Below are 72,089 nucleotides of genomic sequence, written 5' to 3' on the forward strand. Positions count from 1 at the left end.
TCACAAGCAACATTTAACATTCTTGAATAATCAAAAGAACATTTTTCAGACTCCAGCTAGTCAATTATTACAACAAATCTAAAAGTTTGAAACTTTCATGTAGCATCAACACTCAGTTTCTAGATTTGGCCTTCTTGCTCCTTGTGTTGCTAGCTAGGATTGTCATCTCCCTAGCCTTGCTCCTGGTCAGTTTTATAGGGATTTGAGGAAAAACTGCAGGAAGAACTTCCTCTTCACATGCAACATTTCTTGCATCTAGATTGCTGCTAGTAACTGAGCAAGGTTCTTCTACCGGAGTTGTACAAATGCTGAGCTTCCTCTTCTTGTCGATAGCCATTGGAGATGCTCCTCTCTGAGCTGTCTTCTTGTAATTCTCCCTTGGTGTGCTAACAAATAGGGAAGAAATATTTGGTTAACAACAATACATGAGAAATTTGCAGGTAAAAGCACATAAATAAATCAGAGAGGAATAATATTACCTTTGAACTTCATGTGCATCTGTGAAATCTTCTGTTGTTGCCTCATATGTTTCACTGTGTGGCTCACTTGGCATTTCATGCTCAGCTGGAGCATCATCTACACCTGTAGGCTGCAGTGGAGCATCATCTGCACCTGTAGGTTGCACTGGAGCGTCATCTTCACTGTCTCGCTCCTCTCCTTCTTCTTCTTCTTCTTCTTCTTGTTCATCATGTTTCTTTTTGGAAAAGGAGGTTAAATCCCCCCGGCCTATGCATCAATCGATGCATACAGTCATCTTTATTTATTATTCAATATAGGTCTAACAAGAACATATATCAAGCCATCTCAAGCCACCACTCACACCTACAAAACTCGATAATGTGGAGTGCTCTCACTCCCCATATCTAAAACCGATGTCGTCGCCAATCCATCCACATAACGTATCAGAACCCACAACCGGTGCAACAAACCTAAAGCGTACACCACATGCACACATTTTAGATACCGTCATCATCATCGAACTGCTGACCCATCTTTAGGAGAGAGATCTGCATCGTCCTTGCCAGTCCGTCCATCCGTCGACGCCACCACGGCGCCCAACGACGCCATCGCCCCGCGCCCATCCATCCAGACGCGGAGATTTTGGAATATCTATCGTGTGTAGCACCTGTCGGCCATGCATGACACATCGTAGCATGTGTCGGCCAGGCATGACTTGGCATCTCCACTGAAAACTCTGTGCAAGACGAAGCCGCTCCACCTCCTGCCTCTGTCTTCTAGCTCGACTCCACAAACGATGCTCCCAAGAGAGAAAACGAGACAGTAGTACCACCATCATCTAATCTGGAAGACCAGATCCTAGGGTTCCCCCCGGAGCAGCACAAGTGGGTAGACGATAGTTACACGATGATGCCTTCATAAAGGTAACGACGCAGAACGCGACCATCGCCTCCCATCAGCTCGATTTTCACCGGCAACTACGTCTTCCCGACTCGTAGCCAGAACTAGATGGTGAATATCGAGATCTGACCATCCAGCCTCAGGCTGACCACCTCCGACGGAGGAGATGGCTACCACTGCCAGCGCGACACTAGCCAAATCAAATATGACCGAAGGCGCTCCTGACCAGTCAACCATGACCACATCCCCTCCTGACCTGCCCTTCCCACGAAGCCACCGGAGCAGCGCCGAACCGTTGGGAAAAATGAAGACCAAAGGGCGATCTCGCGCCGCTGGTCCCTCCAGACCGCGGGGCTGCAACCTAGATCCCTGCCATCCCCATCACCGGCGACACCCGGGCTTAGCCGGCGCATGTCTCTCGGGACGACGAAGTGGAGGAGAGGGGGGAGGGTGGCGGCCGAGGAGCGATACGGGGAGCCGTGGAGGGAGCGATCAGGGGCCAGTTCTTTTGAGCGACTTAAAAAAAATAAGCTGCCTCTCCCCAGCTTAAAAAATAAGTCGCTCCCAAAATTTATTGAAATTTCTAAATTAGTTATCCCATAACTAGTTCAGAAGCCCCAATGAATGAGGGAGGCGGCTTATGGGAAAAGTTGGGGAGGATGCAGCTTATTTTTTAAGCCGCCAAAAGAACTGGCCCCAGATCCCAATCGAGATATGTAATGGAGACGGAGGCACGATTATATAAAATGAGAGAGATTTTCACTTCCCCGCCTGTGCACCAACTAAGGATGCATACATCCATTTGTAGGAGTACCAAGATAAACATGGTCCTTAGAATTTTTTAAATGAGTATCAAGATTTTTTTGATGAGTGGTTTCACCACACATCAAGCTTGATCCTCAATAAATGGGGAAAAACCTGTACATCACGTGTCAATTCTAGGAATTGAACTCGGGTCGTTAGGCTGCACAACCGCATGCCCAACCACTGAGCCATGTAGGTCTGCATTTTGGTTAGGAGGGTATTCTTCAGCATTGTCAGCTCCCCAGTGTGCATCTTCTTCAGCAAATGCTAGGTCAATGAAAATTTTACAATTTTTCAGTAAGTGACCAAACCCATCACACCTCTTGCAATTTCTCTTCCTAGGACCAAGTCCTTTTCCTTCACTTGTTGGCTTAATTCTTGTCTTCCTTGGCCTGCCAAGTGCAGCTTTGTTCTATACAGGTGGACTTAGTTTGAAACCAGGGTCTACATTATCCCGCCATTGTTTTCCTTCAAGTGCATGCATGTTCTCAGTATACGTTTTTTAGAAATTTCAACTGAGAAGTACTTGTGTACATACTCATCCATCTCTTTAGCTTCCCCTCCGAGAGATGCTATGAAGAACAGATCATGTATGCATGGCTGGCGTGTAACTTGCCACTTTCTGCGACTACATGTTCTTTTTTGTACATCCACATGGTATCTCCACTCCCTCTTCTCCTTGTCTACAACTGTCACCTCTGCTTTAGTTGGACTTTTCCTAACTAAAGTCATGTCCAAGCCTTTGGACCTTGCCATCAAAATCTTCATAACTCTATGAATTATGGTATGCCCACTGAATTTTTGAAGTTCCATGCTGTTCCTAAGGCCAAACTTTTCCATTAAGTACTAACTGATCTTATCCAACAATTCTTCGTCGTCGTCGATTTAGGGTTCGAGGGAGGAATAAGACAGAGAGAGGGGAAGGGGAAATGGCAACTACATAGTCCACTCTATGTGGGACCCACTTGTAAGGAAATCCCACGGGCAACCGGTGTCCAAAACACCGAGCCGTCACGGTCAAACGACGCTGATGAAGCGGAGCCGCAACAGAAGGGCATTCGAGCAAACAAAGGAGAAAAACTAAGGGCAAAACCGAATATACCTGAAAAGTAAGGGCAAAATCCGGGGATGGGAACCAACTAGGGACAAAGATGCAATTGTCCCTTCCGCTAATTGGGCAATTGCTCCACGGTAATTCTTGCTATTTCACTACCCGAGACAACAATATTTACGGTGTTGTTTGGGAGGGTGGTAAACTTTTCAACTTTCTTTATTGTTCTTTTGCATGTATAAATTGTTTGTTAAAAAAGGTTAATCAGATGATTAAGTGGAATTTTTTGTTGATGCGACTCATATCATAGTAGAGGTTATTGATAAAAGAGATAAATTTTAAAATTTGTGAGGAGTATACAACAATATGAAAACAACTATCCTTTTAAAACAAATACTAAAAAAGTTCAAAAAAATCCATTTTTTGTCATGGTAGAGATTTGATGCGTGATGTTCGCTCCAAATTTTAAATTATTTGGACGTCCGAGTAGCTCTCGCCAAAAAAGACAAATTTGAGGTGTGTTAAAAGTGTACCGTTCTTGTATTGTTTGGACCCAATTTGTCTTTTTTTTCTAGAGCTACTCGAATGTATATATGGTGTGAAATTTGAAGCCCACCACACGCACCAATTTTGCTACCTTGCATAAAAAAATTGGAATTTTTGAATTTTTTCTAACCGGGTGCAGATGATCCCGGGTTTTGAATTGGATATTCGCCTTTTAACTTGATTTTGCAGGTGCAGTGAAAAACTTGAATGTGAGAGATTTTGATATTTGATCATTTAAATTTAACCTTTACAATATTTATTTTTTTCCATTACAACACACAAGAATATTTGATAGTGGCTTAGAAACAGAAATTACCCTGTTTGTCCGGCTGTGAGGCGGGAGTATACCTGACCATCTCCGACCCGGTCCGCCCAGGCCCGGGCCTAACATCCATGGTCTAGGCCCTATGGGCTTGCCCATGGGCCGGACTTATGCGTGAGTTTTGAGCCCACTAGCAGGGCCGGACAGGGCTTGGGCTTAACATATTGAGATTTTAAGAAAAAGGTACGGGCTATGGCCCCCAAACTGACCGGTTTTTCAACAGATGGGTTAAACTTGGACTTCAAAGTAGGCCGGATGGTAGCGTCTGGCCCTGGATATAGGTGGGGGCCTGGGTGGGAGGAGCCCGGAGGGGGAGCAACGGAGCGGGGGCAGGGCGGTGGGGCGGCGCCTGGCGTCTTCTCCCGGCTTTTGTAGGGTCGGAAGTCGGACCCGTTTCGTCCGACCGGGCCGGGTGCGTCAGACGAACCGCGTCCCGCTTCAACGGCTCCACCCCGTCTAACCCGGGATACTACTCCCCACCTTGCTCCACCCCTCCGCAACTCCGTCCACCATCGCCTTCGCCGCCGTCCGCCGCCGTTGCAGCCGACCTCGTCGTAGATCTGGGCTCATCCGGTATATGATCACCACCTCATCTCTCTCCCCTAAACCTCCGCCGATCCGTGCGATCCCGCGCTATCCTTACGCCCGCACGCGCAGGACTAGATCGGGCGCGGGCGATCGGAAACGAAACCGACATGGACAGTGATGTTCAGAATTTCGATAGGGAAGCTCTCGTTTAACATTAGGCGGTGGTTGTGAAATGACCAGATCGACGGATGGGTTCTGCATAGCCGTAGATGATTTCATTCGTAACTCGCTTACTCAGCTTTGCAGATCGAATGCATATACTAATGAATGTTAGCTCAGTTGGATGCTGCCTGAGCAAACCACCATAGTCATAGGTACAGATCCCATGGTAGCTTGAAATCAACTGTGCTGAATTCTATCTGTCTTAGAAAAATTCCTTTCCCCCTTGCTCGATGTTGACTAATAAACTGCCGGCAGTTTGTATAGATCGATGCTGATTCACTTGGAACTTCCGTTTTGCTGTCATTCTTAAGCTGGCGCTCTTTAATTTTGTAGCAGGAGTGCTCAGCTGATTTCACGCGGATAATCAAAGGGGACAAATTACAATAGAGTGCATGGTTGTTTCTAGCAATGAAGCGCTTTGTCTACATAAATGACGAATCTTACCAGAATGATTACTGTGATAACCAGATTTCTAACACAAAGTATACCTTATGGAACTTCCTGCCCAAGAATCTATGGGAGCAATTCAGGTTCGTATTTTCTATTAGCATTCATTCTGTATTGACTTCAGAAATGGGAGTACCTTTCTGGCTCTCTTGGTGGAGAAGCCCTGACTGAAGTTGTGTTGCCTGTACTTTGTAGAACTAATGCTTGATTTGGTGTTTCAGGCGTTTCATGAATCAATATTTCTTATTGATAGCATGTCTCCAACTGTGGTCACTTATTACTCCTGTAAATCCTGCAAGCACATGGGGCCCACTTATAGTAATTTTTGCCGTTTCGGCAACCAAAGAGGCCTGGGATGACTACAATCGGTACATTTCAGACAAGCAAGCGAATGAGAAGAAAGTGTGGATTGTAAAGAATGGTGCACGCAAACATGTATGTTTTTCTTGGAGACTTTATTTGGTTATACTGTAAGCATAAAATTATTACAAATGCCACTTGGGTAGCCAGTGAATGCTTCTTTAGGGGTAGAACATGACACGAGAGCTATGGATGAACCTGTTTATTCTTAGTTTTTCTTAATGCCAGGTATTGCAGTAGGCCATATTATAAAGATGGCTCGCCTGAAAGATATAGTAAGACCAGTCTAATGATAACTTACCTAACTATTCCCTCCGTCCCAAAATAAGTGTATCAACCTTAGTATAACTTTGCACTAAAGTTAGTACAAAGTCGAGACACTTATTTTGGGATGGAGGGAGTAATAGATAAGATAGCAACTGAAAGAGATAAGATGCTAACTAATGCAATCTCAACTTGGTTACAGAGTGGTTGCTGCTGCTGCCCTAGCCAGTGCAGTTGTGGGGTACATATATCCTGAAGCGTTTAATTGTATTATGCAAATAGCGTAAAATGGTGTATGTGTATCCAAATTTGAATAATTTTTTTGAGATGTCTGATATTCTTGCAAACTCAATACTTGTTTTGGTTCGCACTGTTTAATACTAGTATAGATGTAGATCACAGATGCATACCTATTTGTCAATAACCACGACTGCATGTTTACTTTTTGTTGTAATCTCCAAATGTATGGATTGGGTACAATTTTGAAACTTGCACCTGTGAATATGGTGTTGTCCAATTCTTTTATGTAGATTCAAGCACAAGATATCCGTGTTGGTAACATAGTATGGATTCGAGAGAACGAAGAGGTCCCATGTGACCTTGTCTTAACAGGAACTTCTGAACCACAAGGCGTTTGTCATGTTGAGGTAAAACACGATGAAGCCAACAGTGCTTAAATTCCACTTACCACGTTTGTTTTATGATTAACTGCATTCAATTTCTGAACGTAGAGTAACTTAAATGCATTTTTCTTAATAAAGGGAATTATGTTGTGTATGCAAACTGATATGCTCATATGCATGCTATATGACCAACTTGATATTCCAATGTGAAGCGTTGTCCATGTCTAACTAAGACCTACTGTACGAGAATATTGAGTATTCCATCTGCTGAGGTGAAGCATTTCAAGTTGTTTACATATGACGACTGATGCTTGTGAATTCTGGTAGGAGGAAACACAACTGTGTTCCTCTCAGGCCCATGGGCTGTATATATGTTATACTCCCTCCGTCTAAATTCTTGTCTTAGATTTGTCTAAATATGAATGTATCTAGTCACATTTTAGTATTTACATACATTTATTTCTAGACAAACCTAAGACAAGAATTTTGGGACGGAGGGAGTACAAGGGAAATACTCCTTCCGTTCTAGAATATAAGGTGCATCAGTTTTTGTGCAAGTCAAACTTATGTATGTTTGACCAAGATTATTGAATAAATATCAACTTCTACAAAACCAAATAAATAAAATATGAAAATTCTTTTCATGATAGATCTAAGGGTACAAATTTGGTATTGTAGTATTGATTTTTTTTATTATAAAATCTTGGTCAATCATGCACATGTTTGACTTTTGAAAAAGTAATACACCTTATATTTTGGATCGTGGGAGTAAGCAGGAAGCCCCTTTTAGAACGGGGTATGCACAGAGAGCAATATATACATCTAACATGCCCCCATTTTCAAACGTATGGTGGATCAACAACACTGAGTTTGGAGAGATAGAAGTTGTGTTGAACATGAGTCTGCGCCTTTGTGAAGAGGTCTTATCAACTGAAGCTTCGAAGGCACATACTGAAGTGCAACAACTTGATCCTGCACCTGTGATCTCATATAAGAAGCATCCATACCAATATGTTTGGTGAGCTCATGTTTCACCTGGCAGCACATGTACTGTCAAACAAAAGAGGGGTCGGTGTGATGGCAGAAACACCAAAAATCCTCAAGCAACCACCGTAGCCATGTCACCTCTGTAGTCAAAAGAGTTGTAGACAATGAGAGAACCACCAAGGAAAACGCAGTCTGCAGAGATGGATCGGCGGTTCGAAGTATCACTAGCCCAAGTAGCATCTGAATAGGCCAGAAGCCGTAGCAAACTGGAGTGCGGGAAAAACAGACGGTGAGAGAGCATCCCACAAGATATTGTATAACGCGAAGGAGATGATTGTAGTGAACCGTAGTGGGAGCAGTGACGAACTAACTGAGATTGTGAACAAGATAGGAGATATCGGGACGAGTTACAACTAAATAGACAAGACTCCCAACAAGATGGTGATAGCATTTGGGATTGGACATTGGTTCATTGTCTGAAGCACACATGTGGACACTGAGCTCCATGGGAGTCTCAACTGTCCGCTCATCAGTACGAGTGGCACGAGCAAGAAGATCTTGAATGAACTTCTCTTGGGAAATAAAAAGCCATGTGAGGTAGAAGAAACCTCAATCCCAAGGAATTAGCAAAGAGGACTAAGATCAGACATAAGAAATTGTTCAATAAGACGAGCCTTCACAAAGGCAATCAACACCTCTGATGATCATGTTATCGACATAGAGAAGAATAAGAGTTCGTCCACGGGACGAAAGGTGGATAAAGAGCGCAAGATCATGATCACTTGCCGAAAAACCAACAACAATGACCACATAAGCAAATTGCTCAAATCAAGCAAGAGGGGCTTGCTTAAGGCCATATAGAGCGCGACGAAGATGAGACCATGCCATCAGGAGAAGAATACCTAGGCGGTGGTTGCATGTAGACCTCTTCACGCAATGAGAAGGGTGCGAACGGTGGTCATGTGGGCCACAGGAGCAAATATCTCATCATAGTCACGACCATGCTCCTGATGAAAGCCACGGGCCACAAGACGAGCCTTGTGGCGCTCAAAAGAATCATCAGAGCGAGTCTTAACCTTGTAGACCCACTTACAAGTGATGGGCCGAACACCACGGGGAAGGGAAACAAGGTGCCATGTGTCAGTGTGCCCAAGAGCAGCAATCTCCTCTGCCATCGCATGCTACCATTCAGGATGAACAACAACATCATGATAAGAAGTCGGCTCAAGAACAGCAGCACCAGAAAAATCTAAGCGCTCATAGCAGGATGTGGGTGAGCGCGAAAGCCAAAAGTGGGTTAAACTAGAGGCAGAGCGTCGTCAATAGAAGGAAACATAGGAGTCAAGGAGATGATGGCGCGTCAGAAGAATCTGTTACACACGGATGGCGAGTGTACTAAAGAATAAGACGAGGATGAACCATCGGGAGGCCTCAGGAAACTGCCTTAGCCCAAAAATGAGGTGGAAGATAGACGACAATCATCAACGCACAAGCCATCCCAAGTAGGTGATGATGTTTGTGCTCAGCAACTCCATTTTGAGCATGAGCACCAAGACAAGAGAACTGAACGAGAGTTCCCTGCATAGTAAGTAATCTGCTCAACACCCGGGAGATACACTCACCAGCAGAATCAACACGGAAGACCTGACTAGGGGTAGAGAACTGGGTGTGAACCATGGCCGCAAACTACTGATATATAGAGAGAACCTCACCGCGAGAAGACATGAAATATATCCAAGTGTAGTGAGAGAAATCATCTATGAAAATAATATAGTATCAGTGACCCCTTCCGAAACAAAGGGAGCCGGACCCCACCCATCTGAATGAACCACATGAAAAGGACGCTACGATACTTGACTCACTATGAGGATAAGGCAAGTTAATCTGTTTACCAAGCTTACAACCCTGGCAATCTAAAGACACATCTTCTTAGACAGACCCCAGAAGACTACTACTCCCTCTGTTCCATAATGTAGTGCGCCCGTGGTTTTCGAGATTTAAGTTTGACCACAAATTTAACCAACGTGAGCGACTGTGGCAGGACCAAAAATTATACCATTGATTTTGTATTTGAAAGAAGTTTTCAATGGTATAATTTTTGCTCCCGCCACATTCGCCCATGTTGGCTAAATTTATGGTCAAACTTAAATTTTGAAAAGCACGGGTGAACTACATTATGGAATGGAGGGAGTATTAACTAAAGACAATAAATGAGACCCACACATATGAAACAGACGACGATGCCATTGTTGGAAAGGGACGGTAGACAGGCCGACAGGGTGGGTGAGACTGGCGGTGGTGGCAGCGGAAGGAACGTGAAGTCAATCAAACTCCCAAAGGCCCCGTGAGTCATGGCGGTGAGGGCCAGCCTGAACCAGAGCTCGTGTGCGGTGGTCCTGAACAGGGTTGGTGAGACTGGCGACGGTGGCAACGGAAGGAACGTAAAGTCAATCAAGCTCCCAAAGGCCCTGTGAGTCATGGCGGTGAGGGCTAGCCTGAACCAGAGCTCGTGTGTGGCGGTCCTGAACACACCAAGGATCATCGTCAAGAATGACACGACAACCAGAGTCAATAAGCTGGCCAGCAGAAAGGAGCTGCATGGTAAGCCGAGGAACATGAGCTACAGAGGAAGCAGAAAAAGATGAAGTGCGATGAGTGCCTCGACTAGCAACAGGAAGAGAAGTACTATCAACAGTAAGACCATGAACATGGGAATTTAGAGGTCTAGTGGATGACAAGGCAGAAGAATCTGAAGTCATATGAAAGGATGCTCTAGAATCGAGAATCCACGGGGATGTACCTGACTGTGGGATAGGTGGTCGCTCATTGCCAGAAAACTGAGACGTGAGAGGTGTCGCTTCTTCGTGTAGCAAGGACTCAAGGTGGCCATCCATGTTGCAGAAGTTGCAATGATGACGACGGCCTCGACTATTGTGGGAGCCGGTAGAAGAGGTAGAGCATGAGAGTGGGAATCAGCTGATGCAATAGGTGGTGTAGCATGTGAGCGAGCATCGAGCCCCGAGGGAAGCTCTAGCAGACCAGCACCACGTAAATGAATCTCCTCTGCGCGGAGCTCTTAGAGTGCCTCCACAAGAGTGATATGAGGGACATGGGTGAAGAGCTGGGCGCGACGTGGCTCAAACTCTTTACGGAGTCGACTCAAGTACTCATAAACACGGTGAAACTCCAAGTTCGAACGAACAGTCTGGCAACACAGACAAGAACCACAAGTAACAATGCGCAGAGAATCGAGCTGGCGTTAGATGGCAGGACTCTGAGTGTAGAACCAATAAATGGTGGCGTCACCCTATTGAAGCGCGTGCTCCTGGCGAACCACTGACAAGTACAGAGCATCACCCGAGGGCCGACAATGCTGGCAAAGGTGAGTCCACATCTGGAAGGCTGTAGAGAGTCCCACAAACTCAGATGAGAGCTGAGGCAGGACACTGACACAGAGCACAGCCGCAGACCGAGTATCATCATCAGCTCACTGAGTATAGTCAGTCAGTGCATCACGGTAAGTGTTGAGGGCGATCTGGTAGTCTGAAACTTCTGCTTGAAGACAGCAAAAGCAACATCATTGTCAGCCTTGGCAGCATCCTTAGCGGCCTGGTTGGCATCCGGAGCTAGAGCTGGTGGTGCCGGCGGCGTAGGCTCCACAGGGGCAACGGGGTACGGTGAAGAGGAAACCTCGCGAGAGAGAGCACCCCAGAGACTGAAGGCCATGCATGTGAATGCGCATGAAGGCCACAAACTGGGTGTGGTTAACACCGTCAAAAGTCACCGGGCAACAAGCAATGGAGACGTAGCTTGACGGCGAAGGCATTCTCTTTTACTCTTTTCTTTTGAACGAATTTGCCTCTAAAAAGAGGACCTGCACACCTAGCAGCGCAGGCAAGGAACCAGCTGGCTTGGCTACACACAGCTGGCTTGGAGAGAAGCCAGCTGTGGCTACACACAGCTGGCTTGGAGAGAAGCTGGCTGCAAACTGCACATGGAGCCGGTGGAGGAGCTGCGGCTAAATCTGGAGGGGCCCGAATCGGAGTTGAATCTGGTGGCTGGAGGAGGCAGCGCCTGGACGAGGAGAATGCAACGGTGGTCGTTGATCTGGGAGGTTGAAACAGGGGCAGGCTTCAATCAGTCGAGGCAGAGCACCGGCACCAGGGCTTTGAGCTGGAGCAGAGGAAGAGGGAGACAGCGCTGGCTGGACATGGTGGAGAGCGGAGAGATCGAAGGAGGATGCGAGTTGCGGCGGTGGCATGTTAAATCAGGGAACCTTTCCCTGGCTTGATACCATGTTAGGAGGAAACACAATTGTGTTCCTCTCAGGCCCATGAGCTGTATATATGTTACAAGGGAAATAATGTGTTTGATAAGTTTTTTTTCCAATTGCCTTCATGTTAAATCAGCATTTTTATCTGGTTTTTGCCAGGATAAGAAATGCATCCATTTTGGGTTATGTAGGTGTTCAGCCACTTTTGACGGGAAAATTGTAGGGGAGGCCTCCGCAGTATATACTTTATTCACAGTAAAGGAGCATGTTTACAAGAGTATTTCAATTCAAATTTTACAGTTTATTGATAGAAGACACTTGTAGGCCTCCGCAGTATATACTTTATTCACAATTGTGCTGTGCTGAACTTATTTCACAAGCTGCCATGGAAAAATAGACACGAAAGAAGGAGACAGTTGGTTAACCACGGGGAAAAATAGACAAAAGCTGGTCGGAAAAGCTGGATTATCATAATCCTCATAATTCGCCTCAATGCCAAGCGCAGCTTTAGTTGTGGTTTGTGTTCAAGTCTTCTAAGATTATTCTGTTCATGTTCAGCCTATACATTGTTAGAATAATCCTGCGGTGTTATTTTTTGTTTGAGTTCAAATGGTAGCATGGATTTTGCTTTCTATGAAGTGCAATCTGACTGACCCAGCATTATTCTCGATATAGCCGAGGTTAACTTGATGAACAATATTAACCCTTCCTGCATATTTTGTGGTAGCCACATTTTAAACTTAATTTGTGATATCTTGATGATTCTGTCCTTGTCTAGTACCTGGTTATCATATTTCAAATCTTGCTGTGTACTCCCTCCGTTCCTAAATATAAGTCTTTCTAGAGTTTCAACTAATGGACTACATACGGATGTATATAGACATACTTTAGAGTATAGATTCATTCATTTTGCTCCGTATATAGACACCTAGTGAAATATCTTAAAAGACTTATATTTAGGTACGGAGGGAGTACAAAATAAAACACAGTATATGAATGTCTATTGTAAACCTAACACTCCTGAGTTTTGTTTGTTTTGTAGACAGCTGCCCTTGACGGGGAAATTGACTTGAAAACAAGAGTAATCCCAACAACATGTGTAGGACTGGACTCTGAGCAGTTGCACAAAATAAAGGTTTTGACAAAAAAATTTCTGCAATTTATGATTCTGTCTTTAGTTATTATTCCTCACTACCTACATGCATTAATTGAACACAGGGTGTCATTGAGTGCCCAATCCCAGACAAAGACATAAGAAGATTTGATGCAAACATCAGGCTGTTTCCTCCATTTATTGATAACGATATTTGTCCATTGACTATTAATAACACATTACTACAATCATGCTACTTGAGAAATACAGAATGGGCTTGTGGGGTGGCAGTTTATACAGGTAAGTTTTGAATTAATTTTGTCATGACCTTGTCTACCACTACACGAAACCAGATTGTAGTTGAAACATGTAGTATGTTTTTCTTACACTTTTGCGTCAGTGTTAGTATCGGCTCATACTCAGTTTTGTCTGGAGGACAATGTATGTTTGAAGGAAAAACTGCATCTACTAAAGAACACCCTGGTGCGGAAATTTATAGCGATGAAATTATCCAAAATAAAATTGGAATACATGAGAATTATACTGCTAGCGGTAGAGCTACATTCAAAGGCATGGGCGGGCCAGCCTGAAGCGAGGCCCAACTTTCTGTCAATTATGGCCCAGATTTATCCTTAGGCCCAGTCTGTTGCAGAAAAACTGGGCGGACCATGGCCCAGTTTTGCTTCAACGTAGCTCCACCACTGAATACCGCACCACGTTCTCACCATATGAACAGTAACAAAACTAGAGGTAAATAGAGTGTGGATGCATGTTATATTGCCTTTGTGACATTCAAGTTCAATTATTTGTTGCTGAAAAAGATGATGATTTGGAGGGCTTGAATGTGCTTGATGATGTGGAGGGCTTGCATATGGTGGAAAGTGGAAAGTGAAAAGTGAAAGGGTTGCATGCGCTTGATGATGTGGGTGGCTTGCATGTGGTGGAAAGTGAAAAGTGAAAAGTGGAAGTGTTGCATGCGCTTGATGATGGGGATGGCTTGCATGTGCATTTAAATGGGATCACTTACTTAGATATATAGGACATAGGATTAGTAAGATAGAGTTTAACACTAATTACATTGATATGAGCGTGGAACCAGGTGCACGGTTTTCTATTCTAATCCTGACTGATCCATATGACAATATTGAGAATGTTTATATTACCTTGATATTTTATTTCTCTTGAGATTATAAGGCCAACCATTTTTTTATCTCAACTTTGCAGGCAATGAGACTAAGTTGGGCATGAGTAGGGGAGTCCCAGAGCCCAAGCTTACTGCTATGGATGCAATGATTGATAAGCTTACTGCTGCTATATTCTTATTTCAACTTGCAGTTGTTGTCGTTCTTGGATCTGCAGGCAATGTTTGGAAGGACACTGAAGCTCGCAAGGTAAATTTGCTTGGAACTTATCTCATGCATGTAGTCAATCTTAGCTTCCTTATTTCTATTGTTAATATATATTACTCCCTCTGATCCATATTAATTGTCGCTGCTTTAGTACAAAGGGAGTACTATTTTCTAGGAACCTATGATGAATTATCTTGCATAATGCAAGTATCTTCTCACAAACATGTAGCAAAAGTCATGTCTATGTGCAAGCCTAAGAAACACCTCTTTCCACATGCTGTACATTTTATTGGGACCTGAAGATTATAAGAAGAAAAAAAAATATAAGCAACTTCTCAGATTTTCTTTTGTAACTATTGAAGAACAAGCACATTCCATATATTCCTTAACTGGGGCTATTTTCTATGTTTTACTCCACTTTCACGGCGGATGCCAACCTGAGTACACTTTCCTCTGCATGATTCATAACCAACCAAAACATTCCAGGCTGTATCATAGAAAAGATTTTTCTCTAGATTGACCTTGACATGTATCTGCATTCTAATTCTGTAAGCCTGGCACTATGGTTATTGTTGAAGCAATTGCGCTTTGTAATTTCATGGGTTTCTGTAATGGTTTATATGCTGTTTAATCATTGAGTTAATGTGCTTTGTATTCTCGATGGGATTGATCCCTAATCAGTAATCACCATTGCCCTTAGCCAAACAATCATTTTCATTAGCATTCCTCTTCTTTTCATCCTTTCTAGAAATTAGCATAACAACAGTCAGTGATCTTAAGCAGCACTAGCACAGTAATCACTAACTAGCAATAGAATCTGCACATTCAAGACGAAAAACTTTTTGTTCCTGAAAACCTTTGCTCAACTGTTATGCTGCAGCGATACAGATCTAAGAAATGATTGCTAACCCAGTTCTGTAAATATCCTCCTCCCCCCCCCCCCCCCCCCCCCCAATCACCACCTTCCAGAATTGAGCTAAAACCTGCATGAAGAATCTCTAACCCCGAACCTCCTAGCGGGAATCAAACACGTGGTTTCATTTATTAGTCTGTAAGCTTCATATGTCTTCATGACTAATATGAGCCTTCTATGTTTTCCTTTTCTACTCTTCTGCGCCTATTAGCCTGCATGTCCTTTTGGCGATCATGTGCCAGTTACAGTTCTACACTTTTTTATATGATCATCTGACAATGCTTTGCATCATTTCTTAGCAATGGTATGTCAAGTATGACGATGATGAACCATGGTATCAGATTTTGGTTATCCCTTTGCGGTTTGAGCTACTGTGTTCCATTATGATTCCCATTTCAATAAAGGTATCACTCTTCCAGTCCATCTAATTCTGATATAATTCCTTCACTTCTGTTATATGATTATGCAACTACTTTCTCTGTCTCATGTTAATAATTTCGTGGTTTAACTTTTGCACAATCAAGTTAGTCAAACAAACAAGTCCACCTTTGAAAACATAGCTGAGAGCATGGGGTAAACCATAATTTAAATTTGAGTCATAGATAAGGGCAACTTCCCTATCTTTGGACCCTTAGCAACTGCTGCACATGACATTTTTGTTTTAGTAGAGTAAAACGGGTACAGTTGCATACTTGCATTTGTTTGGCTCCATATCTGCATATATCTCTGTTGAACCAGTATGGGTTGCCTGGCCCATCTCACTTAAGCACACAAGGCCCGGCCTTTGTGATGACCTAGAAAGAGGAGCTCCCAGTCCTCCCAGGAGTGCAAGCCGTCACACACACACACACAGAACCTATTGCGGGCAAGAGCTCGAGGGGTCTGAAGGTACTGCTCTCCCTCTCGTTCTCAACATGGTATCACCGTATCAGACCCGGCGACGGTGGGGCCTGAAGGGAAGAGGCGGTGATGGACCTAGGCGGCGCCGCGGCGGTGATGGACCTAGGCGGCGCTGCGGCGGCGAGGCTCTTCTCGTGGTGGCGGTGCGCGGGCGGCTGCATGCGAGCGCGTGTGACGCGGGGGCGGCGCACGAGCTTGCGTGCGAGGAGGCGGCAGCGTGCGACGACGGCTCGGCGCGTGGATGAGCAGCTGCTGCTGCGGGGACCAGGCGCTAGAGTGCTGCGCGGCAGGAGGAGGTTGCAGAGAAGCTGCGGCTGCTGCTGTGGTGCTGTGGGAATAGAAGGGGAGAAGGAGCTGCTTGCTGGGGTGTGGTGTGTGCAGAGGAGGCTGTTATTGCCTGAAGTTGAGCTTGCTTCTGCTGCTGCTGTTTGAGAAGGAAAAGGGGGCTGCTGCTGCTGGTTGAGGAGGAGAAGAACTGCAGTTTCTGCTGTTTGAGGAAAAGGAGGCTGCTGAGCTGGGGCTGCGCTGAATTGCTGCTGCTTCTGCTGGAAGTGTGTTGCTGCTGTGTGCTGGTGCTGTGGAGTGTGTTGCTGCTGCCTTGCTGTGTTGAGGGGGAAGAAGGGGCTGCTGTTTGGAGAGGAAGGAGGAAGTGTTGGTGTTGTGCTGCTTTTGTTTGCTGAAGTTGAAGGGGGCAACTACTAGAGCTGCTACTGTTGTTGCTGGGTTGCTGTTACTGGTTATCCCGAGCAAAGATGGGTGAACCAAGAAGGAAATAGAACATGTCTGTGGCAGAAGCTGAGAAGACTGGAATGGTGAAGGAATTGGAGAGCCTCAAGAGGAAGGTGGAGGAAATCCAGGCTGACAAGGAAATAACCGAGGGGGCGACATGTGAGAAGGATGCTCAGACCGTTAAGCTGAGAACTGAGTTGGACGAGCTTCATGCTTTCATATCACAACTCCAAACTGCAGGCTTGAATGCTCGCTATGGAGACTGTGCTCACTAGGCCTCTACTGATGAAGATAATCCGGAAAAGGCATCTCTTGCTACTAATGAGAATGGTCAAGAATGGGTTCTAGACTCTGGAGCATCTAAGCATGTTGCGGGATTCAAATCCCGCGTGTTCGAGTCTCACAATAATCATCCTCCTTCTCACAAGGGCACTATACAAACTGCTGATGGCACAAAACAGCCTGTTATAGGGGTTGGTACAGTAAAATGCACTTCGACCATCTCCCTATCACCAGTCTTACATGTGCCAGCTTTTCCTGTCAATTTGGTCTCTTTCAGTGCTCTCATTGGTCAAATAGACTATCGTGTGATCCTTGACAAATTCGGTTGTGAGATTCAGGAGCGACATGCGAGGCAGACGATTGGGACTGGCAGGAGCTCTGGTATATGGACCAGGGGGTGCATCCGGACTTGGTTTGTGCTGCGACCATGGAGGACAAGGAGAAGCAGATGATGACCCATCATTGTAGGATGGGACATGTCTCTTCTGATAAGATGAGTAGAATATTTTCAGTTGTTATGCGTGGAATAGGCAAAGGCAAGCTGACATGTGATGCTTATGAGTATGCAAAACACACAAAAGCTACATATGTGAGTAAGGGGCTTAGGAGCATATCTCCTTTTGTGATTATTCATTCAGATGTATGGAAGAGCCCTGTAGTGTCATTGAATGGAGTGAAGTACTTTGTTACCTTTATTGACTGATAGACTCGTATGACTTGGACTTATTTGATGTGTCACAAGGATGAGGTGTTCAACTGTTTTTAGATTTCCATGCCTTGGTGAAGAATCAATTTAAGATGCAGGTGCACGTGATTAGGTCTGACAATGACACAGAGTATGTGAACAACACCTTTGGGGCCTTCTTGTCCGACCAAGGGATTCTTCATCAAACTTCTTGCCCGGACATCCCTCCTCAGAATGGAGTGGCAGAAAGGAAGAATCGACATATTCTTGTGGTTGCTTGGTCATTGATGTTTACGATGAATGTGCCCAAGATTTTGTGTAGTGAAGCAGTTATGACAGCCACATACTTGATCAACCGGACACCATCAAGGTTACTCGGCATGAAATCTCCGTGTGAATTGCTGCTTGGAGAAAATAAGTTTGTTGTTCCCCCGAAGTTGTTTGGCAGTACCTGCTTTGTTCGTGATCACCGACCTTCTGTTGGGAAGCTAGATCCGCGGGTAGTGAAGTGTGTTTTTCTGGGCTATGCTTCGAGTCAGCAGGGGTACAAATGTTGGTGTCCCTCTGAGAAACGCCGATTTGTAAGTATGGATATCACTTTCAGAGAGTCTGAGCCATTCTACGGTGGGCCGATAGACCTGAGTCTGTTGTTTGCAGAGCTTGACCACTTACACTTTGTGCAGGATGGTCAAGAGGGGGAGAGGGTTATATCACATTCTCAGGATGATTCTGTGGGGCACTAACACTGATGATGATGTACATGTTCAAGTCCAGGTTGTGCTAGTGGTTCGAATCCACAACAGAACAATGAATGAATGAAATGAATGAATGTGGGCGGTCCCCAGACGACAAGTGTGTGATCAGAAGCCTTTCCTTTAGCTGTTTATACAGGAACGAATCAATCAAGTTTCTACTAAAACAGAACTATAGAATCAGTCCGTCCGGTTAAGCATTGGGGAGCTGATAGGTCGAATGGAGTGGTGCCAGAGCTCTAAAGTGGCTCTAAATATCCATTTCTTTGATTTTCCTGTGTGCTTTTTAGGCGGCTATCTATATTAGCCAGAAAGCACTTACATTTGAGACCGGGCACTTCGTCATCAGGTGGAGAAGAACGAACGGACATTTCCGATCTTTTGTATTCGATTCGGATCTCTATTCAATGTGTTTTCAATACCCTAACCTCCAAGGGATGAGACGCCCGCCAATTGTGGGTAAAATCACGGTTGGTACTCTCACCGATGGTGATATGCAGGTTCAGACTCGGCCAACAGTGGGTTATATCACATTCTCAGGATGATTCCGTGGGGCACTAACACTGATGATGATGTACATGTTCAAGTCCAGCCAATTGTGGGTACAATTCCGGTTGGTACTCTCACTGATGGTGATATGCAGGTTCAGACTCGGCCAACAGTGGGTTCCATTCAGATTGGCAATCTCCATCTCCTTGTTCGAGATCGATGGCAGAAGACTCCCCTAGTGTACTCTCGACGGTAGCCATTAGTGCCGCAAGTGCATAGCTCATCTGACACACTTCTAGTATATTCAAGACGACAGCCACACGTGTAGGGGGAACAACAAGGCAGTGATGCAAGCTCATCTGACACAGTGGAACTCCTATTGCGTTGCGGAAGGGGACACGTGAAGCGGCACAAAAGGCTTTACCACTGGATGTTTTTGAAGATCATGACATTGGAAATTTTGTGTCTTATGAGGCTTTGTCTCCTTCCTATGGAGCGTTTGTTGCCTCCCTTTAGGGATGCCAATTTTATCCATGGATCTGGATACCCGTGGATACCCGACCCGGTTGGGCAAGGGTATAGAGCGCATTTCTGCCCATGGATCCGTGGATATGGATACCTATGAACAGCCGAGTTGGACACATTTTTAATTTTGCTCTATGGATATCCGATATCCAGTGGATACCCATATGACAAATGGGCCCCTATGGTAGTAACATTAAACTAAGAAAATGTCCAACCCCAAATCACTCGCAGTCAGAAAAGGTCAAAGTGTGACCCATATTCCCTAATCCCCCACAACTCCACTAACATAATTATTAAACCTAATCTTAGTTAACGAACGATGATGAGTTAATTTGATCTTTGGGAAGGCTTCATGTTGATTTTTCTATGCCCATGGAGCTCCATGGATATCTGGATATCCAATGGGTTTGGGCAGGGAGATGCCCCCCCGCTCCCCGCTCGCTCCCTAGCCTAGCCTAGCCCACCAGCCTCGCCGCCGTCGAATCCCCGCCGGTAGCCCTCCTCCTCCACCTCCCTCCGGCCATGGCCTCCGCCGACACCTGCTCCGGCAACTCCAGCCCCGACGGTCGCATCCGCTGGAGCGGCTCTGCCGGCGAATCCTCTGACTCGCGCTCCTACCGCGAGGTCCTCAGCACCCCGCCGGCCCCGCACGGCCCCCCGTCGCCGGCCGCGCCGCGCCCGGCCCCTGCTTCCTCGGCCCTGGTGCCGCTCCGCTCGACCGCGCCGGCCGCCCGCGTTCCTGCCGCCGCCTGCCTGGGACCGCGCTCGGAAGTCCACCGTGCGGCTGGAGGCCCTGTACTCGACGCCGATGGATTCCAGCAGCCGCGGAGGAGGAACCGTCACCCGCGCGTGCGTCGCGCGGCCACCCCTCCTTCCCAGCGCCGCCGCCGCAGCCCGTCGCCCGAGGAAGTCGCTGGCCTGTGCTTCAGGTGCCTGGAAGGCGGACACCGGGTGCGTGCCTGCACCAACCCCGTGCGCTGCCGCCGCTGTCTCATCTCCGGCCACGAGTCCAACTGCTGCGAGACACGGCTGCCCGGCGACCACCGTGCGCAGCCTCAGGCGGTTCACCGGCAGGTGCCCAACTCCCCGCCGCGCAACCCTCCTCCTCGACTCCCCCGCGACGCCGCGCAGCCTCGTAACGCCGCACCGCCCCAGCCGCCCGCCCCCGCGCCAGCGCGTATCACCATCGCTCGTTCCATCGAGATGGAGGAAGCGGAGGAGGTGCTCGCGCATGGCATGGTGGCCACCATCACCGGCACCAGGCCCTCCGTCTCTCCGGCCGATGTGGAGGCTTCCCTGCATGCTATGTTCGACCTGCAGCCCGGCGACTTCGCCGTTCACAAGCACGCCCCAGAGGACTTCCTCATCATCTTCTCCTCGCGGCTGATCATGGACCGGATGGCCGGCGACCACCTCATCAACGCCGCCCGCTTCTCCCTGCTGCTCCGCCCCTGGTGCAAACTCGCCCACACCACTGCTGGGAGCTTTGCATACTCCGTGCAGCTCGAGCTCCGCGGCATCCCGGCGCAGGCGTGGCACCTGTCCACGGCCGAGCACATCCTCGGGACTGGCTGTTGGGTTGAGCGTCTGCACCCAGACACGCGCTCCCGCGCGGACCTTGCCGTTATCCGGCTCACCGGGCGCGTGCGAGACCTGGCCTCCATTCGCAAGGATGCCATCCTGGAGATTGTCGAGCACGTCCCCGTCGACTGGCCTGACCTGCCTCCGGCCGTCCGCACCCTGGAGTATCCTATCTCCATCCGGCTGGTGCGATCCGCCGCCCTTCCCAGGGTCGGTTGATGATGCTAGCAATGGCGATGGCACTGGAGATGGAGAGGCTCATGGCAGCATGCCTGACCCCGCAGGCCATGGTCGTGGACGCGGGCAGCAACGCCGCCGTGGCCGGAAACATCGCCGACCAACCTCCGCCCCTGATGGACGCGTCGACGGCATGGCAGTTGACGCTGTCGGTTGGACTTGCTCCAGGGGCCGCCTACAGGCCGATGGCGAGGCGGTCGACCCTGGCTGGCCGGCGCCCCGCGCCGCCGCGGCTGTGCATGCGCCCCCGCCCGTACCATCCCGTGCCAGATGCATGGATGCATGGCCCCAGGCTGGGACCCACCTGCCTCGTCGCAAAGCCAAAAGAGGAAAGCGTGGGGGAAAGAAAAAGCGCGCCAGGATTCAGGCGGTGCTGGCCAAAGCTGCAGCTGCAGCGGATCCCAGGCCGACCGGGTCGCCCACCCCACCGTTGGTCCTTGCCACCCCGACAGCTGGCACCTGCCTATTGGCGCCCGCCCGTCCTCCTCCTGCAGCCGGACCCGCAAAGCCCCGGTCGTGCGCGTCGCCTAGCGCACAGGGAGACACCCCCTCGGGCGATGGACCCACCACGTCCAATGTCTGCGCGTCTGGGGATCAGGACGGCCCATCCTCACCACCTGTGGCTCCCGAGGCTGATCCGCTGTCGGGGCAAAGCGATGCTTCGCCCTCGTCAGCTCCTGTGGCTGATTTGTCACCTACTGCTTTGCATGCCGGCCCCGCCACTACTACACAGGATGCAGTGCCCACGTCCACCCCTGCGGCCCTGCCGGATCTGCATGGCCCCCTCTCCTCGCCATCGTGGGACGCGAGTGGTGGGACACCATGCATCTCGCCTTCCACCGCGCCTCTCGGAAACGCTGACTTGGGCTGCCCCTCCGCCGCGGCCCAGGAGCCCAGGAGCATTCTGCGAAGGCCCACGCCCGCTTCTCCAAGCCCGTCCACGCCACAATCCACCCTTGCGTCCCATGCGACTCTCGTGCGCAGCGCAGGGCGTTTTGCCACGCCGCCAATCACCCTGCGACGTGCCAGGCAGCCGGCCTCTGTCAGCTCCTGGACCCTTGGAGACTTCCTCGCCGTGGCAACTAAGCAAACTTGCTCTGCCCTTCCCAACCCCGGAGGCAAACGTCGCCGACAGCCCCTCAACTTCTCGCCGCGCAGAGGACAATCTGCCACCGCTGTGAAGACTAAACCCGGCGTGCCACCCACCGCTGAGCGCCGTGCGTAGGTTCAGATACTGCGCACCCTAGGCATCATCGGCACTGATCAGGTGATCTCCGCCGAGGCCATGAAGGCTTATGATGGGGTCTTTGCTGCGCCCCTCTCGCATGCTGTGTTGACGGCCATTGCCGCGCTCGTTGTCCGCGCGTTGCCCGCTGACCCGTCCACGACGCCTGTCACCACGGTGATATCGGGCAGCCCGATCGAGGCTTAGCTGAGCCGTCGCGTGCCCATCTGTCGATCTCTGCCTAATGGATCACGGCCTCAAAATCATCAACTGGAACGTTCGGGGCCTCAACGCCCGTGCCAGACGTACGGCAGTTCGCTCGCTTGTTGTAACTTCCAGCGCTTCGATCGCTTGCTTTCAGGAGACTAAAATGGAATTCGTCTACTCGTCGACTGTCCTTGAGACGTTGGGCTCTGAGTTTGATGAATACGTTTATCTCCCAGCGAACGGCACCCGTGGCGGGATACTACTGGCGTGGAAGAGCCGGGACGTGACGATCACGGACCCGATGTTCACCACCAATACCATCTCCGCCCGGGTTCGCACAACTGGTAGCACGAGCTTGCCATGGTGGCTATCTATCGTCTATGGCCCCCAGGACAACAACGCCAAGATAGCCTTCTTGCAGGAGATTCACGACGTCCGCGACGCATGCCCCGGGCCATGGCTCATCTGCGGGGACTTCAATATGATCTATCGCGACGAAGACAAGAACAACGACAATCTCAATCGGAGAATGATGGGGCGGTTCCGTCGCGTTCTCAACGACCTCGCGCTCAAGGAGATTTATCTCAGCGGCCGGCGCTTTACATGGTCCAACGAGCAGAACCCGCCCACCCTGGTCCATCTTGATCGGGTGCTGTGCTCCACGGACTGGGGGGAGCGGCACGGCGAATGCCACTTGCGTTGCCTGGCCTCGGTCGTCTCGGATCACTCCCCCCTCTTGCCCGACTGCTCGCGACTCCCAGCAACGCGTCGACGATTCCACTTCGAGGAGTATTGGACTCGTCTCGCCGGCTTCCCGGAGATCGTAGCGGCCTCGTGGCATTCGGTGGATGATGCCGACCCGTTCCAGCGGTTCATGCGACGCATGCAGGCCACAGCGCGCAAGCTCACTAGCTGGAGCGCGCGCTCCGTTGGCAACGTGCGAGACCAGCTCGCGATCTCGCGTGAGCTGCTGCTCCGTTTCGACGCCGCGCAAGAGCAACGGGCCCTATCACCACAGGAGGACTGGCTGCGTCGTCAACTCAAGCTCTCTTACCTTGGCCTTGCCTCCCTCGAGCGGACGATCGCCCGGCAGCGCGCTCGCATTGCCTCCCTCAGAGATGGCGACGCGAACACGACATTCTACCGCCGCCAGTGTGCATACCGCAAGCTGAAGAACCGGATACATGGCATCTCTGTCGACAGCGCCGCTATCATCGATCCTGCCGGCATGGCCGCGGCCACTTTCGAGCACTTTGACAGCCGGATTGGGACGGACATGCAGCGTGACTGCACCATTAACCTGTCACAATTCATCGAGCCCTCAAACCTGGAAGATCTTGACGCGCCATTCAGCGAGGATGAGATTTGGCAAGCCATCAAAAGCATGCCGTCCCGCAAGGCGCTCGGCCCCGACGGCTTCACTGCGGAGTTCCTCCGATCCTGCTGGCAGATCATCAAGCATGACCTCCGATGCGTCTTCGATCAGATTTACACGCTGCGTGGACGAGGGTTTAGCTGCCTTAACCAGGCGCTGATCACGCTCCTCCCCAAGCGCGCCGAGGCCACTGGCCTGGGGGATTATAGGCCCATAAGCCTAATTCACATCGTCGCCAAGGTCCTGGCCAAGCTGCTTTCGATCCGCCTAGCCCCCAGGCTCAACAACCTCGTCAGCAACGTCCAAAACGCGTTCATCCCCGGGCGAAGTCTTCACGACAACTTCATCCTAGTGCGTCAATCCGCACGGCTATTGCATCAGCTGGGTGCCCCTCGAGTGCTGCTGAAGCTTGACTTAGCACGGGCTTTCGACTCCGTCTCGTGGCCCTTCCTATTCGAGGTGCTGCGTTGCCATGGCTTCGGCAACCGCTTCCTTGGTTGGATCGCCCTTCTCCTGTCGTCGGCCAGCACCAAGGTTCTCCTCAACGGCAACCCTGGACCAGCGATTTGGCATCGTCGTGGACTGCGCCAAGGTGACCCCGTCTCCCCGCAGCTCTTCGTCCTTGCTGTGGATGCGCTGGGCAGGCTCTTCCATCGCGCGGTCGAGCTCCGAGTCATGCAGTAGCTGCATCCGCGCCGCGCCATCCCCACCATATCCCTCTACGCCGACGACGTAATTCTTCTGTGCCACCCGTCGCCGGACGATATCGCGGCGGTGAAGGAGATTCTGCAGCTCTTTGGGCGCGCCTCGGGCCTGCACGTGAACTTCCAGAAGAGCGCTGCGGCCCTCATCCGCTGCGACACCGAGGGCGCTGCTCATGTTGTCGCGCACCTGGGCTGCCCCATCGTCGACTTCCCGCTTACTTACTTGGGCATCCCGCTCACACTGCGTCGCCCCACGGCTGCCCAACTGCAACCCGTCGTCGATAAGGTCGCTGGGAAGCTGCCCTCCTGGAAGGCCTGGCTAATGAACAAAGCCGGCCGCCTTGCCTTCGCCAAGGCTGTCTTGAGCGCGATTCCCATTCATCAGCTCCTCGTGCTTGCGCCGCCAAAGAAGACCATCAAACTCCTAGAGAAGATTGAGCGAGGATTTCTCTGGGCTGGCCGCGCCGAGGCCCACGGCGGCAATTGTCATGTCAACTGGCGGCGCGTCTGCCGGCCTATCCAGTTTGGGGGCCTCGGCGTCCACGACCTCGAGCGCACTGGCCTCGCCCTTCGCATGCGGTGGCAGTGGCTCAGCCAAGTCGATGCTGGCAGGGCCTGGAGCGGCCTAGACCCGCACTTCGCGCCCGAGGAGTGCGCGCTCTTCTTCGCCTCTACCACCATGGCTATCGGCAATGGCCAGCGCGCCCTGTTCTGGGAGGACCGATGGATCAACGGACGTGCAATCCGAGAGATCGCGCCTCTCCTTTTTGATCTCATCCCCAAACGGCGTCGCAAGTCAAGAACTGTCGCGGACGGCCTTCACGAGAACCAATGGGCCGCGGACATCCACGGCATGCTTGGCATCCCGGAGATTGGAGAATACCTGCGCCTCTGGCACATGATCGCCGAAACCGTCCTCACTGACGCACCAGACAGCATTCGCTGGAAGTGGACCGCGAACGGCGAGTACTCCGCCAAGTCCGCATACCTCGCCACTTTCCACGGCTCCGCGAGATGCCAGACTTGGAAACTTACCTGGAAGTGCTGGGCACCGCCTCGGGTGCGCTTCTTCCACTGGCTTGCCAACCTTGATAGGTGCTGGACGGCCGACCACCTCGCGAGGCGCAACCTGCCGCACCCACAGCGCTGCCCTCTTTGCGATCAGGCTCCGGAGACGATTCATCATCTTCTCCTGGAATGCCCTTTCAGCCGCGAAGTGTGGCACGAGATCCTCTCATGGCTGCGCCTCTCTTGCCCGCTGCCCAACAACGATGCCACTCTACACGACTGGTGGTGCTCTGCACGGCACGACACCCCTAGGCCTATGCACAAGGGATTGGCTTCCGTTGCTTTGCTCGTCCCTTGGATGATTTGGAAGCATCGCAACGGATGCGTGTTTGAGGGTGCAACACCGTCGGTTACCTCCCTGGCGGCTACGATTAAGGAGGAGGCCGGCCTATGGGCCAGAGCGGGCGCCTTGGGGCTCCGGGCCATCTTGCCACAGACATGGGACGTCCACTAGTGTGCATGTGTTCACCTTGTAAATATGGCTCCTAGGAGGATTGTACTAAACCCCTTCTTTTCAATACAATGAACCGCAAAAGTCTTTTGCGCTTTCTCGAAAAAAAAAATGGGTTTGGGCATGGGCACAATTTGTGCCCATGGATACTTTAGTGGATGGGCAGAGGGTAGGAATATGGGTCATGGGTTGGATTTGAACCAGCTCCACCCGCTCCAAACCCGACCCATTGCCATCTCTACCTCCCTTCAAACCGTGTCGATCCCAAAGTATTGGAAGGTTGCAAAGCAAGATCCAGAGTGGGGTGAAGCGATGATAGATGAGTTGGAAGCATTGAGGAAAAACAAGACGTGGGTGCTAACCACATTGTCGACAGAAAAGAAAGCAATGAGTTGTAAGTGGATCTATACAGTGAAGCAGAATCCCGAGGGAAAGGTGGAACGGTATAAGGCCAGATTGGTCGCCAGAGGATATAGTCAAACTTATGGAATTGACAATTATGAGACGTTTGCTCATGTGGCAAAGATGAACACAGTAAGGATATTGGTCTCTTGTGTTGCAAACTGGGTGGAAGTTACATCGATTAGATGTCAAGAATGCCTTCTTGCATGGTGAGTTGCAGGAAGAAGTGTACATGGTTACCACCAGGATTTGGTACTTCAGAAACCACAGGGAAGGTATGCAAGCTGAAGAAATCCTTGTATGGACTAAAGCAATCACCGAGGGCATGGTTTGATAGGTTGAGACGTTGTTCATGGTATGGGGTATGATCAGTGTAACGGTGACCACACAATGTTCTACACGCACTCTGATCGAAAGATCACCATTCTTGCTCTTTATGTGGATGGCATTATCATCACTGGAGATGATAAGGAGGAAATAGAGACATTGGGCAACCTAAAATACTTCCTTGACATTGAAGTGGCTCGGACAAAGAAGGGAATCTCTATGTGCCAACGGAAATACACCTTGGATCTCTTGAGTGACATGGGCATGATGGGATGTCTGCTGCCCCTACTCCGATTGAACAAAATCATCAAGTGACAACACATTCAGGAGAGCTATCTCTTGAGTGGCATGGGCATGATGGGATGTCTGCTGCCCCTACTCCTATTGAACAAAATCATCAAGTGACAGTACAATCAGGAGAGCTAGTGAATAGGGAAGATTATCAGAAATTGGTTGAGAGGTTATTGTACTTGTGTCATGCCTGACATTACGTATGCAGTGGGGGTGGTGAGCAGGTACATGCATGAACCAAGGAGTGGGCATCTTGATATTCTGCACAGAATCCTGAGATACTTGAAGGGAACTCCAGGTAAAGGTTTTGGAAGAGTGGACATCTTGAGGTGGATGGCTATAGTGACTCTGACTGAGCCAGTTGTCAAGATGGTAGAAGATCAATTTCTGGCTACTGTGTGTTTGTAGGAGGAAATTTGGTGTCTTGGAGAAGCAAGGAACAGATTGTTGTATCTAGATCAACAACAGCAGCTGAGTATAGAGCATTATCTCAAGGGTTGTGTGAGATGCTTTGGGTGAAGTACGTACTGAGCGAGTTGAAACTTCTAAGGAAGGAACCCTCGAAGGTGTGGTGTGACAATCACTCAGCTATAGCCATTGCTAATAATCCAGTTCAACATGACAGGAGAAAACATGTGGAAATTGATCGCTTCTTCATTAAGGAGAAACTTGATGCTGGGGTCATCAGTCTTACTCATGTCAGCTCCGGGCAGCAGTTTGCAGATTGCTTGACAAAGGGACTGGGAACAAAGAACTGTAACTTGGCATGTGACAAGATGGGGATGATAGATATCTACCATCCACCTTGAGGGGGAGTTCTGAACCAGTATTGGCTGCCTGGCCCATCTTACTTAAGCCCACAAGGCCCAGCCTTTGTGATGACCTAGAAAGAGGAGCCCCCAGTCCTCCCAGGAGTGCAACCACCCCCCCCCCCCCCCCCCCCCCCCCACACACACACACACACCCACACAGAACCTATTGCGGGCAAGAGCTTGAGGGGTCTGAAGGTACTTCTCTCCCTCTCGTTCTCAACAATATCAGATGAAGGTTATTAGAACAAGGACTCTGGAGTTACATTTATGTAAGATTGTGGTTTTAATTTCCTCATCTCTGCAGAAAATGCAAAACAAAAGTAAAATAACTACTTATTAAAGATATTAGTAAAGTGTATAGCCTTGCACACAACAATATTGACGAGAATGCATGGACTAATGGACCTCCACAGAAGGTTGATGTCTCCCTCTGTTGAATTAAAAGCATTGATATACCGAACTTTTTTAGAATGTGCTATATAGTACTATATCGCACTGGGTACTAGCAAATTAGCAAGCATATGAAGATAACAGGACTCTATCCATTTCTGTTAGTTGTACTAGTGTTTGAAACCATGGTGCTAAAGAGCCCTGAATTCCCAACCCAGACTAGGATTTCTAAGCCAGCTATGTTTATTCAGTGAAAAATAGAAGAAATTTGAACTGAAATACATATATTTGGGGTTCTGCTAGGGACTGTTTCTTGAGTCAAATTTGAGTTTGGTTTAGAAACCAATGAAGTCCTTGTTTGTTTTAGCATAAGCTGGGGGCTGCTTTAGTTCTGCTAAATGCTTCCTCAAAGTAGCAATACATAGTTGCAAATGCTAATATTACTTTTAAGTTTTTAAAGGAAGTTTTGACAGCAAGTTTTTAAATGAATTTTCTATGTGTCATGTAGGTTTCATTGGACTTCGTTAAAAGCATGTATGCGAAGTTCATAGATTGGGACGAGGAGATGTATGACCAGGAAACAGATACACCTGCCCATGCAGCGAAGTAAGCGGACATCTGCATTTTTCTTGAAAAGTAAAATGCTTTCCCTTCTTTGTTTTCTAAATCTAATCATCTCACAATAACTTTCAGCACAGCAATTAGTGAAGACTTGGGACAAGTTGAGTATATTTTGACAGATAAAACTGGGACTTTGACTGAGAACAAAATGATCTTCAGAAGGTGCTGTATTGCTGGCACCTTGTATGGGAATGAAAGTGGAGACGCGCTTAAAGGTCATGTTTAATCTCTTATAAAGTTTTTATTCTTGATTCTGCCAGTAAAAATCTCGTAAAATTAGGGCCCTGATCATGTTTGTTAAAATGATTGTCTGTTGAAGTATGGTTTCATGGGTGAGCTTAGCATTGAAGTCAAGGTACTGTGAATAGTAGGGTGTGTTTATTCTGATCACCAAGTCTCTAATGATCTTGTTATTAAATAGTACTCCCTCTGTCAACTAACATGTATTATAAATCGCTAACATTAGCATTTGCAACTATTAAATCGCTAACATGTATTATAAATCGCTGACATTAGCATTTGCAACTATTAAATCGCTAACATGTATTATAAATTACTTTTCTGCTGCACTTGGTTAATTACACCCATCCTCTTAAAAGCACTATTGATATAACCACTGTGTCAATGTGTAGTTCTTCTCCGTGCAGGCTTCCTTCAGCCGTGTGTGTCTTTGCGTGCAGCTCTGTCTCCGCTGTTTCCTTTCGAGTTCATCCGTCCCTGCATGAGCAACTCTGCGTCCCTGCAACCGCGGCATGGCGCATCCCCGTGCGCCCTCCCTTTGCCTGTTATTTGTCTTCAGACCCTGCGTAACCAACATTTCCTCATATGGCGCAACCTAATGTCAAGCTTCTGTGCTGGAATGTGCGTGACCTTAACGCCCCTGCCCGTCGCGACGCCGTGCGGGACCTTGTCTGTGGCTGCAACGCCGCCATAGTGTGCTTCCAAGAGACCAAGCTTGAACACGTCGACGATATTCTGATCGCAAGCATGATCGGCCACTCTTTTGCTGCAAACTACCAGGTCCTCCCGGCTGTTGGTTCAGGGGGGGGGCATGATCTTGGCAGTCTCCGACGGTTACTTCAGGCTTTCAGACTTCCAGGCAACACAAGGATCTATCTCGGCCACCGTCACCATGCTGGCTGATGGTCTCGCCTGGACCCTGTCATGCTTTTATGGCCCCCAGGGGGGGAATAAGAGAAGCTGCTTTTCATAAATGAGCTCAGGGGGCTGAAGTATGCTGTGAAGCCATAGTGGCTCATTCTTGGCGATTTCAACCTCATCACCAAAGCGGCTGATAAAAACAACCAAAACATCAACACCCGTCTCATTGGCAGTTTCCGTTCCGCGTTAAACCAGCTGCAGCTAAAAGAGATGCGGCTCTCAGGCCGAAGATTTACATGGTCCAATGCTCAAGAGAACCCGGTGCTAACCAAGATTGATCATGTCTTCCACTCTGATGATTGGGATGAGCTTTTTCCCAACGCACATCTTCAAGCCATCTCGTCGGCCTGCTCGGATCATGCTCCGCTTTTCCTCCAGGGGGATACTTAAGTGTGTCGGCGCCCGTCTTTTAAGTTCGAAGAATTCTGGCTTCGGCTGCCAGGTTTCAAGGAAACGGTGGCCACGGCCTGGACTAAACCTGTCCAGTCAACTAACGCGATCCGCAAGGTTCACATCAAATTGGCACGGAATGCAAAGGCCCTCCAGAAATGGCAAAGGGATACAGTTGGAGTCCTCAAAACTCAGATTGACATCGCAAAGTAGGTAATCTGGAGGCTTGACCTTGCCGAAGAGGGGAGGTCCCTCTCCCCAGCAGAACCGGGGCTCAGACGCAGGTTGAAGCTCTCATATCTTGGTCTTCTTGCCTTCCAGAAGGTTAAGCTGCGCCGGCGTGCACGCCTCACGGGTATCAGGCTTGGAGACGTCAACTCTTAAGTTTTTCCATGCCACGGTGAATGGACGCCGGCGAAAAACTACATTCAGACGCTACAATCGGACCATGGGATTGCCATCACGGTCGAAGCTAAGGAACAAGTGCTCCTTTCCCACTTCCAAGACCATTTGGGTACCCCCACGCCCCGGAACTCAAGTTTAATTTCGGACAACCTTGGGATAACTTCGCATGATCTCTCGAAGCTCGATGCACCTTTTGAGGAGGATGAGATAAAAGGCGCGGTTTTTTCGCTGCCCTCTGTCAAGGCGCCTGTCCCGGATGGGTTTATTGGAGCCTTCTTCAAAGCTTGTTGGGAGATCATTCGGACTGACGTCGTTCAAGCAATCCTTCAACTTGCTAATCTTCGCGGGGGCGGTGCTTCTTTCATCAACTCAGCGAACATCATTTGCTCCCAAAGAAGGCTGACACCCGTGTGGCCGGGGACTACAGACCAATAAGCCTCATTCATAGCCTCTCCAAGATCTTCTCCAAGCTCCTACCAATAAGCCTCATTCATAGCCTCTCCAAGATCTTCTCCAAGCTCCTAACCAACAAACTGGCTTCGATCCTGCCCACTCTGGTCTCTAAATGCTAGAGCGCCTTCGTGCAGAAGCGATCCATCCAGGACAACTTCTTACATGTCTAGAATTTTATAAAGAACCCGCACCGTCGGAACATCCCGGGCCTCTTCCTCAAACTTTTGACTCTGTTAATTGGGCCTGCTTGAGGTCATGCAACGCCTCGGTTTTGGGCAACGGTGGCGCGACTGGATTTGGCTCTCCCTGTCTTCTTCTTCATCAAGAGTGCTGCTTAAGGGAAACCCCGGAAGGAAGTTCAGACACGCAAAGGGCCTACGCCAGGGCGACCCGGTATCTCCGATGCTTTTCATACTGGCCATTGACCCCCTTTAGCAGATCCTTCAGCTTGCCTCCCGACAAGGCATCCTCAAACTCATTTGTGCAAGGTCGGCCAGATGCAGGATTTCCCTCTACGCCGATGATGCGGGCATTTTTGCGAACCTCGACAAGGATGAGCTTCGGGCGATTTCTGCAATTCTGAAGACCTTTCGGGACGCAAGCGGACTGATCACAAACTTGAGCAAGACCGAGGTCTTCCTGATCAGATGTGCTAGCACTGACCTCCAGGATGTGCTGTCAGTCTTGACCGCCAAGATCGCCACCTTCCCGGGACGCTACTTGGGGCTCCCCCTTCATTATCGCCGTCTTGGAGGGATTGATCTGCAACCCTTCATCGATAGGATCGCGGGCAGACTTCCAGGTTGGAAAGGAAAACTGCTCAACAAGCCTGGCAGGGTGGCACTCGCACAGTCTGTCCTCACGGCCATGGCGACTTTCCACATCACCGCTCTCAACCTGTCAAAGGGGACTCTGAGGAAGATTGACAAAATCATTCGGGCCTTCATCTGGCAAAAGGAGGACCAATCTCAGACCTTGGGCGGACACTCCCTTGTCAACTGGAAGATCGTTTGCCGCCCGAAGCATTTGGGCGGTCTTGGGATCATGGACCTGTAGAGATTTAGCCGTGCCCTACGCCTCCGGTGGCCGTGGTTGCAATGGACAGAGAGACCGTGGGTGGGATTGGAATTACCGTGTGACCAGGCAGACATGAACCTCTTTCATGCGTGTACCTCGATTACGCTGGGCAATGGGCATAAAACCCTATTCTGGCATGACAACTGGACCGGACACGGCCCACTCAAGCTACTAGCTCTAGAGCTTTACAAGATTACCACCAGAAAGAACAGATCGGTGAACAAAGAGCTAATGAACGAGAACTGGATCAGGGCGGTGGCCAGATTTCAGACCATTCAGCAACTGGGAGAATTCGTGTCTATTGGCAACAGATCACTCAGATCACGCTTTTTCCTGCCCAGGAGGACAGCATTCACTGGAACTTAACGACCTCTGGGGCATACTCTGCTACCTCTGCCTACGGCGCACAATTCTTCGGCTCTTACTCACGATTTGAAACGGCCAAAATCTGGTCCGCAAACGCTGAGCCCAAATGCAAGTCTTTGCGTGGCTAGCTCTACATGGAAGAATCCTCACCACGGATATGCTGGCTGTGAGGGGATGGCCCCACGACCCTAGGTGTCTGCTATGTCTTCAGCAGCCAGAAACAGCAACTCGCCTATGCAAGGACTGTCCTTACACGATCGTGGTCTGGAACCAGGTGAACACGTGGACAAATGAAGGCATTCCAATCTCCGGTTTCCTTCCGGAGCCGTTCGACTGGTGGGACAAGACACTGAAATCGCAATCCAAGCAGATGCGCAAGAGGCGTAGTGGGAGAATCATCTACACGCTATGGTTGATCTGGAAGGAACGAAATAGGCGCGTGTTCACTGGACGGCGCCTGACGCACCGCTAGGTGGCGGAACTTGCCCTAGACGCAATCAATCAGCATGCCCTTGCGTTCGCTGGAAGCCTGCCAATCGCGGGCATTGGCTAAACTAGTTTCTAGATCTGTCTTTTTTTGCGGCCTTTTTTTGCGGTTTCTGCGACGTTCCCTAAAAACGCTCGTCCCTATGTAAATTTCGTCTTTTCGCCATCCCTTCTATATTGAAAAAGGCATTGCTCCTGCCGGTTCCTCAAAAAAAACACAAAAAAAACCCCACTGTGTACTGATATGTCATTTTCTCTCTGTAGATATTGAACTGCTGAATGCTGTTGCCAATAATTCGCCCCATGTCATTAAATTCTTGACAGTCATGGCACTTTGCAATACAGTTATTCCTATAAAAAGGTTATATCTTTGCCTATGCGACAGTGACACTCCACAATTCATCTTCCTTCCGTTTACCTTACCTTTACCTATTTTTCAAACTTCAGTCCTGGCGGAACGATATCATATAAAGCTCAGTCCCAGGATGAGGATGCTCTTGTTAATGCAGCCTCTAATTTGCATGTGGTGCTTGTCAGCAAAAATGGAAATGATGCTGGTAATTTCTGTACATTTCACCATAATCTCCTGTAATTGTTCATTTCTTGTCCCGGTGGTTGTTATGGATAAATAATAAGGCATGCTTTAAGCAGAAATTCACTTCAACAGACGGGTGATTCAATATGAGATACTTGATATTCTAGAATTCACCTCTGATCGGAAAAGAATGTCTGTTGTAATATCGGATAGTCAAAGTGGCAAGATTTTCCTCTTGTCCAAAGGCGCAGATGAGGCTATGCTTCCTTTGGCTTATTCTGGTAATCACCCTTTTTTGTTCTTTATTCATTGACTTGGTTTCTTCATATGGGTGCTAATCCATTCTGTCTTGTCTCTTTGCCTCTGTAAAAGCATAACCATTATCAGCAACTCAATCATTGACTCGACATGCGTTGACCACTTGACCATTAGATTTAATGATCTTAATATCTCAGGACAGCAAATAAAGACATTTGTTGACGCGGTTGACAAATATGCTCAGCTGGGATTACGCACACTCTGCTTGGGATGGCGTGAGCTAAGTTTGGAGGAGTACCTAGAATGGTCTCGGTTATTTAAGGAGGCCAACAGCGCGTTAGTTGACCGGGAGGTAATTATCATATTTGTTTCCTTTATTTACATATAAACTGAAACTAAAAACAGTAATGCTTGTCTTTTGCAGTGGAAAGTTGCTGAGGTTTGCCAGAAATTAGAGCACACCCTGGATATACTAGGTATCAGTGCGATAGAGGATCGCCTCCAGGTGTTACCTTTGCTTTGATTTCCTCTCTTGTGAAGCATGCTAATATTTTTCATTTTTTTTTGGCATTTTCTTACCCTGCGGCCCTGTCTTCTGTCTTGTTCTGACTATAGGATGGTGTGCCAGAAACTATTGAAATACTGAGACAGTCAGGAATTAATTTTTGGATGTTAACTGGAGATAAACAAAGCACTGCTATTCAAATAGCTCTTTTGTGCAACTTAATTTCTTCAGGTAGCTATCCTTTACTGAATAATTCCACTACCTAGAAGGTTCTTTGGGCTCGTCACCCAATAGTTCACTGTTTATTTGGGTGTTGCACTGGTGGTATTAGGTGGAACTTGCAAACCCACTGCACAACTATGAACTATCTCTGCCTTCTGTTTGGCAATTTTGTGTGATCAAGCCTCTCTATTACTTGACATGTGACATTATAATCTTCTATGTGACTAAGCCCATACATTAGATCAAGAAGTAAAACACGACATTAATAAGATTCAAATCGTTTAAGATGTCTGATGGCACAAATTTAAGGTAGACTATTGATTCCACGAAATTGCAGTGTGTGTGTATAGGGCATTAGTTTAGGTGCAATAACTCAGCTTGAACGAGGGTCCTTAAATGCAAAAAGAATCATGTAGAAGGGAACTAATAAAAGACGACACTGTTGCATGACTTTTCTTCCATTGTCTTAGAGCCCAAGGGTCAACTCTTGTATATCAATGGGAAAACCGAAGATGAAGTTGCCAGGAGCTTGGAAAGAGTTCTGCTCACTATGCGGATAACTTCTTCTGAACCTAAGGTTAGTTAACTTGTAGGTAAAAATAAATAGTACCCTCAATGCCTTTCGGTGAAATTAACACCCTGAAGAAATTTATTATTCTCTTCATGTCACAATTCATGTCGTTTTGGACGTTGACAGGATCTCCAAGGTTACACTTTGCCCATCGATTTCTGTTAAATGTGTTTCTTTAAATAAAATTAATTTTACATTATGAAAGTATATTTTGTGGTGGAGTCTTACCGATTTGGTATTGTAGATGTTGGTAAAAATTTCTATTTGCTGGTCAAACACTCCAAGTATATTTTATGTTTAACTAATGACATGTGTGTGACACAGAGGAGGTGTTCATCTTGTGTTTAATCTGTTGATGTAGTTTTTTGCTTGGAGCAGGAGTTAGCGTTTGTTGTGGATGGATGGGCTCTTGAAATTATTCTAACACGCTACAAGGAAGCTTTTACAGAACTAGCAGTTCTTTCAAAAACAGCAATATGCTGTCGTGTAACACCTTCACAGAAAGCACAGGTAATTTTTTTCAACTGGAATTTTCATGTTTACCTGAGCCGAGTACATAATCACTATTGGTTATTTGACTAATAGACCTAAGAAGTCAAAAGAATGCAATACATCAATTTTGTCACGTCTTTTTTAAATGAAACATGGAAAAGAAGAGAGAGAGAGAGAATCAACTGGTGGATCTCCATGTCTTTGTTTTGAGGAGCCTATGCAATTACCACCTTATTGTGTACCACTGAGCAACTATTTCATGTGTTCTAATATATCACCTACAGCCAGTAACTTGTTCTTTAAGAAGCAGATCAATGCGCACAATCATCATTCATTATATATCCATTTGTAATCTACCTGGACCTTATTTTTCCTATTCAATATTCTGCATATCTTCTGCACGGATTTTTTTCTCCATGTGTTGATCATCTTTCATTTCTGGTAGCTTGTCAAGCTTCTGAAGTCGTGTGACTATCGAACTTTGGCAATTGGCGACGGTGGGAATGATGTCAGAATGATACAGCAGGCTCACATTGGTGTAGGAATTAGTGGTAGAGAAGGTCTTCAAGCAGCAAGGGCTGCTGACTATAGCATTGGCAGTAAGCCCTCTTCAAATTTGACCTTCATGTTGTCACTATTTTCACATTGATTACATTATTGCTTTGTAGAATTTTCACCTCATCTTGTTTCTATACAACAAACAGGTTCAATCTACAATGTGCTGTCATTTTTTCTTCATTCTTCTGGGTACTAAATTGATTCAACAATTCTGGGTAATAAATTGATTAAACAAATGCACTAACCAAAGGCCATTGGACCTTAGTGTTGCGATTGTGCCCATTATGTCCACTTTAAATTTTTGTCCATGCAAATTAATAATGAAATGAGCCTGCTCCCTAGTCTGCTCCCAAGTCTACATTTCAAGTTGGTACTGGGCAGTCCTGGGTTAATGTCCTTACGAACCACCTAAGGGGGTTAAATGGACAAAAATCAATACTTAAGGAGGGATAATAGATGGTTTCTTACCTGGGAGTTGTGTATGTGTTCTTCTTAAAATATCACTGGGCCATGTACTAGTTTCTTGAGATGTTTCACACGTGAAAGGAGCTCACAGAAGATTCATCAAGCCAAAATTATATGCCAAGCTGTGCTGATTTGCATGTGATTACTTCTATAACAGTGTAACTACTTCCTTTGAAATGTTTAAAATACAACCGAAGCTGTGGGCAAGAGTTTGACAATATGTTGTTCCTAGATAATTTTCATGTTTTAGGAAATTTCTCGACTGTTGGTCTCATAATTTGACTACATAATGGTTGGTACACTGAAATTCTGATGGCTTTCTACTTCTGCTTTTCCTTCTTGGCAGAGTTCAGGTTCTTGAAAAGGCTCATTCTTGTCCATGGACGATACTCATACAATCGTACTGCCTTCCTTTCACAGTATTCGTTCTACAAATCATTGTTAATTTGCTTTATTCAGATACTGTAAGTCATGACAAAACATCATGTTGGTCACCTTCTTATTTTACCTTGAGCTCTGTATCTGTAATTTCTTTCTCATATTCCATTTTCCGTTGAAAGCATACCGATAGTAGTTGCTCTTGTCAGCATTCTCATATTATATGCATGCAGTTTTTCTTTTGTTTCAGGTATTGCCGGAACAAGTTTATTCAATTCAGTTAGTTTAATGGCCTATAATGTCTTCTACACAAGCATTCCTGTTTTAACTACTGTTCTGGACAAGGATTTATCTGAAAAGACAGTGACACAGAACCCAGAAATTTTACTTTACTGCCAGGCTGGAAGGTAAATTATTCCTCCTTTCATTTGTTGTTGACAGCTTCCACACGTTCTATATGTTCTGTTAGTATATGCATTAAATTATCTGTAATTTTTTAGTATCAAGTTTGTGTTGCCTTCACTAATATGTGCATATTTTATAGGCTTTTGAATCCAAGTACCTTTGCTGGTTGGTTTGGCCGATCGTTATATCATGTGAGTACATCTTTGTTCTCCCATGCTATGCTTCTAGTCTGCAAATGACAGTTGGAACAACAACAACAACAACAACAAAGCCTTTAGTCCCAAACGAGTTAGGGTAGGCTAGAGCTGCAACAACAGCAACAAAGCCTTTAGTCCCAGGTAGGCTAGAGCTGAAACCCATGGGTTCTGGCACATGGATAGCAAGTTTCCACGCATCCCTGTCCATAGCTAGTTCTTTGGTGATACTGATGACTTTACAGTATATGTCCTTGACGACATTAATGTACTTTGTTGGGACTTTGTGTTTCTCGAAGGCCCACCACATGACGTTCTACGGTATCTTATCGCGGGCCTTCTCCATGTCAATGAACACCATATGCAGGTCCTCCTTTTGCTCCTTGTATCTTTTCGTAAGTTGTCGGACCAAGAAAATGGCTTCCATGGTCGACCTCCCAGGCATGAAACCAAACTGATTTTTGGTCACGCTTGTCATTCTTCCTGAGCGTTGCTCGATGACTCACTCTCTCATAGCTTGATTGTATGGCTCATCAACTTAATTCCACAATAATTAGTACAACTTTGAATGTTCCCTTATTCTTAAATATTGGTATTAATATACTCCATCTCCATTCTTTTGGCATCTTGTTTGCCGGAAAAATGAGGTTGAAAGGAGTCATTGGTATTAATATACTCCATCTCCATCTCCATTCTTTTGGCATATTGGTATAAATATTGGTATTTATTAGCCATACTATCGTTATGTCTTCGAGGCCTCTCCACACCTCAATGGGGATACAATTAGGGCTCATCCCTTGCCTCCTCTCATCCTTTTTAAAGCCTCCTTGACCTCATACTTCTGGATTCGCCGCACAAAACGCCTGTTGGCATCATCAAAGGAGTCGTCCAGTTCAATGGTAAAGCTCTCATTCTCCCCATCGAACTGTTAGAGTTATAATATAAGTCATGTACCCTTTTGTATTTATCCCAACATATAAGGGGTTTCCTGCATATAGTCCACCACCTGTACATGTATATATACTGGCCTATGGCCTCATGGGAATACAAGTTGCATATTCCTAACATGGTTAGAGCTAGGTTAACTTTTGCACGTCGCAACTCGTGTTGTTGATCCGCTCCGTGCAGCCGCTCTCCTCCATGGCTGTCGCTCGTCGCCGCCCTTCTGGCCGGCTTCTTCTCTTTCCCGTCACCAGCCAGATCAATCCCGCAGCTGCTTGATCTCGGGCCTCCCCAATCCGGTCGCCCACACCAGAAGTTGCTCGATCCCGTCGAAGCCGCGTCGCCCGGGCCTCCCCGATCTGGTCGCCCGCACCAGAAGCTGCTCGATCCCGTCGAAGCCGCGTCCGCGCACCAGATCGATCCCGTCGTCCTTGCAGCACATCGAAGACGCGACCGCCCCTGCACCGGATCGCCGTCCCGTCTCCCTACTGGATCTCCTCTGGATCTCCTCGTGCCTGTTGCTGCTGGATCTCGTCTCCCTTGCTCGATCTCGGGACTCCCCTGGCGGATCTCCTCGTCTCCCCTGCACCGGATCACCGTCCCTGTCTCGTCTCCCCTGCTGGATCGAGTCTCGCCCTCCAGAGCAATTCTCTCTCCTGTCGACGTGGGTTCAGATCCTGTTGACTGATTTCTTTTCCCAAAAAAAGTGTCTACTGCTTCGGGCTATGTTGTTGTCCCTCGATGTTCCGTGATCTTTGATGGCACTAACTACATCGAGTTCATTGGCTTCATGCGCATTCATATGCGTGGCATTCGTCTCTGGGGAGTTCTTTCTGGCGAGGTCTGTTGTCCGCCACGTCCGGTTCCTCCTGTGGCTCCCACTCCTCTGACTCCACTGGTTCTTTCCGCGCATGCTCCTCAGGCTGCGAAGGATGCGGCTAAGGTTGCTGATGAGGCTGCTATTCGTGCTTATGATGAGAAGGTTTTGACTTATGAGGAGGCTCTTCAGGTGTATCATGGTGCTCTGTCTGCTTACACCCAGTGGCTTGATGATGATGCTCGTGCTGCAGCTGTTCTCACTGCTAGTGTTCTGCCTCAGTTTGCCTCTGAGTTTCTGGGCCTTCCTACTGTCTTTGAGATGTGGACTCGCCTTCGTCAACGCTATGAGCCCTCTGGTGATGCCTTATACCTCTCTAAGGTTCGTCAGGAGCATGCTCTTCAGCAGGGTGACTCTACTGTTGATGACTTCTATGCACAGAGTTCTGCTATCTGGCGCCAGCTTGATTCTCTCCGCAATGCTGGTTGTCGTACTTGCCCCTGTTGCCAGGCTGTCCAGGCCGATTTGGAGTTTCATCCCGTCTACGAGTTCCTGTCTAGGCTCCGTAAGGAGTTTGAGCCTCGCCGTGCTCAGTTGTTTGCTCGTGGCCGTATTTCTCTCATTGAGGCGCTTTCTGAGATTCGTGCTGAGGAGACTCGCTTACGTGGTGCTGGTTTGCTGGAGGTTCCATCGATGCTCGCTGCTCGGGCTCTTTCTACGCCACCTGCTGCACCGACCCCTTCTTGCTCGAGTGCTCCGCCGCTCTTGCCCACTCCTTCTGGAGGCTTAGGTCGCCCCCGTTCACATTGTGGCTACTGCAACAATGATGGTCATATTGAGTCCCACTGCTACACGAAGAAGAAACACTTGCGCAAGGAGCGATCATCTTCTACAACGACTTCGTCATCTACCTCGACAGCGTCAGCCATCGCTTTGACTGAGCAGGATATTCTGAGACTTAAGCGTCTGCTCGCTGCTTCAGGTTCTTCCTCGACGGGTACTGCTGGTTCTGTGATTGAGGCTTCCCTCACTGAGCAACCACCTTCTACACAGTCAGGTACATCGCCATGGGTTCTGGACTCTGGAGCTTCCTTTCATATGACTTCTAATTCTTTCACTCTGTCCTCTCTTCGATTGCTTGATTCTCCTATTCATGTCCTCACCGCTGATGGTACTCCCCTTCCTGTCATTAGTAGAGGCACTCTTACCACTCCTTATTCTGTTCCTGATGTTGCTCATGTTCCTCGACTTACCATGAATCTGTTTTCCGCTGGTCAACTTGCTGATTCTGGTTGTCGTGTCATCCTTGACCTTGACTCTTGTTCTGTCCAGGACCGTCGCACGCACACTCTGGTTGGGGCTGGTCCTCGCCGCCGTGATTCCGAGGGTCTTTGGGAGTTGGACTGGCTTCATGTTCCTTCCACTGCCCACTCTATCGCCAGTTCTTCCGCTTTGGTCGCCTCGGCTACTGGTTCCTTCGAGCAGTGGCATCATCGACTTGGTCATATGTGTGGTTCTCGTTTGTCGTCGTTAGTTCGTCGAGGTCTTCTGGGGTCTGTCTCAGGAGATGCCTCTTTAGGGTGTCAGGGTTGTCGTCTTGGCAACCAGATTCAGTTACCATATCCACATAGTGAGTCAGTGTCTAAGCGTCCTTTTGATTTAGTTCATTCATGTATGGGGTCCGGCTCCCTTCACTTCGAAAGGGGGTCATAAATACTATGTTATTTTCATAGATGTCTTCTCTCGTTACACATGGCTTTATTTCATGACTTCTCGTAGTGAGGTGTTGTCCATTTATAAGCGTTTTGCTGCCATGGTTCATACTCAGTTCTCTTCTCCCATTCGTGTGTTCCGTGTTGACTCCGCTGGTGAGTATATCTCTAAGATGTTGCGTGGTGTTCTTGCTGAGCAAGGGACTCTCTCTCAATGCTCTTGTCCTGGTGCTCACGCTCAGAATGGCGTGGCTGAGCGCAAGCATCGTCATCTTCTTGAGACGGCTCGTGCATTGATGATTGCTGCCTCTCTCCCACCTCATTTTTGGGCTGAGGCCGTCTCCACCTCCACCTATCTCATCAATTTCCAGCCTTCCGCTGCTCTACAGGGTGGTGCTCCTTTCGAGCGTCTTTTTGATCGTTCTCCCGATTATTCGATGCTTCGCTTGTTTGGTTGTGTTTGCTATGTTCTTCTTGCACCCCGCGAACGCACCAAACTGACCGCTCAGTCTGTTGAGTGTGTCTTCTTAGGCTATAGTGATGAGCATAAGGGCTATCGTTGTTGGGATCCTATCGGTCGTCGGATGCGTATCTCTCGGGATGTGACTTTCGATGAGTCTCGTACCTTCTACCCACGCCCATCTTCCTCGACTTTTTCAGTGGAGGATATCTCTTTCCTCACTTTTCCTGAGACACCTATCACACCCGTCGAGCCTTTGCCTATTCGTTTCGCTCCCTCTGCTTCTCCATCTCCAGTCGATTTGTCGCCACCATCTTCCACGGTCTCCTCGTCTAGCATGTCACCGGATTCTACACCTTCATCTCCGGTGACTTCTTCGTCGCCACTCCCCGATTCTACCTTGGCGATTCCTCCTTCCATTGTTCCATCTTTTCCTCAGTGTTACACTCGTCGTGCACGTTCTATGGATGCCTCTGTGGATGTGTCGGCATCCTCGTCTCAGCCTACTTATGGCTTGCGTTCTCGTCCTCGTCCGTCTGTTGATCGCTTTGGATTTTCCACCGCTGGTGCTGCTGATCTTGAGCTGACTACTTATCATCAGGCTGTTGTTCATCCTGAATGGCAGTTTGCGATGGCAGAGGAGATTGCTGCTCTTGAACGCACTGGTACGTGGGATCTTGTTTCCCTTCCTCCCGTAGTCCGTCCCATCACTTGTAAGTGGGTCTACATGGTTAAGACTCGCTCCGATGGTTCTCTTGAGCGTCACAAAGCTTGTCTTATGGCTCGTGGTTTTCAGCAGGAGCATGGTCGTGATTATGACGAGACTTTTGCTCCCGTGGCTCATATGACCACTGTTCGTACACTTCTTGCCGTGGCCTCTACACGCCATTGGTCTATCTCTCAGCTTGATGTTAAGAATGCTTTTCTTAATGGTGAGCTGCGTGAGGAGGTGTACATGCAGCCACCACCTGGGTATTCTGTTCCTGATGGCATGGTATGTCGTATTCGTCGCTCTCTCTATGGCCTTAAGCAAGCCCCCCGCGCCTGGTTTGAGCGTTTTGCCTCTGTGGTGACTGCCGCTGGTTTTTCATCCAGTGTTCATGATCCAGCATTGTTTATTCACCTTTCTCCTCGTGGTCGGACCCTTCTTCTTCTCTATGTTGATGACATGGTCATCAGTGGGGATGACCCCGAGTATATTGCCTTTGTTAAGGCCCGTCTTAGTGAGCAGTTCCTTATGTCTGATCTTGGACCTCTTCGCTACTTTCTTGGGATTGAAGTTTCTTCTACCTCTGATGGCTTCTTTATATCCCAGGAAAAGTATATCCAGGATCTTCTTGCTCGTGCTGCTCTTACTGATGAGCGCATTGTTGAGACTCCTATGGAGCTCAATGTTCACGTCTGTGCTACTGATGGTGATCCCCTGCCTGACCCGATGCGTTACCGTCATCTTGTTGGCAGTCTTGTTTACCTAGCTGTCACTCGTCCGGATATCTCTTATCCGGTTCATATTCCGAGTCAGTTCATCTCTGCTCCCACATCGGTTCACTATAGTCATCTCCTCTGTGTTCTCCGATATCTTCGGGGCACGATCTCTCACCGTCTATTCTTTCCTCGCTCCAGTTCCTTACAGCTTCAGGCCTATTCGGATGCTACGTGGGCTAGTGATCCTTCAGATCGCCGTTCACTTTCTGCTTACTGTGTTTTTCTTGGTGGTTCTCTCATTGCCTGGAAGATGAAGAAACAAACTGCAGTTTCCTGTTTGAGTGCAGAGGCTGAGTTGCGAGCGATGGCTCTTTTGACGGCAGAGGTGACTTGGTTACGGTGGTTACTTCAGGATTTTGGTGTTTCTGTCACTACACCGACTCTGCTCTTATCTGACAGTACATGTGCTATTAGCATTGCGCGCGACCCTGTGAAGCATGAGCTCACCAAGCATATTGGCGTTGATGCTTTCTATGTGCGCGTTGTTGTGCAGGATCAGGTTATTGCTCTTCAGTATGTGCCTTCCGAGTTACAGTTGGCGGATTTCCTGACGAAGGCCCAGACTAGAGCACAACATGGCTTTTATCACTTCAAACTCAGTGTTGTTCATCCACCATGAGTTTGAGGGGGGGTGTTAGAGTTATAATATAAGTCATGTACCCTTTTGTATTTATCTCAACATATAAGGGGTTTCCTGCATATAGTCCACCACCTGTACATGTATATATACTGGCCTATGGCCTCATGGGAATACAAGTTGCATATTCCTAACACGAACAACTTGTCCAAGTACTTCCATCATCTATGTTTAATCTCCTCGTCCTTCACCAGGAGCTGATCTGCTCCGTCCTTGATGCATTTGACTTGGTCGACATCCCTCGTCTTCCTTCCTCGGATCTTGGCCATCTTATAGATGTCCCTTTCGCCTTTCTCCAATGTGGCCTACTTGCAGGGCATACGCACTGATAACATTGAGAACTAAGTCCCCAACTACCAGCTTGACCAGCCACTCCATACTTGAGGCTCTTGTTGATCAAGATTTCTACTCCATTTCTGTTTGCAGTCGTCCCCGTGTACCACAGCTTGAACGTGGTATCCTCCACCTCCTTCACCTTCTATCCCCTCCATTTTGTCTCCATTTGGTTTCTTGGACGCTAAGGATATCAACACATCTCCTCATCGTTGTATCGACCAGCTCGTGAAGCTTACCTGTCACGGCCCTACGTTCAAACTACCTAAGCAGATCCTCCTAGGCCCGGCTAGCTTCCTTTATCCTTCGCACTCAACGAGTCTACTCCTGGGCGTCGATGTAGCGCGCCACTAAGGATGCAACGACCCTGTCCTTGCTCACTTGCCACCGTCTTCAAATACGGCGTGCCACCTGGGTGGTGACGGCCCGGCCCTTGCCCATTTGACACCACACCCGGGTTCTGATATGGCGCACCGCTGAGAGGGTTATGCCCCAACGATGATAGTTTTTTTTCGAGAAAACGCAAAAAACCTTTGCGTTTCATTGCATTGAAAAGAGGGGGGGGGGGGGTTACATCCTCCTAAGAGACTAGTACATCAGCCTTACAAGGCGATCAGTGGACGTCCCAGGAGATGATAGTTGCAAAACATATGAAAGAAATTTCATGCATTTCACTAGAATGTGTAATGCCCATGCACAGATGAGAGCTTCTTCTTTTCTTGGTTGAGAGCTTCTTTTCTTGGTTGATTTCAGGCAATTGTTGTTTTCTTAATCACCATTCATGCTTATGCCAATGAAAAGAGTGAGATGGAGGAGTTGTCAATGGTTGCTCTCTCAGGAAGTATTTGGTTGCAGGCGTTTGTCGTGACACTGGAGATGAGGTGAGAAAGCAAAACTTTTGAATCATAATGCTTATAACAACGTCTGCATTGTACACTATACTTGTCTGATGTGTCTTTCCATTTTGCAGTTCTTTCACTTTTCTGCAGTTTCTGGCAATATGGGGAAACTTTGCTGCTTTCTACGTCATAAATCTCTGTATCAGCACCATACCAACTGCTGGGATGTACACTATCATGTTCCGCCTTTGTAGACAGCCGTCATACTGGATAACAATGCTGGTAAGCATTACTATCTTATACTTTTGCTTGGTTTATTATTGCACACACGATCCTCATGACAATGTGATATCAATGTTTCAGCTAATCAGTGGAGTTGGCATGGGTCCTGTACTAGCTCTGAAATATTTCAGATACACATACAGTCCGAGTGCGATTAACATTCTTCAGAAGGCCGAGCGATCTCGTGGGCCTATGTACACCCTGGTAAATCTGGAATCTCAACTCAGATTAGAGAAAGACAATTCAACCAACTCCATTTTGACCACACCAGTCAAGAATAAGAGTTCAGTTTATGAGCCCCTACTGTCTGATTCTCCTATGGCATCCAGGAGATCACTGGCATCGTCATCATTTGACATCTTTCAGCCAGCTCAGTCAAGGGTTCCTGCTGCTTATCCCAGAAATATTAAAACCAGTTAGCCTTTGGTTGTCATTGTAGCACAGGTCATATTTATCGACAAAGAAAAATGGAATGACAAATAATAGAGGTCAGTTGAATTAGATGTGTTGTATAGTCAGTAGAAGAAAAAAAAAGATGTGTTGTATAGCGCCGTGTTAAGGACTTGCTATATATTGCCCAGAATATAAATGTGAAACTGATTAAATCTACTTGCATTTGACTAAAAAAAAGACTGCTTGCAAAGATACTAATATGGCTTTATATCTACTAATTTTCTCCTCAATAAACTTGGTTAAAGATAGAGAAGTTTAACTTCTCAAAAAACTAATGCACCTTATATTTTGTACTTCGAAATGGAGGGAGTAATAATTTGTTGGGAAAAGAAAATTATCTAAGTTGCATCATTCATTATCTTTTTAAGTTTTTTGTTTGAGTGGATGCAAACAATATAAAAGGGTCACACTTGTGCATGTCAACAAAAGCCTGAAGATAAAATGACCGGTTATGATATGTGCACTTCAAGAACTTGGGGAAACAAAGTGTCATATATGCATGGAATAAATAAATACTTCCTCGGTCCCAAAAAAGTGTCGTGTTTTAGTTCAAATTGGTTCTGTCCATTTCGTGGACTATGCAAACAAATTCTTGAGGTTGCAAATTTGAGATGTCTTGGAATAGTTTTGTGGGCTCGCTCAAACTAATAAAACAATAAAAGACATGCATCGTGTCGGATGGATCAACTTGCCACGATGACGCGCAGCGTCTGTTAGCAGTTTATTATGTGTATAGATGGTGTTAGAGAAGGTGCACGGCCGTCCTAACCATGACAGGTTCACGGTTTAGGCGAAGCTGGCGTCGAGATCGTCGGTCGTTCCCTCTGTCGTTATTCCTCATGGCACAGGCACCTCACCACCGGCGGCGTTAACTCTGCTTCGTTGCCTCCTGGGGATTTGGTCATTTTGAGTGCACTAGTTTAATGTGATTATTTATTTCAAGTGCTCCCATGGGCCATGGACATAGAGCGGACCACTGGAAGAAAAAAAAAAGGCAAAACAAAAAATGCCTGAGCATCGATCGTAGGTAGGCTGTTGGTGGATCGACCCCATGCAGGGATTAAAGGCCTTGTCTGGTCGTGGCCGGCTTTAATCTCGGAGTCGGAGGTAGGAGTACACTACACGGCCGGCAATGAATACCAACATGACTAATGATGCAGATCAACTGTTATGGGATCCGGCTCCACTGTTATGGGATCACCGATTTTTTTGGAGGCCATCATCAGCATTCAGTCATGGCGTTAATGGTGCCAGCAAGCACAGCATGGGTCGTCTCTCCTCCTTGAATTCTTTTGGGAGTACTATGAACCCGGGCACAGCATGGATATTTTGGGAATCAAAGGAAAAATACTTCTTCCATTTCTATTTATTTTTTAATATTTTATTAAGTGACTACATACAAAGTAAAATAAATGAATATATGTATTTTAAAATATCTATATATATATATATATACGTATGTAATCTTTTAATGAAATTTTTAAAAAGATTTGTATTTAGAAACGGAGGAAGTATAATCGAGGACAACAATTTGGCCAAAATGATAGTATTAGTATAGTACCAAGCTGTTTATAATTAAAGACGGAACATGCGTCGTCCATCTGTCACCCGCCACAGCCTCACGCTTGAATGCCATCCCGTTCGTGGCATGTTTCGTTAGGCCTGGCATATGACGTACTCCACTACCGGCGTTATCGGTTATCATGTGCCGTGTACGTGTACAATACAATGATGCCCTCCCATGCTCGCGGTCCTTCTTATGAAATCGGGGCCCGTCGCCATCCCGATGCCATTGTTTCGCAAACTTGATCAGTGTCTGCAAATGATTAAGGTGGATTTAGCGCCTTCACAGACTACTACCCTCAGGACATGACATCCCCCCAACAAATACTACTCCAAGGACGACATACATGCATGTTTGAAGCTTGGAATTATACGAGTTTCATACTGCACCATATTCACTTCACACAAAAATCTAAATTTTCTGAGCATGCGATGGCCCTGTACAATGATAGGGGTGCTGAAAGCAACACAAGCCGATCGGTGTAGGGCTGTCAGTAGGCGTCGCTAGGCCAGTTGCTCATGGTCACAGCGGCACCCAGCACAATTAACAGATTCGTCCGTGTACGCTAAACACAAGTTGAAAAACGTTGCCAACTCGCAAGATTACTTAGCAAGGAAGTCTCAACCCACAAACAAATATCAACCTAGTACGTACGTACATGCACGAGAGGAGACGTTTTTCGCGAGAGCCAAATGTGAGGCAGCAGGCATATTAATGTGATGACAGTCACCTGGCTGACATGCCCTGCTGCCTATCCATCACCTAATTAAGTCCAAACCAACCTCTGGCAGGCAACCTACGCCCCGTCCTTGTCCAACCCATAGGAGTACCTTTTTCCTCTCCAAACAGCCATAGTTGTTGGCAGTCCAAGGGGAACAACTCGAACAACAACACCGTCGGTCCATTGCACGCCGGTGGATCAAGGACGCGTTTGGTAGGATGCATTAGATCGGGTCAGGTCCGTTAAAAAGAGTTTGGGTCGTTTGGTTATCCGCATCGACTGATTGGCCTGATTAAAGCATCTTTAGGCATACAACTTCTCCTCCTGTGGCGTTTTCATAGACGGCAGGGGAGGAAACCTTAGTCGTCGCCGGACCGCGACCCTCCTCCCCCTTCCCTCCCCCTCGTCGCCGCCAGGGCATGCTGGCGGGCAAAGCTCACCCGACGTGGGCGGCAACGACGCACTCTTTCCTTTTCGTGAGGCGGGATAGTCATGGGGCGATCAACACTGCAGTGTTGTGTGGGGGCGTGATGACGTCGGGTTGCCACGGTGACGGGCGTGAAGGGCTGCACAAGAAGGACTAGGTGTTGGTGATGGTTGCAGTGTGCGACGGCCGACCTGCAGGATCTGGACAATGCGGGGGTCGGTGGCACCTCGGCTTGGCGGAGTCGGACGGGATCCCCTTGGGGCTACTTGCCGGCTTGGTTCTATCGCCCGTGCTCGGCGTTGGATCGGCATCGAGGTAGATCGGGGAGGCATCACCGGGGTGCTCGTGATGTGCCGTTGGTGGCAGTGCATGGCTTGGCGTCGGGCACGACTATTGATGGTGCTGGAGTTTGATGGCCCTTCTCTGCATGGAGGCGGGCCTTGGCGATGGTGGTCATCTTCCTCGTCGGAGGTGGTCGGCCTGAGGCTGGGTGGTCAGATCTCCAGATCCATCAAGCAGTCCCGAGTGCTAGTCGGGGAGACATCGGCGGGCAATGGCGGCGTCCTGCGTCGTTACCTTCATGAACGTATCATCGAATAACTACTGTCGATCCACTCGTGCTCCTCCGGGGGAAACCCTAGGATCTGGTCTTCCAGATCGGACGATGACGGCACTGCAATGTCGTTTCTCTCTTGGGAGCATCATTTGTGGAGTGATGCTGAAAGACAGAGGCAAGAGGTGGAGCAGCTTCGTCTTGCACGGAGCTTCGGTGAAGATGTCAAGTCATGCGTGTCCGGCAGGTGCTACGCTGTGTCATGCTTGTTCGTTAGGTGCTACGCACGACACATCTTCCAAAGGTTTCAAGCTGTGTCGACTGATGGTACTCGGCGGCATGGTGCTGTGGTGTATTGCCGGCGATCGCGACGTGCTCAGTAGTTTGTGCGTAGGGAGGTGGTGTCGTTGGGCGTCATGGCGGCGTCGACGGATGGCCAGACTGGCACGGAGGATGCAGATCTCTTTCCTCAAGATGGGTCAGCGGTTCGATGATGATGGCGGCTTCTAAAATGTGTGCATGTGATATACGCTTTAGGTTGATGCATCAACTGTAGGTTCCGATACGTTTTGTGAATGGATCGGCAACGACACCGGTTTTAGATATTGGGAGTGAGAGCACTCCACATTATCATGTTTTGGAGGTGTGAGTGGTGGCTTCACATGGTTTGATGTATGTTCTTGCGAGATCTTTGTTGAATAATTAATAAACATGAACGTACACATTGATTGATGTACAGGCCGGGGGTCTTAACCTCCTCCAAAAAAGCATCTTTAGGCATGCATCCACGGGAACGCTCAAATCGATCCTTTTTGTGGAACCAGGCCCGAGCGGTGCAACCCTAGGCACATGGATGTGGGCAGTTGCACGTGTGGATGCAGTCTCGACAAGTCGTGGTGTTTTCCGAAGCGCCGTCATAATTACCCTCAGTTCCCTTCCTCATCGCTCTCTCCCCTCTTCTCTACTCACACCGGCGACGGCGACTGCCAGAGCTACACCACCAGGATCTACGACGACGGCGACCACCACAACGACTTCAGACCTTCACCGGAGCGCATCAGCAATGGCGGTACGTTCTTTGACCTCTCTAAAGTAACTCCGTTGACTCAGGCTAGATTTAATTGGAGCACACGATAGGAGAGTGAGGGAGGGGATTGAACATATCGAGGGTGGGGGATTGATCACATCTTGAGTTCATGCCTAATCGGTCCATTACATCGGGGATAGAGATTGGGGAACAACCTACTTGTCTAGCCGCGGCGACCCTGGAGTCGCATTGAGCGGCGATGGGGCGTAGGCTTATTTTATTCTTTGTGACCGTCTTCTTTCTCTTCGTCTTTTTCACACTGTCTTCTTCCTCATCGTCATGGTCAGGAACGATGGGTTTTGCACGGTCGCTTGCCGCCGGCGTCGTGGCCACCATCCGCACCTCATCGTCTTCCTCCGCCGGATCCACCACAGTTCATGTCGTCTAGTACACCGCAACATGGTCGTCATTGGGACGCTTGTACTTCCTATACTTGGCTTAGTTGGCCCCGTGACGAGCGTCGCCTGATTCATGGCCCAACGAAGGACGTCGACACACAAAGCGCATTTCGCTGGGTCAGGAATCAACGTCTTCAACTCCTTCGTTGTCGCCTTCTTCATCATAGTGTCGGCCTCCTTGTGCACTTCAACCATGCTCGTGAAGTTCGAGCACACTTCCATTGTTTCCTTAAACTTCCTGCAGTCATTGAGCAAGCACCCGATGAAGAATGCCCTTCATCACATGCCCTATGGGAAAGGGTTGGGGTTAGAGTTCATGGTGAGGGAGAGGTGGTGAAACAAAAAGGTTGAAGAAGAGAGGGGGTGAAAATGAGAGAGGAGGTGAAAATGAGAGAGGATTCGATTGCGGTGTTGGGTAAGAGCGTCTCTAGCAGATCCCGTAAAAGGGCCGAACCTGTATAATTCCGACGAGTATACGGGTTCGACCCTTTTTCTTGCCAGAATACACAATATATCGCGGATTCGGCCCATAATTGTTTTACCGTGGCCCGCAGAAAGACCCCTTCCACCGCTATTTATGCGGTTTCACCGCTTGGATACGGGTCAAATCCTATCCGCCTCCGCCGCCGCTCCGCCGTGATTCCTCTCCCACTTCGTTCGAATTTGTCGCCGTCGCCGAGCCTAAAAAAACCCTAGCGCCCCGTACCGGCCCCATGGACGGCCACGGAAATGGTGGCGATGACGCGGAGCACCGCCGCCGCCGCATCTCCGACGCTGCATGCAAGCGGGGGGCATGGAGGTGGCTCAACTACGGTAGCCAGCTGCCCTCGGCTTTCAAATGCCGCGAGCTCGACGAGTACGAGCGCGAGCTCGCGGTCCAACGCCGCGCCTCCTCTGGCTCCTCTACTGCTTTGAGGTCGTCCGCAGTCGCTCGAGCTCGTGGCGGATCACTCCGGTCAAGAGAGAGCCGGAGAAGCTGAGGCCGCTCGCCGTCAAGATCGAGGCCAATGCTGACCCGCCGCATCGAGGCGTCATCGGCCCCGAAGACTACCTCCTCCCGGGGCAGGAGGACCACCTTGTGCGCGCCATCATGGAGTGCTGGGTGAGGGAGGCGTAGGAGACCGAGACGCGCATCCGCCACGAGCTCGAGGATTGAGGAGATCTCCCTCGAGCAGGGCTTCGCGGCGTCGCAGGCGCACGCGTCCATGGAGGCCGACCCGCGCGTCATGAAGGCCGAGCAGGCCAAGGTCTGGATCGACCTCGACTCCGACGAGGATTGAGATCCTCTAGCTCCTTCGTCGCGTCATCGCTACCATACCCATCGCTTTTGGTAGCCTAGGCTCGGGTACGCTGCACGGCCCGCAGATCCCCCCTCCTACGTAGTAGTGTGATGTAGTTGGATGAGGAACTATATATCTATGTTGTCTATGATGATCAACTATGTATGATGAATGTCTTTGCTTGCAAGTTTCTCCCATGAATGTTTTTTTTCCAAAATTTACAGTTTCATATATGGGGACTGATGTGCAGCGCACGAATTCGCCCACAAATCTGCTCAGCAGTGAGGTGTAAACGCATTTTGTGGCTCGATATTATACGGGGTCTGTTAGAGATGCTCTAAGAAGTGTGGGTAAATATATGAGAGTTAGGCCGGTAGGAATGAATGTTGACCTTTGAATTGCGTGTTGTCGATAATGCAGATGGGCAAGGGCAAGGAGGTGGTGCCACCATTGAAGAAGGGCAAGGAGGTGGTGACGCCATTGGTGGACGCCCTGGTGCAGGATCCCCTAACGCCAAGCGAAGGAACTACGTGCACTACCATGAGGAGGCAGGACCAACCCGCTTCTGCAAGGTGATCTTTCCTCGAAAGCTATAGGCTCTATCTTTGCCTCTGGACTTCATGAACCACTTCTCCGTCGTGCCTACAGAGTTCAGTCTGAAGACGAACACCGGCTTCGTTGCCGTTCACCAGGTCAGAATCGGGTACATGCTGACTTTCAAGTTGCTCACCCGAACACCATGAAGGTGTTTGTCTTTAACGACGACGACGTGGAGGTGGTCATCAAGTGCAAGAAGCACAGCGAGGCCTTTGCCGTGACCGCGTAAATGACCTCTCGTTTTAGTTCCGTGTTGCGAGTTGTTCGTTTAAGACTATTATGTACTACGATATCGCTTAAAATTTATTGTACTATGTTCAACTTTTGTGCGTGGTTAAACTTTAATGTGTGCTTAAGTTTGTTCCGATTGCTTTATTTTTATGCATCTGGTAACCTCATCATATAGAGGAGGAGGTTACCACACTATGGTTCTGGATGTAACCAAATAATCGGACCTGTGTTTCGTCTCAAACCAAACCACAACCAAATACATGCCTTCCTTTTCGGCACATGCAGTCTAGAGTGAATTCAAGGAACCAATCAATATGAAGATATTGATTTTTTATCTGTATATGCTTAATCAGACTCAACTGAAACAAATATGTGAAGTACCAAAAACCATGCAGGTAACGTTCCAGCTGGGCTCGATCTTTCTGGGCAGATTCTAGTCTAGGATCAAAACCCCATCGCGCCGTTCCATGTCAACGTGCAAGCAGCGCTAACCGTCGATGGATGGATATCATGGATGCATCTGCGTAACCACACAATGGTGAAAGGTTTCCTCTCAGATGCGACGGACGAACGCGACACTACTGCTCACTATACTCTCGAGTGAAAGTGGTTTGGCTGACGGACCACACCACGTTCTGGCGTTGCCGCGGCGAGGTTAAACCAAACCAGTACGTACTCCGTCGCATACAATAGAGAATAGACTTAGTCAAGAAGCATACGCTTGGCAGGGACGACATTATGGCCACCCCTAACCGCCACCTTCCCCACCACCGTGAGAGCCATCAATGCCGTCCTCGCCCCGCCTTAAATCCCTCCTCCTACCTCCCCTCCATCCATCACACCGCCCGCACATTGCCTGCTTACTGGCTCCCCGCCATTGCTGACCAAAATCACAACCACCACCACGCATCCTCGCCCGCGGCCCGCGACTATATATATACCCCCCGCGCGCGCTGACGCAGTGGCAGATCGCACAGGCGGCGCGCGGCCTAGCTAGCTGTATTGCACTGTCCACCACCACCAGGCACCATTATCAAATACCTCCGGCGAGAGTTTCAGCGATATTTCTGGAGAGCTTGGCGCGGAAGGAGGAGCGGCGGCATGGTGTTCTTCTGCTTCCTGGTGGACCAGCGGCGGAAGGTGCGGAGCAGCAAGCCGGCGGCGGGCATCTGCTCGCGGTGCGGCGGCTGCGCCAGCGTGGCGGACATGGAGACGGCCACCCGGCTCTGCTACCTCCTCACCGTGCACCGCGTCACCTGGCGCGCCATCATCTGCACCTTCTGCGGCGCCATGCTCAAGTCCTACCGCCACTACCGGCTCTACTAGACCCGCGGTCGTTGACGCTGATTGATCTGCGCGCGCGACGGCCGTCTCCACCCGCGTCCCGTTTGCCGACGGCGGTGGAGCATGCATGTATGTGCCAGCTAGTTTTGTTTGCTCCATCTGCTTATTAATTTGTGTTTTTAGCCGTGCTCTCTAGCTAGCTTGGCCTTGGAGATTGTTGCACTGGATTCTTGTGGTCTTATGTACATATAGTATTATGCAAGGTGGCAAGTCTTGATTAGTACTCCGAGATAAGGTTGCATTGCCCTCTCTTCTCGATTAGTATCTCCGTCAGGAACAATAGGAATTGTTAGCACGATCTCATGCAAGAGAGAAGAGGGAAGCATTAGGATCTCTATTTGTTATCCATCACTAATTAGTTCCTCTTGTAATAGCATGGCTGTTCATACATTTCCCCTCTCCTCTCCACGGCATTAACCGTGTGATTCCTCACAATATTCATCTTTTCTTCTTGTTGGGAAAATCACACCTTTCATCTGACAAGGCCCTACTATCTACTACTGCTATGAGATATTTTTTCCAAATAAACAAGGACGGGGTATATTCGTGTTGCGTTGTCGTCAAATTTGTTCCGTCAATTCCTGCGAAAGATAAATTATTCTGTCAAAAAATTTGCCTGCTGGAGGGGAAAGCAACAGCATTTGGCAAATTGAAACCTCATGCCAGGCCGACCACCAGCAGATGGGCATTAACTGCATGTGCATCATGGCATACGAGGACATATGGCACATGGATGTGGACAGCCCATACCAAACTGCTGCGCTCGTGTAAATTTCGGTGGCCCACGATGTACAATGTCTGCGCCAGCTAGCGGGTCTCTGTTAAGAGCATCTCTCGCACACCTCCACAAAAGCATTTTACAGTTAGACAAAATGAAGTTTTACGGGATGGAATGTTGCGCTGCAAAACAGACCCCACATAATCAAACTGTATAATTTAAAAAAAATCACGGACGAAATTAAAACCACATTCATTACATAGTAGACGATCGTACAAAATACATTCAGAGTGCATCACTTACTAGAAGGGGGTAAAGGTAAGCTAACCTACCGGAGCTACTAGCTATCCTACCACACTATGCAAAATTGAGCTCATCGGAGTCGAGCTCGTGTGGTAGTAGATGCGGAGTGCGCTCACTATTCGTCCTCGTCGAAGGAGAGCTTGACGTAGATGCGCTCCTGCGCAGTCGCTTCGCGGCACCACTCCTCCACCTTGTGGCAGAAGGCGAGGGCCGACGCGAGACCCTGCTCGTAGAGCACGGTGTCAATCTCTCTCTTCCTTCTGGCGGCGCTGCTGGTCCTCTTCCGCCTCCCGCGCACTCCGTGGGAGCAGCGCGGGCAAAAGGCTACCCGCCTCCACTGGGAGGGGGGAGGGGGGGGGGATCCTCCGGTCCGATGATGCCCTCGACACGTCACTCCGGCACCGCCTCGGCCTTCGGCTCCATCTTCACCGGAGGGAGGGGGAGCGCGAGCTCAATGCCTCGGAGGAGCTGTCGGAGAAGAGGCGGCCGCGCGCGCGGTTGTACTCCTCTATCTCGCGATGGAGGAGTGACAACGGCGGCGTCATGCCCCATTGCATGTACCGGCGGGCGGCGCGCTTCCGGGCGGCGTCGGATCTGACGCGACGAGCCCTCTCGGGGTCGTCGTTCCTACGGCCGTCGGAGTTGGCCATCAAGGGCGATGGAATGGAGTGGCTACGCGGCGGAATGGAGGCGCGTGGCGGCGGATCTGAGGCGCCGACAATAAGGTGGGGGACTTTCGCGACGGCAGAGGGATAGAGTTTCGACCCGCATCCAGCGGCCGAACCCACATATATAGCGGTCGAGCGGTCACGTTTACAGGCCACCGCCAAAATTTTACGGGTCGGGCCGCGTTTATAGTACCTGATATGGCACAAAAAACAACCCAAACCCGTATAGTCGCCGGAATTTTACAGTTTCGACGATTATACGGGGTCTCCTAGCGATGCTCTAAAGAAAGTACAATAATTTACAACTGTCGCCAGAGCCCAGATGCCTTTTTTGTAACAAGAAAAGTCACCAAGAGGTGCCAACTTCATTCTAATCATTGGCAAAGTACATCAAGCACTAGTAGAAAAAGGGTCTTTCGGCCGAGGGCCGAAAGACCATTAGTCCCGGTTCAAATCAAAACCGGAACCAATGCCAGGCATTGGTCCAGGTTCGGTTCACCTCATTAGTCCTGGTTCAGGAAAAAAGCCGGGACTAAAGATCCACCGACTGCCACGTGGCGTGCCGCAGATCATTAGTCCTAGTTTGTGGCATAAACCGGGACTAAAGGGTAGGCTATTAGTCCCGGTTTTAGACAAAAACCGGGACTAAAGTTCTGCCTATATATACCGTCGCCCCTGCCCACAGTCTCCTCTGTTTTTTGGCTGAAGTGTGCCCCTGCCATATGCCACCCTTGTCACTCTAGTTTATGCACTTGACGTGTTCGATGAAATGCCCGAGCCACACTAGTTAAGCTTTCTCCTCTCCAAACTCGACCTCCAAACTCCATTTTTCTCAATATTTGTCTACGTTTGGCCGTGCACCAACTCCACAAGTGTTTTAAAAGATTAGCTACTTCATTCTTTCATGTGTCACTTCTAGTTTAGCTCATTTGAAATGCTTAAATTAACTTCTTAGAGTCTGCACATATGTAGGGTGCCGTCCTGTGCCCGTCCTCACCGTTGTCTATCACCCTGCGCCGATCTCGTCGCGAGCACCACCGTGGTGAGCCTCTTGTTCTTGTCTTCTTTTTAAAAGAAAAAATCTTACTTGTATGATTCAGATACATACTTGTATAAATTACTTACTTTTATTATTTTTTGTTATTATATAGTACGATGGTTTTGGTATCCACCTTCGTCGGCCCTCATCCTGTCTATGATTCGGATGTGGTATATATTACCTTTTATAACTATTTGTTTTATTTATTGTTTATGACAATTATGACGACCAACGTGACATATATGTTTTAATCTAGGAGGTATGTGAACCGGAAATTCCAACCCACATAGAAATTCTTCTCGAGAAGTTAAATTTGGTTGGAAAAGAAAACAAATACTTGAAGGAAAAATTGAAAATAATTGAGGACAAGAATATGGAACTGGAGTTGCATGTCGTCGATGTCATCGATGATCGCAAGATGAAGATCGATGTGATGTTGTTGAAGATGGATGCAATGCGCTTGAAGACTAGGAATATTAGAAAATATGCCATTGATAAAGAGGCTTGGTATTATTATGCTGTTGGGTCAATTGTTACCTTAGTTGCGATTTTGATCGCATTTGTTGTTGCATTTAAATGTTTTACATAGTTGTATGTTGTTTTATGAGAGAACTTTATATATTTATTTTTGCAATAATAAAGTTTGATCACTACTGAGCTTTGGTTTTAATGTGATGATGAACTTGTATTAATTTGGTCATTTCTTTATTCATGATGTTCTGCAATGGTTTTTTGATATACTTAATTTCATAATAGAGATGAACCGCTAATGGATGTATGGTGACCGGCGCACTTCGGAGTACATTACGAACCGAGTCTAATTAATGCCCGAGTCACACTAAAGTTCACACAAAATGGTATCCTCGACCGAGGTTAGCAACCTTCTTCATGTGTAATTGATACAAAAATATTGCATGTGTCAATGTACGGTGGTCATTTCACTATTCATGTATGATGCCAGATCGATGCACGAAAACGATGGATGTACGATGAACGACGCAGTTCCGGATTTATTGCAGGCCTGCATAAATTTATCGATGTGGCTGAGGCAAACAAAGTGGATAATTTTATGCCTTGCACATGTGTTGGTTGTCGAAACGGGAAGGAGTACTCTAGCTCGAAAGTCATTCATCTCCTCTTGTTTCAGAGAGGTTTCATGCCCACATATTATTGTTGGACCATGCACGGAGAAAGAGGGGTTACGATGGAAGACAATGAAGAAGAAGATGATGATGACAACTATCATATGTTCACTGAAGAACACGGTGATACTACAATGGAAGACAATGAAGAATGAGGAGGTGAAGAACAACCGGCATCAGATGAGCCCGCTTATAGTCTTGATCGGGTCATTTCTGATGCAAAGAGAGAATGCAATACAAAAAAGGAGAAGCTGAAGTTGGAGGCCATGCTAAAGGATCATAAAAAGTTGTTGTACCCAAATTGCGAAGATGGCAGCACAAAGCTCGGTACCACACTGGAACTGTTGAAATTGAAGGCAGAAACTGGTTTATCTGACAAGGGATTTGAGAAGTTACTAAAAATATTGAAGTCGAAGCTTCCAAAGGATAACGAATTGCCCGAACTACGTACGAAGCAAAGAAGGCTATCTGCCCTCTTGGATTAGATGTGTAGAAGATACATGCATGCATTAATGACTGCATCCTGTACCGCGATGAGAAGTACGAGAATATGGATAGATGCCCGGTATGCATTGCAAGTCGGTACAAGATCAGGCAGGATGACCCTGATGATGTTGAGGGCGATGACGAGCCCCCCAGGATGAAGGTTCCTGCTAAGGTTATGTGGTATGCTCCTATAATACCACGGTTGAAACGTCTATTCAGAAACAATGAGCATGCCAAGTTGATGCGATGGCACAAAGGCGAGCGTAAGAAAGACGGGAAAAAGTTGAGACACCTCGCAGATGTGTCGCAGTGGAGGAAAATCGAGAGGGAGTGACCGGACTTTGCAGATGACCCAAGGAACTTATGGCTTGGTCTAAGTACAAACAGCATGAATCCTTTTGGGGAGTAGAGCTACAGTCACAGCACCTGGCCCGTGACTCTATGTATCTACAACCTTCCGCCTTGGTTGTGCATGAAGAGGAAGTTCATTATGTTGCCAGTGCTCATCCAAGGACCGAAGCAACCCGACAACGACATTGATGTGTACCTAAGGCCATTAGTTGATGAACTTTTGTAGTTGTGGGCCAAACCAGGTGTACGTGTGTGGGATGAGCACAAACAGCAGGAATTTGACCTACAAGCATTGTTGTTCGTAACCATCAATGATTGGCCTGCTCTTAGTAACATTTCAGGACAATCAAACAAGGGATACAATGCATGCACGCACTGTTTAGATAAGATTAAAGGTACATATTTGGAAAAATCTAAGAAGGTTGTCTACCTGGGGTGTCGTCAATTTCTACCGACCAACCATCCCGTAAGAAAGAAAGGCAAGCATTTCAACGGTGAGGCAGATCGCCGAAAGAAGCCTAACCTCCCTACTGGTGATAAGTTATTGGCTATGGTCAAGGATTTGGATCAAATAGTAATCTTTGGAAAGGGTCCTAGTGGTCAATCTGTTCCAAAAGACGACGTTACCGGACACGTGCCCACGTGGAAAAATAAATCTTTATTTTGGGAGCTACCCTATTGGAAACACCTAGAGGTCCGGTCTTCAATCGATGTGATGCATGTGACGAAGAATCTTTGCGTGAACGTGCTAGGCTTCCTGGCGTGTATGAGAATACAAAAGGAAGAACAGAAGCACGGGAGGAGCAGCAACGTATGAAAGACCCATACGACAAGAAGACTGATAAAGGGCGTCAATACTTAAGCAGCTACACTCTTAGCAAAGTGTATGAAGGAAATATTTTTTGAATGTGTGAGCAGTATGAAGGTCCCCGCTGGCTTCTCGTCTAATATAAAGGGAATAATAAATATGGCAGAGAAAAAATTCCAGAACCTGAAGTCTCATGATTGCCACGTGATTATGATGCAGTTGCTTCCGGTTGCGTTGAGGGGGCTTCTACCGGAAAATGTTTGATTACCCATTGTGAAGCTATGTGCATTCCTCAATGCAATATCTCAGAAGGTAATCGATCGAGAATGTCTGGAAAGGCTACAGAAGGATGTGGTCCAATGTCTTGTCAGTTTTGAGTTGGTGTTCCCCCCGTCCTTCTTCAATATTATTACGCATCTCCTGGTTCACCTAGTCGACGAGATTTCCATTCTCGGTCCTGTATTTCTACACAATATGTTCCCCTTCGAGAGGTTCATGGGAGTCTTAAAGAAATATGTTCATAACCGTGCTAAGCCATAAGGAAGCATCTCCAAGTGCTATGGAATAGAGGAGGTCATTGGGTTCTGTGTAGACTTTCTTCCTGACCTTAAGCTGATTGGTATTCCTGAATCGCGACATGAGGGGAGAATGAGTGGAAAAGGCACACTAGGAAATAAACCAGTGATATGTAGGGACGGGCATTCTTTCACTCAAGCACACTACACAGTTCTAAAAAGTTCCACCTTCGTGGCTTCGTATAGCAAGGAGCACAAGAATTTTGTACGCTCCGAGTTCCCGGGGAAGGCTATCTCCTGGATTGAAGAAAAACACATGGATACTTTCGGCAGTTGGTTGCGAGCACGTCTCATGAATGACAAAACTTGTGGAGATAAACTCTACTTGTTGGCCGCGTCACCTTCTTCGACTGTATTACATTTCCAAGGGTACGAGATAAACGAGAATACTTTTTACACGACCGCCCAAGATAAAAAGAGCACAAACCAAAATAGTGGTGTCCGCTATGATGCCACAGACGATAATGGGAAAAAGGACACATACTATGGTTACATAGAGGATATATGGGAACTTGACTACAGACCTACTTTGAAGGTCCGTTTGTTTCGGTGTAGTTGGGTGAACATGAATGGAGAAGGGGTAAAGGTAGACTAGTTGTACGGAATGACAACAGTTGATCTCAAGAATCTTGGTTACAGAGACGAGCCATTCGTCCTAGCCAATGATGTAGCTCAGGTTTTCTACGTGAAAGACATGTCCTCCAGACCGGAAAAAAGAAAAAAATAAGCAAATGAATACATCAGACGATGAGCCAAAGCATCACATAGTTCTTTCAGGGAAAAGAAACATCGTGGGGATCGAGGACAAGACAGACATGTCAGCAGATTATAAGAAGTTTGATGAAATTCCGCCCTTCATAGTGAGAATTGACCCAAGCATCCCGTTAAATAATGAAGATGCTCCATGGTTACGGCCAAAGCGATCATAGGCAAGTGATCGAAATATAAATCTATGTAATGTGTTAAACTTTATGTGATGTGTACTAATGTATTAAACTTTATGTGATGTGTACTACTGTATTAAACTTTATGTGATGTGTACTAATGTATTAAACTTAAAGAGAGATTGTCCGTTTTGTACACGAAGTGCATCCAGTTTTTGTCGTAACCCTCTCAACATTTTATCACATGCTATGTGGATGAAATGATGATACCATGCCAACTTTCAACATTTTCAGAGTTCATTTGTAGTGTTTTTCAATTTCACGGTCAACTACCTCAAACAAATAAGTAAATGCACGAAAAATATCAAATGAAGTCAGAAATTGTTGAAAAATTATGATGTTCCTTTGAATGGTGCATTTTGAACACACAAAAAGTATGGATTTCAAATAAGTTCAAAAGAATGAAATCCTTTGTAACAAATGAGTTATCGTTCAAAACCCTGATACTTTGAGAGAGATTGTCCGTTTTGTACACGAAGTGCATCCAGTTTTTCTCGTAACCCTCTCAACTTTTTATCACATGCTATGTGGGTGAAATGATGATACCATGCCAACTTTCAACATTTTTAGAGTTCATTTGTAGTGCTTTTCAATTTCAGGGTCAACTAGCTAAAAAAAAGTAAATGCACGGAAAATATCAAATGAAGTCAGAAATTGTTGAAAATTTGTGATGTGCCTTTGAATGGTGCATTTTGAACACACAAAAAGTATGGAGTTCAAATAAGTTGAAAAGAATGAAATCCCTTTGTAACAGATGAGTTATCGTTCGAAACCTTGATACTTCGAGAGAGATTGTCCGTTTTGTACACGAAGTGCATCCAGTTTTTGTCGTAACCCTCTCAACTTTTGATCACATGCTATGTGGGTGAAATGATGATACCATGCCAACTTTCAACATTTTTAGAGTTCATTTGTAGTGTTTTTCAATTTCAGGGTCAACTAGCTAAAAAAATTAAGTAAATGCACGAAAAATATCAAATGAAGTCATAAATTGTCGAAAATTTGTGATGTGCCTTTGAATGGTGCATTTTGAACACACAAAAAGTATGGAGTTCAAATAAGTTCAAAATAATGAAATCCCTCTGTAACAGATGAGTTATCCTTCGAAACCATGATACTTCGAGAGAGATTGTCCGTTTTGTACACGAAGTGCATCCAGTTTTTGTCATAACCCTCTCAACTTTTTATCACATGCTATGTGGGTGAAATGATGATACCATGCCAACTTTCAACATTTTCATAGTTCATTTGTAGTGCTTTTCAATTTCAGGGTCAACTAGCTAAAAAAAAAGTAAATGCACGAAAAATATCAAATGAAGTCAGAAATTGTTGAAAATTTGTGATGTGCCTTTGAATGGTGCATTTTGAACACACAAAAAGTATGGAGTTCAAATAAGTTCAAAAGAATGAAACCCCTTTGTTAAAATCTTAAATAGAAAACAAAAATAAAAGAGAAAAATTATTAAAGTAAAAAAAATACCGCCTATTGGGCCATCAGGGCCTGCATACGACTAGAAAGCCTACCCGACAAGTGGGCCCGGATGCAGGCCCGCGAGCCCAATATAGGCCCAACAGGCAACGAGAGGACATATAGGCCCGAAGGCGTGCTTTAGAGAGGAGCTCGATGCAGTTGCTGCGGCGAGGCTTATAAACTAGTGCGAGCGCCCGTCGCTCGGCGAGGTGGGACTAAACATATCGCGCAGCCTGCCGAGGGGCTTTAGCCCTGGGTCGTGGCTAGAACCGGGACTGAAGACCCCCTTTAGTCCCGGGTCTGGCCCCGACCTGGGGCTAAAGCCCCTCGCCTTCCCGCCTCGCCGCCTGCCGAAAACTACCTTTAGCCCCGGGTCATGGGAAGAACCGGGACTAAAGGGTGGTCTTTAGTCCCGGTTCTTCCCACGACCCGGGGCTAAAGCCCGTCTTATATAAGCGGGACTTCGATTTTTCCACCCCCACCATCGCCAGTTTCGTTTTCTTCCTCCTCACGCACCGACGCGATGACGAGCTCAACGCCGCGAGGCTGCCCCGACGTCCGCCTCGCTGTCGCCATCGCTGACGCCCGTCGTCCTTCTCGCCGGCATCAGATCTCCGCGCGGGCCTCTTCTCCCCCGAGGTGAGCCACCGGCCCTCTTCTCCCTCTCCTCGTGGGGCCGCGGCTGACGAGCTCGACGTAACGCGTGCCATTGTCGCCATGGCCGGCCCTCCCCGAGCCCACCCCCACCTAGCCACCACCGGAGATGCCCGATCCATCTCCGACGTAGGAGCCCCGCCCCGCCCCGTCCATCTCCGACGTTTGAGACGCCGGTGCCGTACGTACACACACACGTACACGTACACATACACTCTCTAAAACACTCTGAAAAAATTATGGTTAAGAAATAAAATTAGTTAATTAGATAGTAAAACAGAAAATTAGGATTATTGTTTTAGGTAATTAAGTGTTCATATTATTTTAGTTAATTAAGTGTGTCCATATTGTTTTTGGTAATTAAGTGATTAATTGTTTTAGTTTTTTTTTGCAAAAGTTTGATTAGAATTTTGACATTTGCAGAAGTTTGTTATGTATTTGTAATTAATTACTCCCTCCATTCCTAAATATAAGTCTTTTTAGAGGTTCCGTTAATTAGTGGACTACATACGGATGTATATATATAGACATACTTTAGAGTATGTGTTCACTCATTTTGCTCCGTGTGTAGTTTTCTGATGAAATCTTTAAAAGGTCTTATATTTTGGAACGGAAGGAGAGTACAAATTTAGAAAATTTTATTAAACAGTAGGAATTTAAATAGTAGGACATACGATGCCCAACCAGCATCTTCGTCGTCGACTTGGTGGCGGCCACCTGCTTGATATGCGCCAGCGTGTGCGGGACTGGGCTCCGCCCGGCTGGCACTCGGAGGAGTTACCTTCCGGGGCGCGCAGCTTGGTGAGGAACCAGGCTCCCGTCATCGACCTGGAGCTTCTTTGGTGGCGGTCGCGGGGGCCATAGAGGTTGCAGAGGGTGCCGACCCCCGAGGAGGAGGTACGTCGCCGTGTCAGGGATGAGGACGAGCACGTCCGTCGCTACATGGAGGCGTTGGATGCCAGGTTCGACAGGACCTGGCAGGTTCTTTGGGGATCTCACCGGAGCTACAATCCGGTGATGGTCCCTGCTCTTTCGGTGTCCACCGCCTGCGCGTCAGTAGTACGACGGCTCTTTGTTGACTGATCAGTCGTTATTATTTGATGTATTACTGTATTCGAGAGGTGTATTATTTATGTATTCCAGATTATATATTCGATAATATTAAGTGGATTATTCGATGATGCATTAATTAAGTGGATTATTCAATTTATATAGTTTTAATTGTTAGTTAATTTAGCTTTTTTATGTTTAATTAATTCGTAGATACTATGGATCCACACGGTAGAGACGAATATCAGGAAGACGTGATGCATGGTGTCATCCGCGGGGATGATATTTTAGTTGGCGATGTCGATGTCACCAATCAGTTTCTGAACGAGTCCGGCGAGGGAGATGAGTCTCTCAACACACAAGGTAGAAGCTCCGGTGAGGTAGACGTCCACGCCTCGGGCGAGGGAGGAATCGGCGGCTCCAATGAGGAAGAAGCCGACGAGGGAGAAGCCGACCGCTCTGTCGAGGTGCATAAATATATATTAATAAATTAATCCTCTGCTATATGTATACATATATTAACACTCTTTCTTTTATCCCTCCGGATCGAGCAAAACTTCAGTACGTACGAAACGAGGCCCAACCAAGAAGCCGGATGATGGTGAGAGGTACAAGATCGAAACAGTCTCACATGCCGGGGAACCAATTGCTCCCGCAGATGTAAAGCAGAAGTTTGTGAAGGCATGCGGAGTTGTTGTTAGGGACCACATCCCTATCACCATTCGAGAATGGATTAAGCCAAGGGATCAGGAAGGAGTCTCATATGTCGGCACAACAACCAAAGTAAACCTTTGGAGAAAGCTCATGCTTAATTTCACCCTGCCGGCGCCAGAGGTGGATCCATATGACGAGAGCCAAATGAGGAGAAAATGAATAGGCGAAAAGAAGCCCTAGAGAAAAAAGTCAAGGAGTGGGCTCTTAAGAAGATGGCCAATCTATTCAGGGGCTGGACAAAAGATTGCACCACGAATTTATCTTGAAAGAGAAGACTCCAGATTTCGATCACGGCTATGAGAATATAAAAGACTACTGGGCTGAATTTGTGACGTACAAGAAATCGGAGGACGCCTTGAAAAAGTCTGAAAATAATGCACGCAAGAAGAAGTACCACCACATTATGGGGCCTGGGGGCTACGACGCTAAGATGGCTAAGTGGGAAGCACTTGAGGCATCATATGTGGATTTTTTTTCACTCGAGAGCCCTTAAGATGGCTCCCACGAGGAAGAAACTGGTTTTACGGCCATGGGGGCTTGTTGGACGAAGAAGGAAAGGCAGTATATAACCAAAGACACAAAGATAACCCCCTACCCATCGAGGAGATTAGACGTGCAGTACAGGATGTTGAAGAGGGAGTGTTCGTTCCTGATAGAGAGAACGACGAGCTCACACGCGCCCTTGGGAATAAGGAACACAAAGGGCGAGCACGAGGCTTACCAGGCTCCCCACCGTGGACTCTTGCGTTTTTCGAGGAAAGAATGAGATTTCCGGTAGAATCCATCAGAGGAGAAAGGAAAAGGAGGCAACTGAGAAAGTGACTGCTGCAGACCGGTTGCATAATGTAGAAGAAGTAGTAAAGCGGCTGCAGCAGGATCAAATCGAGAGACAACAAGGTAGCGGCCAATCTCAGCGGCTCATGATAGAAGCTGCATCGAATCGAAAAAGCAGTGTCGCTTCCACACAGATCCAGGATTATGGTGATGATGCACCGACGACAAGTCCTCCTCGTCACTACCCAGTGGATGATATCACTGAGAACACACATTGTGAGCTAAAGGTGAAAGTTGCTAACTTAAGGTTGACGGTGGCGGTCGGCATGGCCTTACCAATTGGACCACATCCAACTTGGCATTGTTCTCCTCTTCCACAAGGGTACGCTGTCCTCGCGGTGGATGAAGTGATGAAAGATTATGAGGAGCTGAAGCTCGACCACCCTGCAGGTGAAGATAGGGATTTGACTCAACTTGGAGAAGTAAAATCCCAAACCGTTGTATGGCCAAAGGAGGACATCTTCCTTCCAAATTGGACGCCAAGGCCACCGACTCTTCATAGCAGCAATCCTTCTTTGCCTCCACCTCACCAGTCTCCAACGCAACCGTCATCTTCGCCGCCTCACCAATCTCCAGCGCAGCCGTCGTCTTCGCCGCCTCACCAGTCTCCAGCGCAGCCGTCTCCACCGCGGCATCAGCCGTCTCCACCGCCCCGTCAGCCGTCTCCACCGGTCCGTCAGCCGTCTCCACCGCTCCGTCAGCCGTCTCCATCCACTCAGGATTAGAGAAAAAAGCAGAAACAGACCACCGCTAGTAGTGGCTACAGAAAGAGGATCGATCACCAAAACGTAAGTTGTCGCCCCTTCCAACAATACCTCATAAGAATATGGTGAAGAGACCTTGGGACTATACTGGAGAGGACAATATTAAGAGGGCAGACGCCCATCATGAACAGTGGAAGGCTAAAGTAGCTAACAAGAATAAACCAAAAGAGCCAGAGTACCCGCCCACCCCAGGAGAGCACGCCGCGGTAGTGAAAATGCTGAAAAACCTTGAAGATCCCCCGCCACCGTTGCCAGCAGACTATGAACGCTGTATTATCAAGTCGGCTCACGCAAAAAAGTAGCAGTTGAAGAGTAGTACGTTCAGCGGGAAATCAGTTGCCCAACTCGGACAACAGAAAAACCAATCATGCCCCCCGCTCAAAGTGTATTCCGGTACAAATGTGTGCTCGAGCAGAGCTGCGGTCCAGCAGAGGAATGATAAAACAGATGACATCGATCCGGAATTTCTTGCACCCTACGGAGAAGTGGCCAAGGCTCAAGCCATGTCTATTAATGAGTACTTAACCCATTTGGAGGTATTCACTAACTTAGAATACACGTACCAGTACGGGCGTCCTCTGGTCAAACCTGAGTTAGTCAAAGAGCTACCAACAAAAATGCGAAGAGTGCATGACTGGTACATGCAAGCATGTGATTAACCGAAAAACTGGCTCTACTTAGCATATGAAGACGAGCATTTTGGGACTGGACGAGGTGTGATGATGATTGAATTCGAAGAATTATTTCAGTTATACAAACAAGACACCCTCGACAAAACTATCATCAGTGCCTATTGTTTGTAAGCACTATTAATTTATGTCATTAAGTCTTACTTAGCACGTTCTTGCATGTATAATCTTACTCATCACTATATTAATTTTGCAGAATGAAGATTCTCGAATGCAAAAGAGGACAAATATATGACATTGGGTTCATTGACCCAAATTACAATCATCACCAAAGTGTCGAATCGAATCCCCGCGAGATAGAGAATAACTTGGTAAAAGTGTTAAGGTTTTGCAGTACCAAAAGGGAAATATTATTTCCTTACAACTTCAAGTGAGTGTTATACTATACACACATTCTATTTTCGCTTACTCGATGTTATTATAAGTGTACATATAATTGACTCGTTATGCGCGCGCAGGTTCCACTTTATTTTGTTAATCATTGTACCTGACAAAGGACAAGTAATAGTCATGGACCCGAAACGCACATCCCATGATACGTCTCCAACATATCTATAATTTTTGATGGTTCCATGCTATTATCTTGTTAACTTTGGATGTTTAGTATGCATGAATATGCTATTTTATATCTTTTTTGGGACTAACCTATTAACTCAGTGCGAAGTGCCAGTTTCTAGTTTTTCCGTGTTTTTGACCTTTTTCAGAGGAGAATATTAAACGGAGTCCAGACGGAATAAAACCTACGGAATGATTTTTTCCATAACAGAAGATACGCATGGAACTTGAGAACCAAGGCAAAGGACCTCGGGGGAGGTCACAAGCCCCCTAGCTCCGGCCTAGGGGGGGGGGCGGGCCTAGCAGGCTTGTGGCCCCCCCATGGCTCCTCTGCCCTACTTCTTCCACCTATAAATTCTCCAAAAATCTAAAACCACCAGGGGGAATCACGAAAATACTTTTCCGCCGCCGCAAGCTTCTGTCTCCGCAAGATCCCATCTGGGGCACGTTCGGGTGCCCTGCCGGAGGGGGGATTCGGACACGGAGGGCTTCTTCATCAACACCATTGCCTCTCCGATGATGCGTGAGTAGTTCACCACAGACCTTCGGATCCATAGCTAGTAGCTAGATGGCTTATTCTCTCTATTGGATCTTCAATACAAAGTTCTCCATGATCTTCATGGAGATCTATCCGATGTAACTTTCTTTTGCGGTGTGTTTTTCGAGATCCGATGAATTGTGGATTTATGATCAGATTACCTATGAATATTATTTTAGTCTCCTCTGATATCTTATATGCATGATTTCGTATCCTTGTATTTTTCTTCGAGTTGTGGGTTTCGTTTGGCCAACTTGATCTATAATTCTTGCAATGGGAGAAGTGCTTGGTTTTGGGTTCATATCGTGCGGTGTCCTCACCTAGTGATAGAAGGGGTAGCGAGGCATGCATCGTGTTGTTGCCATCAAGGGTAAAAAGATGGGGTTTATTTCATATTGCATGAATCTATCCCTCTACATCATGTCATCTTGCTTAAGGCGTTACTCCGTTTGTTATGAACTTATTACACTAGATGCATGCTGGATAGCGGTCGATGTGTGGAGTAATAGTAGTAGATGCAGAAAGTATCGGTCTACTTGTCTCGGACGTGATGCCTATATGTATGATCATTGCCTTAGATATCATCATGACTTTGCGCGATTCTATCAATTGCTCGGGAGTAATTCGTTCATCCACCGTAATACTTGCTATCATGAGAGAAGCCTCTATGAACACTATGGCCCCCCGGGTCTACTTCACATCATATTTTCAGCTCTACACTTTTACTTTGTTGCACTTTCCACCTTCAGATCTCACCTTGCAAATAATCGTGAAGGGATTGACAACCCCTTTATAGCGTTGGGTGCAAGTTTGTTTGTTTTTGTGCAGGTACATTGGTGACTTGTCTTGATACTCCTACTAGATTGATACCTTGGTTCTCAAACTGAGGGAAATACTTACTGCTACTGTGCTGCATCACCCTTTCCTCTTCAAGGGAATAACCAACGCAAGCTCAAGAGGTAGCAAGAAGAATTTCTTGCGCCGTTGCCGGGGAGTATCAAGTGAAGAATAGTCTCCCTTCAATGTGCCAATTTCTGGCGTCGTTGTGGGACTATTCTAAGTGAAGCATATCCAAGTAACTATCGCAAACTCATCTCTTGCATTTACTTTTTTTTGCCTTTTGCCTCTCGTTTTCCTCTCCCCCACTTCTGAAAAACAAAAATTTACAATTTTTTTTGCCTTTTTCGTTCGCCCTTTTTCTTTCGCTTGCTTTCTGTTCGCTTGTGTGCTTGTCTGCTTGCTGAAGTCACCATGACTCAAAACACCAAATTGTGTGACTTCTTGAATATTAATAATAATGATTTTATTAGTACTCCGATTGCTCCCGCCACTAGTGCGGAATCATATGAAATCAATGCTGCTTTGCTGAATCTTGTTATGAAAGAGCAACTTTCCGGCCTTCCTTGTGAAGATGCCGCATCCCATCTTATACCTTCATTGAGTTATGCGATATGCAAAAGAATAAAGATGTGGATAATGATGTGATTAAATTGAAGCTATTTCCGTTCTCATTACGAGATCGAGCAAAAACTTGGTTTTCATCTTTGCCTAAAAATAGTATTGATTCTTGGAACAAGTGTAAAGATGCTTATATATCCAAGTATTTTCCACCGGCTAAGATTATCTCTCTCCGTAATGATATCATGAATTTTAAGAAATTAGATCATGAACATGTTGCACAATCTTGGGAGAAAATGAAAATGATGATTAGAAATTGTCCCGCTCATGGCTTGAGTCTTTGGATGATTATACAAATCTTCTATGTTGGTTTGAATTTTGCTTCTAGAAATATCTTGGATTCCGCCTCCGGTGGAACTTTCATGGAAATCACACTAGGGGAAGCCACAAAACTCCTAGATAATATCATGACAAACTATTCTCAATGGCACACTGAAAGGTCACCTACTAGGAAAAAAGTGCATGCTATAGAAGAAATTAACTCTTTGAGTGCTAAGATGGATGAGTTAATGAAATTGTTTGCTAGTAAAGGTGCTCCTCTAGATCCAAATGATATGCCTTTGTCTTGCTTGATTGGGAATAGCAATGAGAGCTTCGATGTTAATTTTGTTGGTAGGAATAATTTTGGCAACAACAATGCTTATAGAGGTAACTTTATTCCTAGGCCTTTTACTAGTAATCCTTCTAATAACTTTGGCAATTCCTACAACAATGCTCATGGAAATTACAATAAATTACCCTCTGATCTTGAGAGTAATATTAAATAGTTTATCAACTCACAAAATATTTTCAATGCGTCCATAGAAGAAAAACTGCTCAAAATTGATGACTTGGCTAGGACCGTTGATAGAATGACTCTTGATATTGATGCTTTGAAATTGAGATGTGCTCCTCCCAAGATTAATATGGATGACACTTTGAAAGCTATGCGTGTTTCCATGAATGAGAGTAAAGAAAGAACCGCCCAAATTCGTGCTAGACATGAATGGCTTAAAAAGGCGTGTTCTCATGATGAGAATCACGAAGATCCTAAAGTGCTTGGTGTGACTCCTATTGAATCCTTGTTTTCTAATGTCAATCCTAATGATGATGGGGCTGGATATGAATCCCCTTGGTTGAGAAACACCCCAATGATTCGGAGTCTATTTGTCTTGATGCTAAAAGCACTAAAAGTGGAGTAGAGGATATCAAAACTTTTAGTAGTAATGAAATTAGTACTTTGGATTACAAGGAATTCAATTACGATAGTTGCTCTTTGATTGAATGTATTTCCTTGATGCAATCCATGCTAAACTCTCCACACGCTTATAGCCAAAATAAGGCCTTTACCGATCATATCGTTGATGCTATGATAAAATCTCTTGAAGAGAAACTTGAGTTGGAGATATCTATTCCTAGAAAACTTCATGATGAGTGGGAACCTACTATCAAAATCAAGATTAAAAACTATGAATGCAATGCTTTGTGTGATTTGGGTGCTAGTGTTTCCGCTATTCCAAAGTCTTTATGTGATGTTCTAGGATTCAATGAGATTGATGAGTGCTCTCTTAATTTGCATCTTGCGGATTCTACTGTTAAGAAACCTATGGGAAGGATCAATGATGTTCTTATTATTGCAAATAGGAACTATGTACCCGTTGATTTCATTGTGCGTGATATTGATTGCAATCCGACATGTCCCATCATTCTTGGTAGACCTTTCCTTAGGACTATTGGTGCTGTCATCGATATGAAGGAAGGGAATATTAGATTTCAATTTCCATTAAAGAAGGGCATGGAACACTTTCCTAGAATGAAAATAAGATTGCCTTATGAATCCATGATGAGGGCTACTTATGGTTTGCGAACCAAAGATGACGATACTTGATTCTATCGCCTTATGCCTAGCTAAGGGCGTTAAACAATAGCGCTTGTTGGGAGCCAACCCAATGAATTTATCTTTGCCTTTTGCTTTCTGTTTTGTTGTGTCCACACCATCATAATTCTGTTATGATTGTGTTTTTTGTGTTTCTGTTTTTGTTTGTGCCAAGTAAAACCTTTATGATTAGTTT

The 72,089-nt window shown here is 47.3% G+C and overlaps 2 protein-coding genes across 3 annotated transcripts; both read left to right on the plus strand.

Annotated features, from left to right (window-relative positions):
• The first annotated feature begins 4,481 nt into the window (after window positions 1-4,481).
• Window positions 4,482-46,231, plus strand: LOC123425685 (phospholipid-transporting ATPase 2-like). Of its 2 annotated transcripts, none has more exons than XM_045109392.1 (25): window positions 4,482-4,655; window positions 5,166-5,362; window positions 5,501-5,714; window positions 6,434-6,550; window positions 12,829-12,921; window positions 13,005-13,179; window positions 14,104-14,270; window positions 15,441-15,545; window positions 29,082-29,179; window positions 29,267-29,409; window positions 33,797-33,893; window positions 33,980-34,089; window positions 34,184-34,348; window positions 34,523-34,677; window positions 34,750-34,830; window positions 34,941-35,061; window positions 35,523-35,629; window positions 36,002-36,133; window positions 36,561-36,714; window positions 37,485-37,602; window positions 37,750-37,923; window positions 38,061-38,112; window positions 45,255-45,382; window positions 45,472-45,622; window positions 45,704-46,231. In XM_045109392.1, exons 2-25 carry the CDS (start codon window positions 5,241-5,243, stop codon window positions 46,040-46,042), a joined length of 3,318 nt encoding a protein of 1,105 aa, XP_044965327.1. In that variant the 5' UTR covers window positions 4,482-4,655; window positions 5,166-5,240; the 3' UTR covers window positions 46,043-46,231. The 2 variants fall into 2 exon arrangements, with proteins under 2 accessions (XP_044965327.1, XP_044965328.1); XM_045109393.1 differs by having other exon boundaries at window positions 5,169-5,362.
• Window positions 46,232-53,759: 7,528 nt separating this feature from the next.
• Window positions 53,760-54,740, plus strand: LOC123429852. Its single transcript, XM_045113827.1, has one exon. The coding sequence runs from the start codon at window positions 54,035-54,037 to the stop codon at window positions 54,257-54,259; it is 225 nt and encodes a 74-aa protein (XP_044969762.1). The 5' UTR covers window positions 53,760-54,034; the 3' UTR covers window positions 54,260-54,740.
• The last annotated feature ends 17,349 nt before the right edge of the window (window positions 54,741-72,089 follow it).

The sequence above is a fragment of the Hordeum vulgare genome, chromosome 2H (genome assembly GCF_904849725.1).
Source record: "Hordeum vulgare subsp. vulgare chromosome 2H, MorexV3_pseudomolecules_assembly, whole genome shotgun sequence".
NCBI classification, from domain to species: domain Eukaryota; kingdom Viridiplantae; phylum Streptophyta; class Magnoliopsida; order Poales; family Poaceae; genus Hordeum; species Hordeum vulgare.

Coding starts and splice junctions, on each gene's coding strand:
- LOC123425685 (XM_045109392.1), top strand. CDS start 5,241: ATGAAGCGCTTTGTCTACATAAATGACGAATCTTACCAGAATGATTAC. Junction 12,922..13,004: donor AGCAGTTGCACAAAATAAAG/GTTTTGACAAAA, acceptor AATTGAACACAG/GGTGTCATTGAGTGCCCAAT. Junction 34,831..34,940: donor CGATAGAGGATCGCCTCCAG/GTGTTACCTTTG, acceptor TTCTGACTATAG/GATGGTGTGCCAGAAACTAT.
- LOC123429852 (XM_045113827.1), top strand. CDS start 54,035: ATGGTGTTCTTCTGCTTCCTGGTGGACCAGCGGCGGAAGGTGCGGAGC.